This window comes from Euphorbia lathyris, chromosome 6 (genome assembly GCF_963576675.1).
Source record: "Euphorbia lathyris chromosome 6, ddEupLath1.1, whole genome shotgun sequence".
Taxonomy (NCBI): Eukaryota; Viridiplantae; Streptophyta; class Magnoliopsida; order Malpighiales; family Euphorbiaceae; genus Euphorbia; species Euphorbia lathyris.
Genome location: NC_088915.1, coordinates 88283208 through 88355296, shown reverse-complemented (window position 1 = coordinate 88355296; position 72089 = coordinate 88283208). Strand labels below are relative to the sequence as shown.

The window sequence follows — 72089 nt, the reverse complement described above, 5'->3', positions numbered from 1 at the left end:
ACTAAAACTGACCAAGTAAAAGAGGTCAAGCTGAGTTGTGCGCTACCAACGAGAAGGTTCAGGAATAGACTCTAAGTGCTATTTCCTGACCTAAGCAACGAAGCTGTCCTAGTCACTAGTTGACTAAGCCAGCGTCTTGCTGAGTGCTAAGCGCCACTGTTAGATAAACTTTTCTTAAAGAAAAGAAATCTGCCCAAATTATTTTAAAAAGGTAAAATAGTTCCTAACCCCCCCTTGGAACTATATTTGCAACCTTACAAGGGACCAACAAGTGGTATCAGAGCTTAAAAGCTCATTACTAAAGGTCTAACAACCTTGAGTTGATCCATACCATGGGCGAAAACAGCACTCGGTTTCTCCCTGGAAACCAGACAACTCAGATATTACCTGAGGGGCTGTCCATTACCAGGCCTCCCCTATTCTTCGGGTCAAACTATACCTTTTGGAAGAATAGGATGAAAAACTTCATTCAAGCTACAAACATGAGTGCCTGGCTATCTATAGTCCAAGGCCCGTTTGTACCTGTGAAAGTTGTTGCTGGCCAGTCAGTTGTTAAAGCTGAGGTTGAATGGACAGAGGATGATCTTAAGAAGCTTCAAAACCATGCTTCGGCTATCAATATGCTTCACTGTGCGCTCGATGCTGCAGAATATAACAAAATCTCAGGTTGTGAGTCGGCACAAGAGATCTGGAAAAAGCTGGAAGTCACCTACGAGGGAACAAACAAAGTAAAAGAATCCAAGGTGAATCAGCAGATGAGACTGTACGAGCTGTTCGAGATGAACAATGATGAGGGCATTTCAGACATGAACGCAAGGTTCACCAACATCATTAATGAGCTCAAGAGACTTGGGAAAATCTTCACTGAGGAAGAACAAGTCAAAAAGATACTCAGGAGTCTTCCAAAAGACTGGCAAGCAAAGAAGATAGCAGTTGAGGAAGCTCAGGATTTAACCACCTACAAATATGACGAACTCATCGGTTCATTGTTGACCCATGAGATATCCATGGAAAACTTTGAGGTGAAGGAAAAATCTGATGACAAGAAGCAGAAGTCACTTGTCATGAAGGCTGACTCCACTGACGGGAGTTCAACTGATGATGAGGAGATGGCTATGTTCACAAGAAAGATGAAGAGGCTGTTCAGGAAGAACGACAAATATTCTAAAAAGCCTTACAAAAAGTTTGATAAGTATAAGGCTGACTCAAGCGACAGCAAATACAGAAAGGACAGCTCAAAGCCCATTACATGCTTTGAGTGCCACCAAGATGGCCATATTAAGTCAAACTGCCCCACGCTGAGGAAAGACAAGAAAAGTGGGAAGAAGGCAATGGTGGCTACTTGGAGTGACAGTGATGAATCTTCATCAACAGAAACTGAGGCCACCGAGTCAGCGAAGATATGCTTTATGGCTGACGAACTTGCTGAGCCATGCATTTCTGAGCATGCTGACCAATCTGATGAGTCAGATAATGAAGAGCAATCTAATGAGGTAATCTCACTCTCTCAACTCAGAAATGAAATGGGTAACGCCCTGAGTGATCTCTATACACTTGTTAAAAAGTGTAACAGGAAGATTAAAGCACTCAGCCGGCGCTGTGATAAAGTAGAAGAGGTCAAACTGAGTGACCTCAGATACCTTCTTCAAGACAACTCAGTTTTGCATGAAAATATGAAAATCATTCATGAGTCTGTCTCTGAAGTCCAGTCAGTTTCAAAGAAACTGAAGAAGGATGTCACAACCATTCAGAACCAATTAAAGGTTCCAAACAAAAACAATTTTCCGCTGAGAACTCAGTATCAAGGTACACAGTACCAAGGTACTCAGTAGAGACGAAATCCCCAGCGAAAAGTCCAATGTGACTTTTGTGGGAAGTTAGGACACACTACTAAAGTGTGCTGGCATGCTCAGCACTGGGGTGCTGACAAGTCAGTAAAAAATCCTAAACAGAAGGTCAGTTGTGACTTCTGTGGAAAGAATGGCCATACTGTCCATGTATACCGCCATAAAATAAAATATGATGCTATACCTGTTGCACCTAACAAGTCAGGACCCAAAAAGAGTTGGGTACCTAAAAGTAACTAGTTACAATGCAGGTAAGCCTGAGATGTGCCGAGAAGTCAAAGATGTGGTATATTGACAGCGCATGCTCAAGGCATATGACGGGTGATGAAACTCAGTTCATCACGTTTGAACGTAAACGAGGAGGGAGTGTAAGTTTTGGAGACAACAAGAAGGGTAAGATAGTAGGCTCAGGAACCATCGGAGGTAACCCTACTATTAAATCTGTCTCCCTAGTCAGCGGACTCAAATATAACTTACTCAGCGTAGCTCAGCTATGTGACAATGGGAGAAAAGTTATATTTGATGCTACTGGATGTAAAATATACGAGGGTAAAACTAATGAGTTAATTTTAACTGCCCCTCGGATAGATAATGTCTTTATGCTAGACTTAGAGAAAAAGTTTTCAAAAACTGTGTGCTTAGTAACAAAGGAAGAAAATTCCTGGCTATGGCACAGGAGACTTGGTCATGTAAGCATGGACCTCCTGGCCAAACTAGCAAGAAAGCAATTGGTTGAGGGACTTCCTGAACTTAAGTTTCAAAAAGATCAACTATGCCACGCTTGCCAAGCTGGAAAACAAACCAAACAATCTTTTCATAGTAAAAACATTGTCTCAACTAAACGTCCGTTAGAGTTACTACACTTGGATCTCTTTGGTCCAGTCCAGCCGCTGAGTCTGGGTGGAAGAAGATTTTCCTTGGTCATTGTAGACGACTTCTCTCGGTATACGTGGGTTATCTTGCTGACCAGCAAGGATGAGACCTTTGAGACATTTTCAAACTTGGTTAGAAAAATTGAAAATGAGAAAGACCTAAAATTAGCTCATATCCGTAGTGATAACGGTGGAGAATTCAAAAACCAAAAGTTTGTTGAATTCTGTGAAGCCAGCGGCATTGACCACAATTTCTCTGCTCCTAGAACGCCTCAGCAAAATGAGGTTGTAGAAAGGAAGAACAGAACTCTTGTTGAAATAGCAAGGACAATGCTGGATGAGCATAGGCTTCCAAAGTATTTTTGGGGAGAAGCTGTTAACACAGCATGCTATATTCTAAATAGGGCTCTAGTCAGACCTATACTTAAGAAAACCCCTTATGAACTTTGGAAAGGACGAAAGCCGAACATTGGATACTTTCGTGCCTTTGGCTGTAGATGTTTTATTTTAAACACCAAAGATAGCTTAGCCAAATTTGATTCAAAAGCTGATGAGGCTATCTTTCTAGGCTACTCAACAAACAGCAAAGCATATAGAGTTTTTAATAAGAGAACCCAAGTATTAAAAGAATCTATACATGTGCAATTCGATGAAACTGACCCTGCAGGAAGATACCAGCCGCTGATAGAAGATGAACCAAACTCAGCAACTGCTGATCAAGAACCAGCTACTGAGTCCTTCACAAAACGGCTGACCAAGAGTAAGAGTGAACCTAAAATTACTTTTACTGACCCATCTACTTCTGCAGAGATTGTTGAAACAGGAACAGTACAAGACATGAATCTACCCAGAGAAATAAGGATTCCGAGAGGGCACTCCGAAAGTGCAATCCTTGATTCTGCTGGGAATACCCTGATGACGAGGAATCAACTCAGGAAGTACCTCAGCAATGTTGCTTTCGTCTCAGTACAAGAACCGAAGAATTTCGCTGAAGCTGAGTACGATGAATTCTGGATGAACGCAATGCAAGAGGAGCTCGATCAATTTCGAAGAAATGATGTATGGGAGTTAGTGCCCCATCCAAAGAGTCAAAAGACCATCGGAACAAGATGGGTCTTTAGGAACAAGATGGACGAACAAAGAAACGTAGTCAGGAACAAAGCAAGGCTTGTAGCTCAGGGCTACAGTCAGCAAGAAGGTATAGACTACGGTGAGACCTTTGCCCCAGTGGCAAGGCTAGAGGCAATTAGAATACTGTGTGCATATGCATCTTACATGAACTTTAAATTATTCCAAATGGATGTCAAAAGTGCTTTTCTTAATGGAGTTATAAACGAGGAGGTTTATGTAAATCAACCTCCAGGTTTTGAGGACCCTAAGTTCCCAAACCATGTTTACAAACTCAAAAAGGCTCTGTACGGCCTCAAGCAAGCACCACGTGCTTGGTATGAGAGGCTGACCAGTTTCCTGCTGACTAGAAATTATGTCAGGGATAAAGCTGATACAACCTTATTCATTAAGAAAAAGGGTAAAGATACCCTGCTGGCCCAAATTTATGTTGATGATATAATATTTGGTGCAACTAACGAATCAATATGCAAGGAGTTTAGCAAACAAATGCAGACTGAGTTTGAAATGTCTATGATGGGAGAACTCAACTTCTTCCTCGGTCTTCAAATCAAACAAGGAAAGAATGGTATCTTCATCAGTCAAGCCAAATATGCCAAGGAGATCTTAAAGAAATATGACTTGGAAAATTGCAAGCCAATATCCACTCCTATGGGCACTGACACTGTCCTCTGCGCTGATGAGAATGGTAAGTCAGTAGACAACAAGTTATATCGAGGTATGATAGGCTCTCTACTTTACTTAACAGCCAGTAGACCGGACATTCAGTTTTCAGTATGCTACTGTGCTAGATATCAATCTAACCCTAAGGAATCTCATTACATTGCTGTAAAAAGAATCCTTAGATATTTGCAAAGCTCAATGAACGCAGGTTTGTGGTATCCAAATACTCATGATTTTACACTCATCGGATACACTGACGCTGACTATGGACGAGATAAGCTGGAACATAAAAGCACCTCTGGAGGATGCCACTTCTTAGGAAGCTGCCTTGTATCCTGGTTCAGCAAAAAGCAGGCGTCAGTAGCATTGTCTACCACTGAAGCTGAGTACATTGCTGCTGGTCACTGTGTTGCTCAAGTCCTATGGATCAAGCAACAACTTGAAGATTATGGTGTTCAAACGAAGACAATTGAAGTCAAATGTGACAATAAAAGTGCAATTGATCTTTCCAAGAACCCAATTCAACACAGCCGAATGAAGCATGTCAGCATCATACATCACTTCATTAGAGACCATGTACTCAAAGATGAGATCAAGCTGACCTTTGTCCCAACGGACGAACAGCTGGCGGATATCTTCACGAAGCCACTGGCTCATGAGCAGTTCAGCATACTGAGAGAAGCAATTGGTATGTTTAATCCTCTTCAGTAAATTCCTGTGCTAAATGAATATTGAATGCTGAGTGAATTACATGCTGAATGATTTATTGTTTGCTGAGTATCTCTTTGAAACTGACTGAATATACAATACTGAGTAAACTTGCACACTGAGTAAATTAGTTTAGAACTTGAACTTAAAATCATCCTTAAATAATGCACTGACCACTCAGAATATCAAACGCTTGACATTCTAAATACTGAGTGATTAATCCGTTAGCATAAATTCCAAGCACGCGTATAACCTAGGATGACGTATTCGCCGTAATGTGTCATAAATGCCAGGATCCTTGTCGGTACATGATCCCAAGGCAACTGACACATGGATTTGGTTAAGATCCACACCGTTCAACTCGTCTATAAATTATGGGCATTTCCCCATCTTTTACTCCTTACGCTCAACAAATTCTTACGGCTACGAAATCACCCAAATTTCTCTCTCTCAAATACCTCTATTCTCTCCATCTTAGAAGAATGACTAAGCTATCCTTCAACGTCTCTGGTGCCGGCCAAAATAAGTCCAGCTCCGATGAACCTTCACGAAACCCTTCCACCTCTAGCAAGGGTAAAACTGATCAAAACTCTGGAAAAGAGAAAGTTGTGAAGATACGAACCTACTACAAAGTCTTCGAAAGTGTCCTCGAATGGAAAGTTGAGCCCTCCAGATGGGTTTCTGAGCACTTCGTCCAACATGAACAACCGTTTACCGAATGGATTGCAAAGAACGAATGGACTGGGCTGTTCTCTGTCAGAGATGAGACGTATCCTGACCTGGTAAGGGAGTTTTACCACAATCTCATGGTTGCCAGTGGCTCCCCTGACTATCTAAGCACTAAAGTAAGAGGAAAGACGATCTTCATCAACCCTCTGTACATAGGAAATCTCCTCCAACTTAAAACTGAGGGAGTAAGGCTGAGGAAGTCTGGAGATCAGGACAAGACCGACTACGTCCATACTTTCTGCAAACCTGAGGGTCACTCAGGCGAGATCTCAGCATCTTCAATGGGACAGCACCAAAAGATGGCTCACTACCTGCTGAGCTACTTCATTTACCCTAAGATAAACTGCACGACCTCAGCAACGAACTTTGAACAGTGCTTCATATGGCACATGCTGATGTACACCCCCATCAACATGCCAGTCTTCCTAGTTGCTGGGTTCCTACGCAGCACGGGTACAATGAGGTTGGGATCAATCATTACCAGGATCCTCATCGACCACAAGATTGACCTCGAAGGTGAGGAATCTTTCAGAGGAACCGAAATCACAGCTGCCTCACTGAGGGCACTGAAATATGGGCAGCCTTTGAAGAAAGGAAAAGCTGCTGCTGCTGCTGGCCAAGCTGATCAGACTGAGGAGACTATAGCTGAGCCTAAGAAAAGGTGAAGAACTAAGGCCCCATCTTCTCGCAAGAGAAAATCTGCTGAGACACCTAATGTTGTGTCTCCAGCAAAGAGGCAGAGGTCAGCTGGAAAGTCAGCTGAGAAGAGAAGCAGGCAAGATGAGCCTAACACTGAGGAAGCTGCTGAGCTCCCTCAGAAGAAGCAGAAGTCTTCAACACTGGCCCCTCTCGACGTCATGCCGATGGATTTTATTGTACCGGGTGATTCTCACTTCACTCAATGCCATGGTACTGATGCTGAGGGAACTGAGGTCCAGTTAGATGACCACTTCATCTCCCAAGTTGAGGAAGAACTTGATGGAGATAATACTGAGGAAGAAGAAGATGATGAAACCAGCGGTCAGAATGACGCTGAGGAGTCTGAAGAATATGCCAGCGAAATTGAAGCTGAGGACGCTGACCCTGGGTTAGCAGGTGGAGCTGTGCAGACTGACACTGAGTTGGCTGCGGGAGTTGAACAAGTTGAAGAGCAAGCTGACCAGATTCAGACTGAGCAAAAGGAACCTTCTCCTACTCACTCAATAGAACCTGCTCATCATACCACTCCACCACGTAGAAGGCGAAAACTGGTTAAGGCCAGTGAGGTAATAGTCAGTGACCCTCCTATGCAACCACCATCCATTCCTGAACTTGTCCTCTCCAAGACAACAAAGGATCCTTCTACCGTCCAATTAAAATTTTTCAAACGGCCCTCAACTTCCTCTACTACAACGCCGTTGGAAAACCAAGCCTCTGTTTCTTCTCAACAGGAACATGCCGAGCATAACACTTCAACCTCTTCTACAAGTCAGGTTGAACCAAGCACTGCCCATGCTGTTTCCTCAAGCATAATGCTGACTCCTCATCCCTCTGCCGTCAGCACAGACAGTGTTCGGGTTATGACTTCCATCATCAACAACCTCTCTGCTGATCAATCAAACTTACCTCCAACTCAAGTGCAGATTGAGCCAAGTCATCCAGTCACTGACCAGGGTACTCCTTTCACCCCACTTTCTTCTGGTCATACTGATGTACATCGGGATACCACTGAGTCCGGCAAAAAGCTCCTTGACTCAGTGCAAGCACTCATCCACGATCTTCAACATTTCGCTTCGCCTGCTGCTGGATCTTCAATTCCTGACGCAACTCCGCTCTCTCAAGTCACTCTACTTCTCAACGAAGTCAAGGGACTCAAGGATCTGCTGAATGTCATCCTGTCATTACAAGCCCAGCAAGCTAAGCAGGATTCAATTGCCAAGTTGGCAGAGATACAGCTATCAATAATTCAACATCTGAACTCACTCCATCAGCAAGTTCAGAAGTTGTCTGCTGTGAACACTGACTACGCCACTTCCTCAGAACTCAAGATGCTCTTTGCTCAGCTTCATACTGAGCAACTTAAGACAAATGAGCAAATGGTATCCTATAGTCAGTGCTCAGTCGAGCAAATTGGTGAGGCCATCCGGCTCCTTAATCTCAACAAGCAAGAGATGGATACTGACGCGCTGAAGCAAAATGAGTTGCTATCTCTTGCGCAGCAATCCTTCAATCACATCCGTCATAACAATATCCAGCATCATCATTATGACTCAGCACTCTTGAAAACCTTCCACCAAGTCTTTGCTGGTCTCACTGAAGCTCTCATTTGGTAAGCCAAAGCACAAGCCTTTAGTGTAAATATGCTCAGTGCTGCTGATCTTCATATACCAGTCGAAGTATCAGCTGAGGGCGTTGCCATTTTTGATGGGGTCAATGAAAGTGCTGACAAACTCAAAGAGATTTCACAAGAACTGACTCGCGCTGTCTTAACCGATGCGTTTAAGCTCCCTGAAGTTGACAAAACGGGGGAGAAAGCGCAAGCTGCTAGAGCTCAGCATGAGCAACGTCAGTACGAGAGAAGTCAGTCACAGGGCAAGAAAAAGAAATAGTCAGGCTAGGTCTTAACTTTTATAATATGTGCTATATGTGCTAATTTATTTCTTTTGCTGTGTAACTGCTGACTTCTATCAATATATCATACTTCCTTTTCTTATTCAAATACTGAGTTATGATATATGCTATTAAGTACTGAGTTATTATGTATCTTCGTTTATATCAGCTATGCTTAACACTTATAATATTTATTGACTAAATGATATGCTGATAACATGTTTGACATCATACTATGATCTTATGAAACATTCTGATAAAGAACTCATTGAACAATAATTTGCTCAGCGCACTCTGTATATCTAAAACTTCCGTTTAACACTGAGTAAATAGAATATGTAATATAGCTGACCTATACCTGAAATCTGATCTTAGACTTATTCAGTTAAACCTTAGAATGTTTAGAATAAAACTAAGTCAGTAGTTCAGTCCTTACGGGGGAGTTCACTTAATTAAAAAGGTCAACTATCATGGGGGAGCTCATACTGAGTTCCTTGCTGATTAGTTTTGCCAACATCAAAATGGGGGAGTTTGTTGAAACACCTTTCCACATAATTTTGATTTGACAAAATTGTTTAAGTATAAATTAGAATACATATTCTAAACACACTAAGTTTAAATGCTTTGATTTATTCTACTAATGTGTTTGTTCAATGTTGAGTATAAATGTTATAAGTCATAAGGATTGGAAGGCCCAAGCCCAATACGGAAGCCAAGGCCCAAGTCAAACAACTCAGTACACTCGGCCCGCGTATGTCAAGACGTTGTCGTTTTGGACAAAAACGAAACTCAGCAAACGGAAGGATCTAGAAGACCTTCAGGAACAACTTTACAATGAAGCTGCTGAGTAGTCTCGACAAAGCGTACAAGACAGCAGACTGGCAAAGGAAAACTTCCAGACAAAGTGTTTCCTCTTTTAGCAAAGTTCAGACGACACAGTATGTTGTCCAGTTGACTTCACCATAAAAGGAGAGACCATCTGTTGTGCTGACCGAGGACAGAAGATACACGATTGTGATTGGCCCAGAGCTCTGTGCAAGTCAGGATGACAACGACACATAGCCGTTTCCCTCCAACGGTTATTTCGAAATTCGAAATGACCGAATGGCCAGACGTCTCTATAAATAGTGCCATCACAAGCTTCACAAGACACAGAACTTGATCAAGCCATTACGCTGTCCAAATCTCTACAAGTTCTGCAAGCAAGAAGCAAAGCAAAATTCTTACACTACAAAGTCTATTCATTTGTGTAAAAGTCTAGAGTGGTTGTTTTTCAATCATCTAAGGTGTTCTAGCAATTGTTGTTTAGGACAAAATCTTTATCATTTCTAGAAGTAGAAAGGAGAGGCTGAGTACTCGGTTTTAAGTACTCAGCGGAGAGATTAGGATTGAGTAGAAGTATAGAGGAAGGTACTCTTGTCATACTCAATTGCTGATATTATAAAAGGTTTGAGGCTCTACCTTTAAAGAGCTCAGTAGAGGATTTGAAATCTCGGAAGTGTTCCGGGGACAGGACGTAGGCTTAGAAGAAGCCGAACCTGGATAAATCTGCTGAGTGAAGTATTTCTAAACCTTAACTCCTTATTTACATTGCTTGCTTAAAACAAACTAAAACTGACCAAGTAAAAGAGGTCAAGCTGAGTTGTGCGCTACCAACGAGAAGGTTCAGGAATAGACTCTAAGTGCTATTTCCTGACCTAAGCAACGAAGCTGTCCTAGTCACTAGTTGACTAAGCCAGTGTCTTGCTGAGTGCTAAGCGCCGCTGTTAGATAAACTTTTCTTAAAGAAAAGAAATCTGCCCAAATTATTTTAAAAAGGTAAAATAGTTCCTAACCCCCCCCCTTGGAACTATATTTGCAACCTTACAAGGGACCAACAATCCTCTGTCCACTCAGCCTCACTTTTAACAATTTTCTCATTGTTAACAGTTTTGTATGGCACATGTGGACCTTGAACAATTGCAAGCCATGCACTCATGTTTGTGGCTTGTATAAAGTTCTTCATCCTATTCTTCCAGAAAGTATAGTTTGATCCAAGGAATAGGGGAGGTCTAGTGATCGATAACCCCTCAGGGAGTATCTGCGTTGTTTGGTTTCCAGGAAGGAAACGAGTGCTATTCTCACCCATTTTTAGGGATCAGCTCAAGATTGTTAAATCTTTGAGTAGTGAGCTTATGCTCTGATACCACTTGTTGGTCCCTGGTAATTAGTTCCAAGGGGGGGGGGGGGGGGTTAGGAACTAGTATAACTTTTTCTCGTTTTAATTAAGCTGACTGGATGTTATTTTGAGAGTTTATTAACTTAGCCTTTTGTCAGCTTGGTGAGATATATCTCAGGACAACTTTAGTCAGATGTTGACCAAAGTTGTTTTCTTGAGAGTTAGGAATTGACACTCTTGGAGGTCAGCTTCTAACTCAGCACCACTTATTTACTCAAGATCAGCTTAGGCAAGTTATATGCTGAGTAAATAAAGCAAACAACACATGCAATTATAAGAAAGAGTTTAGAGATTACTCAGTATCACTTATCCTGGTTCGGCCTCTCTGCCTACGTCCAGTCCCCAGAGTCCTCCGGGCTTTTTGAATCCAATATTGAGCTCTTTAAAGGTAGAGCACAAACCGATTACAAGGCAGTTGAATATACAAGAGTACCTTCTTCTATTCGTCTACTCAACTCCTACTAAGTGCTACAACCCAGCACCTAGATTTCTCTACTACTGAAATGCTTACAGCCAAGCACTCAGCTTTTCACTCTCAATATTCCTATTGATCACAGACTTGTTCTTTTTGAACTAAAGAACACTTTAGATGATTACAAATCAATCTAGCATTTACACATAGAATAGAAAAGTCGGTGTAAGATTCTTTTTGTATTTGAGTGCTTTTGAAACTTTCTCTCTTGTATTTTTCTTTCGATGCTTCAGTGTGTATCCAAGTTTTTCGATTGTCCTTTTATAGAAGGAAATCTGTAGATATGATCGTTTTGAAATGTCCTAACCGTTAACATCAAAACGGCTCTTTTGGGGAACAATTTCTGGAAAGCTTCAGACTGCACCTCCATTCCCTTTCTCTGTTTTCTTCAGGCGTCATGTTTGTCTTCTAGCGTCAGGTTTGTCTATTTGTGCCAGTTGTCTGTTTCCAATAATCCAACGTCCCATGACTCTTGGAATTAGTCTTTTAGGTGTCTTCGAGGTTCCAATTATTGGTGCAGAAGATTGGCAGACTTTGTCTTTTAGTGAACGGATCCTTCATGTTGTCCTGACTGTTACTCAGCTTCGTTTGTTCTTTTCGAATGTTCAACGTTCATGCTGAGTTCCTTCAAGGTCAGCTCCGTTCTGTTTAACCGCTCCTGAAGAAGTCTTCAACTTTAGTCAGCTTCATTTTGCTTCTGAATTTTAACTCCACTCAGCTTCTATTCTGTCATGTCGAGTTCCGTTTCTACTCAGCTTCGTTTATGCTGACTTTTGACCTGTCTTTACTTTATATATTTTTGCACTCAAAATTTAACAAATATATTAGTACAATTAAATCAAAGCATCTAAATTTAATTGCCTCTTAATCATGGATGATTTTGTCAAATCAAAATCTTGTGGAAAGGTGTTTCAACAACATATACCTCTTCGTTTATAAAGCCATTAAGAAAAGCACTTTTAACATCCATTTGATATAGTTTAAAGTTCATATAGCTTGCATAAGCACACAATATTCGTATAGCCTCTAACCTAGCAACAGGAGCAAAGGTCTCACCGTAGTCAATGCTTTCTTGCTGACTATAGCCTTGGGCTACGAGTCGGGCTTTGTTTCTGACCACATTGCCTTGCTCATCTAGTTTATTTCTAAAGACCCACTTAGTTCCTATGGTCTTTTGATTCCTAGGTTTTGGTACTAGATCCCATACCTTATTTCTTTTGAATTGATCAAGCTCCTCTTGCATAGCATTGATCCAGTGTTCGTCATGCTCAGATTCTGAGAAGTTCTTTGGCTCATGCACTGAGACGAATGCGACATTACCGAGATACTTCCTAAGCTGATCTCTTGTCATCAGCTTGTTGTCAGCAGCATCATGAATGGACTTCTCCGAATGTCCTCTTGGGATTTTTATTTCTTTGGGTAATGTTGAGTTGTCTGGAATAGGTGTTTCTACAATGTCTGCAGGAGTAGATTGGTCAGCAAAGGTAATTTCGGTTTCGTTTTTACCTTTGGTCAGCCCTTGTACTGATGACTCAGTGGCTCCTGTTTAGTCAGCGGAAGCTGAGCTTGGTTCATCTTCAGTGGACTGAGTTGTCTTTCCTGCAGGGTCAGTTTCATCGAACTCTATATGGACAGATTCTTCTACAACTTGAGTTCGTTTATTATATACCCTATATGCTTTACTGTTAGTTGAGTACCCTAAAAAGATCGCTTCTTCAGCTTTAGCATCAAATTTTGCAAGGTTATCTTTTGTATTGAGTATAAAACATTTACACCCAAAAGTACGAAAGTAGCCAATGTTGGGCTTTCGTCCTTTCCAAAGTTCATATGGGGTTTTCTTAAGTATAGGTCTAACTAAAGCCCTATTCAGTATGTAACATGCTGTGTGGACAGCTTCACCCCAGAAATACTTTGGAAGCCTATTTTCGCTCAGCATTGTCTTAGCAATTTCAACTATTGTTCTGTTCTTCCTTTCAACAACCCCATTTTGTTGAGGTGTCCTAGGAGCAGAAAAGTTATGATCAATGCCACTGACTTCACAGAATTCATCAAACTGTTGATTTTTGAATTCTCCGCCATTGTCACTTCTAATATGAGCTACTCTTAAGTCTTTGTCATTTTTAAGCTTTTTAATCAATGTTGTGAACATCTCAAAAGTTTCATCCTTGCAACTCAGCAAGATGATCCAAGTGTACCGAGAGAAATCGTCTACAATGACTAAGGAAAATTTCTTACCTCCCAAACTGAGTGGCTGGATAGGTCCGAAAAGATCCAAGTGTAGTAATTCCAATGGTCTCTTGGTTGAGACAATGTTTTTACTTTGAAAAGACTTTTTCGTTTGTTTACCTTGCTGACAAGCATTACATAATTGATCTTTTTCAAATTTCAATTTGGGCAATCCCTCAACTAATTGCTTTCTAGCTAATTTGGCAAAGAGGTCCATGCTTACATGACCAAGTCTCCTATGCCATAGCCAGGAGTTATCCTCTTTAGATACTAAACATATATTTTTGGAAAACTGTTTTTCTAAACTCAACATATATACATTGTCAACACGAGGGGCAGTTAAAATCAAATTGTTTGTTTTTCCCTCGAGTATCCGACACTGAGTAGCATCAAATATAACCTGTCCACCGCTATCACAAAGCTGAGCTACGCTCAATAGGTTATATTTGAGACCTTTAACTAAGGAGACTGACTCAATGGTGGGGTTACCTCCGATAGCACCTGATCCTACTATCTTACCCTTCTTATTGTCTCCAAAGCTTACGTTTCCACTTCGTTTAAGCTCAAGTGTGATGAACTGAGTTTCATCACCAGTCATGTGCCTCGAGCATGCGCTATCAATATACCATAGTTTCGATTTTTCCACGCATCTCAGGCTCACCTGCATTTTAAATCACTCATCTTTAGGTACCCAATTCTTTTTGGGTCCTCGTGGGTTAGCATAGACAGGTGCAAAGTAATGTTTTAATTTGTGACGGCATACTTTTATTGTGTGGCCAACTTTACCACGGAAGTCACAAAATGCTACCCTTTTGGGGTGACTTTGTTTTTGGTCAGCACCATTGTGCTGAGCATGCCAACATACCTTAGTGGTATGTCCTTTCTTTCCGCAGAAGTCACATTGGACAATCCGCTTGTTGTACCAACACACATCTGTTGTGTGTCCCCTTTTTCCACAATAGTCACACTGAGTGAACTGTCTACGCTTACCAGTACTTAAGTACTCAGCATGGGATTTATTTGAACCTTTTATTTGGTTCTGTAGGTTTGTGACATCCTTTTTCAGTTTCTTTGAATCTGATTGGACTTCCGAGACAAACTTGTGCATAATTTCCATGTTGCTATGCAAAGTTGAGTTGTCTTGGAGAAGATATCGAAGGTCACTAAGTTTGACCTCCTCAATCTCGTCACATCGCCTGCTGAGTGCCTTTATTTTCTTGTTACACTTTTTAGTCAGTGTATATAAATCACCCAGGGCGTTAATGATTTCATTTCTAAGCAAGTGTAAGGATATTACCTCATTTGAGTACTCCTCTTGTTCAGATTCTTCAGAGAGGTCAGCTTGCTCAGATCGAGTGTGGTCAGCAGCGTCATCGGCTATGAAGCATATGTTTGCTGACTCAGTGGCATCAGTTTCAGATGATGTTGACTCATTGCTGTCACTCCATGTGGCCACAATTTCCTTTTTGCTTCCCTTCTTTTCTTTCTTCAGATTAGGGCAGCTTGACTTAATGTGCCCAGTTTGATGGCACTCAAAGCATGTGACAGACTTGGAGCTGTCCTTTTTTTATTTGTCACTAGACTCAGCTTTGTACCTGTCGCCTCTTCTGAATGGCCTCTTGCTGTTCTTTTCATTCTTTCTGAACAGCTTCTTCATCTTCCTTGTGAACATGGCCATTTCCTCATCATCCGATGAGTCAGCTTCGGTTGAGTCAGCTTTCATGACAAGTGATTTTTGTTTCTTGTCTTCTGACTTTTCTTTTGCTTCAAAAATTTTCATAGAGATCTCATGGGTCAGCAGAGATCCGATCAGCTCGTCGTATTTATATGTGGTCAAGTCTTCAGCTTCCTCCACAGCCGTTTTCTTAGCTTGCCAGCTCTTGGGTAAGCTTCTCAAGATTTTCTTCACCTGCTCTTCTTTAGTGAAGTTCTTGCCAAGTCTCTTTAGCTCATTTATGATGTTGGTGAATCTAGCATTCATTCTAGAGATGTCCTCATTGTCGTTCATCTCGAACAGCTCATATAATCTCATATGTTGGTTCACCTTTGATTCCTTGACCTTGCTTGTACCTTCGTAGGTTACTTCAAGCTTTTTCCAAATCTCCTGTGCTGACTCGCAACCTGAAATCTTATTGTATTCTGCAGCGTCTAGCGCATAGTGAAGCATATTGATAGTCGAAGCATTATTTTGTAGTTTCTTAAGGTCATCTTCTGACCACTCAGTTTCACTCTTGACAATTTTCTCATTGTCAACAGTTTTATAAGGCACATATGGGCCTTGAACTATTGCAAGCCATGCACTCATGTTTGTGGCTTGAATGAAGTTCTTCATCCTATTCTTCCAGAACGTATAATTAGATCCGAAGAATAAGGGAGGCCGACTAATAGATAATCCCTCAGGGAGTATCTGTGTTGTTTGGTTCCTTGGAAGGAAACGAGTGCTGTTCTCAGCCATTTATCGGGATCAGCTCAAGATGGTTATATCTCTGAGTAGTGAGCTATTAGGCTCTGATACCACTTGTTGGTCCCTTGTGATTAGTTCCAAAAGGGGGGGGGGTTAGGAACTAATGTAAGTTTTTCGTTTTAATTGCACTGACTTAATTTAATTCTTTGAGTTTCGCAACTCAGTTTTGGTCAGCGTGGCCGAGTGAGGCGTAAGATGGCTTTAGTCAGATACTGACTAGAATAGTTTTACTTGTGAGTTGGGAAATGACACTTTTGTAGTCAGCTTCCAACTCAGCACTCTGATTTACTCTGTGTCAGCTTAAGCAATTTATATACTGAGTAAATATAGCAAGCAACACATACAGATATATATTGAAGGAGAGTTAGAAATTACTCAGCACGACTTATCCTGGTTCGGCCTCTCCGCCTACGTCCAGTCCCCAGAATCCCTCCGGGCTTTTTAAATCCAATACTGAGCTCTTTAAAGGTAGAGCATAAACCGTTTACAAGGCAGTTGAATATGCAAGAGTACCGTCCTCTATTCGTTTACTCAACTCCACTAAGCGCTACAACCCAGCACTTAGATTTTCTCTACCACTGAGTACCAAACCGAGTACTCAGCACACTCTCTCAATACTATGATTGATACAAGATTGTTCTTTTTCAAACAAAGAACACTTTAGATGATTACAAAGAAAATCACTCTAGCATTTACACAGGAATAGAAATTTGGTGTAAGATCTCTTTCTTGTATTGATGTGCTTTTTGTATGTATGCTCTTATTCTCTTTTTGTTTTCACGATCGGCTATGGATCCAAGAAGTATACTTGTCCTTTTATAGTTGTATTCTGAAGACTTGTTCATTTGAATTCTGGATTTGTCCGTTGAATCCAAACGGCTTCTTTTTGCGACAAGGCTCTAGTCAGCTTAAGATTTGCAGGCCAACCTTATCGACTGAATTCCGCAGGCGTCAGGTTTGTCTTCTTCTCGCAGGTTTCGTCTTCTTGTGCCAGTTTGTCTTTTAGCGAAAGAACAGTTGACCCATGCATCTCGAAATTGGCTTTTGCGTAATTCCAAGATTTCTATTATTGGTGCAGACAGTTGTCGGAGCTTGTCTTTTAGCAAACGGATCATTCGCGCTGTCCTGAAGATTACTCAGCATGACTTTGATAGCCGCTGTCTTCGATTGTTGCTAATTCAGATACTGAGTTCTCTTTTACTCAGCTTCAATGGTCAGCTTCGTTCTACAAGACATAGTTCTCAAGAAGACTCCTCTACTTTTGATACTGAGTTGCGTTCCACTCAGCTTTGTTGATTAGCTTGATTTTCAAGCTTTTGTTCTGAAGATGACTTTTCTTTTATCACGCTGAGTTACACTCCACTCAGCTTGTGCTGTTTTTCTCATGTTGTTTTCGTCCTGTCTTACTTTTTATTTCTATTTCCGTTTATATTTATACTCAACATTGAACAAACATATTAGTACAATTAAATCAAAGCAGTTAAATTTAATTGTCCCGTAATCATGGATTAACTTAAATAAATTTGTCAAATCAAAATCATGTGGAAAGGTGTTTCAACAGAGGAGACTAATGAAACTTTTTAGACTAGCTCAAAAGGCTTTTGATGTATTAAGCCTTTTATTTATTTTCAGTTTACAATGTTATTTTAAGCAGACTATTTTCTTGAGTGGCTTCAACTAAACAAAGGTCATTCATGATTAAATAACCCTTTGTTTCCATTTTTTGAAATTACTTTTTACCTTTTAATTCTAAACCGGAGATGTGTTTAGTAACATTCTGAAACAATTGTTTTTAACAAAAAAAAACTAACATCTATTATCTATCAGCAACCGCAACACAACTAATAACAACAGCAAAAAAAAACAGATGAATCAAAAGGACCCTAAAACTATTGCCAAAATGTAGCAAGTGTAAGATTTCAGGCCGAACTTTATTGATAATAAAAGAGATGGTACAAATTTAGTTTTATAATTATTGGAAAGTAAATTTAATCCCCATCTATAAACTCATCGTAGGCACATTTTAAGGCAAGAATTGATTATGTGTTATCTACTGTTAACGAGATTTGAAATTGTACTATCTGGTAAATATTGAATTTAAATTTGCATTATTTTATACGTAAAGACTAAATCTGTTTTTCCCCAATAGCTAAATTTGAACCTTTTCCCAAAATAAAAGGCTAATTACACTCATATCCTAAATTTGAATTAACACCTCAAAACGACTATTGCTAACCTTAAAATAGATAATTCCAAGAATTAATAATATTCTAAGCAATTTCAATTCTTCAACTTTTGCATTTTAAGATTATTTAAGTGTTATTTAGTTAGGAGAGAGAAAGTGTATATTTAGAGATAAAACTTCAGAAATTGTGATTTAAAATAATAAAAAATGTGTAAATGTGATTCTAAATAATTTTAATTCTTAAATGTTTTATTTTTGAGGTTATCAACAATCATTTTGAGATGTTAATTACAGTTTAGTTGTCATAATATTAAAAAGCGCAAAGTTCATGTCTACACATAATCTCTTAGGAAGTGTTTGGTTAGCTGAATTTAAGCTATGGAATGGGAATGGGAATGAAATATTCCCTTTGTTAGTGTTTGATTAAGGAAATATAGGCTTAATACATCATTTGCTCCTGAACTTGTCCAAAATAGTTGATTGGCCTCCTAAACTTTCAAAGTGTCTCGATAGCCCCATGAACTTGCATAAGATGTTCAGTTAGCACTCTGAACTTGCGTAAAATGTAATCAATTAATCATTCGGTTGTAAAAAAGTAAGTCAAATGCGGAAAATATGTTACACGTGCCTTATAATGTTATTACATATTTCACAAAATAGATTAAAACATGTTAAAAAAGATTTTCTTACTTATTCAACTATAAAACATTTTCTTCTCTAATATTATAATTGCCCGACCTTGGTCTTTTACTTTTTAAAGATGCGTGCAACATATCTTCCGTATTTAACTTACTTTTTTACAACCGAATGATTCATTATTATATTTTATGCAAGTTTAAGGGGCTATCGAGACACTTTAAAAGTTTAGGGACCAATCAACCATTTTGGACAAATTCAGGAGGCAAATGATGTATTAAGCCGGAAATATAATTAGGGAATAATAATCTCATTTCCCCAACTATGAGAATAGTTGAAATCCTCCCCTCTCCCCGGTTAATCAAATTCCATTCATTTCCAATTGATTTATATATATATATATATATATAAAACATTACAACCCACATTTTTTTAAAGCAACAACAACCCACGTTTTTTAATCAAATGGCTATTTCTCAAAAAAAAAAATTGTAGTTATTATTTTATTTGACATGGTTATTTTTTTTGCTGGAAAATAAAGGATGATTATATTTTTTTTTGGTAAGAAGGGAAGAAAAAAAAACAAACAAACAAAAACCTAACCTGGGATCAGTTTAGGAAGACTGACCTCAATCCTATCCTCAAGAAGAGAAGGTAACAGAAAAGAAGGAGGAACGGAAAGGGTAGAAACACCTAACATCCCCCCATGCCCAGCAGCTGCCAAGCGATCCGCCACGCGGTTTTGCTCCCTATAAATATGGGAGAATGTAAGAGAATCGAAGGCAGGACGAAGCCTCAAGATGGCTTTAATGAGATTCTGACTCTTAAGACAAACAACCTGTTTATCCGAAATCCTGTTGATAGCCTCCAAATTGTCAGACTCCACCAATATCTTTATATTTACATAACAATGTTTATTTTCTTTGAATTTATAATACAATTTTTTTATTTACAATAATTAAAAGAGTAATTAATAAAAAAAACCATTAATTTTTATTTTAATATATTAGATTTTTTACACTAATAAATGATTTAATATTTTTTATATTTATTTTTAATTGATGTTATAATAATAATTATTTATTCATTCCGATTCAGATCATTAAAGAATCAAACAACTTCAAAGAGAATCTCAATCCGATTCCAAATTGAACCAAACATAATAAATAAATAGTCATTTCGATTCTGACTCCGCTAGATTTCGATTCCGTTCCCATTTCCGATTCCGAAATTTAAACCAAACGCCCCCTTAGATATATCATTTGAAACAAACAACATAATCTACAGAAAACATCCAACTAACAAGACTCATTTGACAAGTCTAGATTACATAACATGATTGTAACACGACATCCCATTTTGACAACCCTAAATAATGCATTTTGACAACCCTAAACGAGCAATGCGCAAGCGTGAGCCCTATTTTCAAGCCACATAGAGATAACCCATGTAATTAACATAGGTTTGACAGGTATTTGAAAAGGATACAAAATTCCTTAAAAGCAAACATAAAATTCATTTCATTTGAAATGAATTCCACATTTTCATACATGTCATGCAACAACAATAACAACAAAGTCTTAATCCCGAAATGATTCGGGGTCCGCTAACATGAACCATCATATAAAACCATGAAATCAAGTCGTCTCAGCGACACAAATTCTCTCCCTCCACTATGTCCTATCCACTACCATATTTTCATCAATCCCCAATAAACTCATATCACGCTCGATCACGCTCCTCCAAGTTTGCTTAGGTCTTCCCCTCACCACTACCTCCCTTTGCCACTCTTCAGTCCTCCTAACCGGCGCATCAAGCGCTTTTCGTCTTACATGGCCAAACCACCTTAGTCGGTTTTCCCTCATTTTATTCTCAATAGCTGTAACCCCTACTTTTGTCCTAATTATTTCATTACTCACCCGATCCTTTCTCGTATGACCACACATCCATCTCAACATACGCATCTCTGCCACTGACATCTTATGAATGTGACAATGTTTCACTGCCCAACACTCTGTACCATATAACAATGATGGTCTGATTGTCGTGCGGTAAAATTTTCCCTTCAATCTATTAGGCATGCCGGGGTCACAAAGGAAACCGGTAGCACTCTTCCACTTCGCCCACCCCGATTTAATCCTATAAGCAACATCTCCATCTACTTCTCCATCCGTTTGGATAATAGATCCTAAATACCGGAAGCAATCTGATGCCATACCAAATCAAGAAATCTATGGTGCATGGACACAGATACGGAAATGGATACCAAAAACGTTACTTCTAAAACATAATGTTCATAAAATAGTCTTTAAAGGAAAATGGATGTGGAAACGAAACAGACTAGAAACGCAAAAATGCTACTAAAGAGGAGGGTTCGTGCAACATAGCAAGAAATTCATTTAAACAAACATAGCCTAAGTCCTAATCAAAGTAGTCCGTTTTTTCTCCTTCTGGAAGCAAGGAGATAAAATTTCTCTAACATATCATAACACGATTGTAACACGAAATCTCATTTCGACATGAAATTCAAGTATGAAAATATGATAATAATTTGAATTCCTAATAGCCGGACATGAAACATCAAAATCCTATTAGAACGGTTAAGGTTGATTTCCTTTACCTTGCACCAATCTTCAGCTACCAAAACAACTTTCAGTTCAAGGACCGTTTAATACAAGAAAATGGACGTTTAGATGCATATCTTGCATTCTCTGATAAAACCATAACACTTTATTCTGCCTTTTTCTTCTCCTTCCAAATCAAATATAACAGAACACAGCTGAAAACGGAGATGTCACTTTATCGGTTAATTGGAGTGTGCATCCGTTCTACGATTCTGTTTACAGCATCACGGGACATCACCAATGTATCATGCAAGAGGATGCTATAGACATTCAAGCCCTGAAAGAACACAGAATATTGTAAGCTCTGTGGCACTGAAGCATACTTCCATATCTAGGAAGCACCGACACGGTACAGGAATGACAAATGGCATTTTTAAAAAATATGAGACACGGGTATGGCGGAGACACACCAAATATATATATCATAAATAGCATTCATAAGTCATTACAAACCATAAATAACATCCACAATAACTCATTAATTCATCAAAAAGAAACATTTAATACTTCAGACTATAACTACCAAAAAATGGACGGCTGCTATATTCTTTTTTTTTGTTAGGGTCATGTTTTATTTTTGTATATATCAAGCCCATTTTTCTGTAAAATTATTAAAAAAATACCCTATATTCTACTTAATTAACTTAGGATCCATGTCCCTGAAGTGTCCCCATTAAAAAAGAAAAGAAAAAGAGGGGACACTTATTTTGGAGTGTCATGTGCGTGTCCGCGGAGTATCGGAGTGTTCAACACTCTGTATGTTAGCCTCCCAGAAGTCTCTGTGCTTCCTAGTTCCATGACGGCTTGTGTGATCAATCATGAGAGGTTCAAAATTTCAAAGAACTATACTATGATTCTATTTTGCAGCATAAGAGTTCTATTTTTTTAATTTAATTATCCCTCAATCATTAAACCAAATATAAAAATCATAATGTAAAAGGAAACTCAAATGTTCACGTCGCTTTTTTTTTTCGAGATTCATTCATTTTACATATCTTAACATTTCATAATGTGGAAAGAAATAAGGATGCAAGTCACAACTTACAATTGATGGTAGCAGATTGACATAATGCAGATTTTGTGTCGCCAACTTAAGCTTTTCATTAATGGGGCCACCATCAACCACCAGTAGCTTATTCGTGTTCTCCATTTGACTGACATAGTTAACAATATTCTTTGTTTTATGTGTAGGGATCTCCAAATCATCAAAAATCAAGAGCTGCAATTTTATGACTTCTTTTAAGATTAGGGCCCGAGACATGAAAGAATAATCATTTAAATAAGCTAAAGTTCAATATAAAAACTAAGAAATGCAAAATATCTTTCCCAATTATATATGCAAATCACAAAGCTGAAACCATTGAGACAGAATTGCAGAAGTTAAAAAAGGAGTAACAACTAATAAAAAGCAATGAATGAAGACGTTAAACGTAAATGGAAAAGGATCTTCTCCCTAGGAATAGGCTTATATATGCAAGATTATGGGTACACAGTGAGAGAGAGACATGCCTTTCCTTCTGCTGCACGAGCTGTCAAAGCAATCTTCAATCCTAAACGCCTAACTTTCTTGTTACATTTGAAAGCATGACTTCGTGGTTTAGGGCCATGCATGACGCAACCACCCCTAAACTGTTATATAGAATTCAATCATTATGGTTCAGTCAAGTTACTCAAATGGCATAACACATTGAAATAAATAAATGATAAAACATCAGCAGCTGAACATCGATAAGGACTAAAAGGCTTCAATACCTGTGGTCCACGCAATGTTCCGTGACGTGCTCTGCCAAGACCCTTCTGTTGATATGGTTTTTTCCCAGTACCACTAACCTCACTGAGTGTTTTTGTTGAATGTGTCCCCTATTGACAATTCAATCCCAAGATTAATCATAACTTCTCGTACAAATTTTTAAATATTAGCAGAATTCTTATCAATATCACAACAGAATTTCATATATAAGTCAATTTACCCATGACTAACATAACAAAAGAACTCATTGGACAGCTACATAGAGCAACAGAAGTAGCTTTCTATGTTAACATACCCAAGAAAAATTCAGAGATGATAATATGACGAACTTTACAGTTTCCCCTATCCCCCTTCAAATTTTCTTTCGAAATTTACAGTTCCTTTGCTTTTCTTTTAAGTTCATCAATATTGACTTAATATGACGAAGAGACAATAATAAAAGCTATTCTTGAGCCTTAACTATAAGCTAAGCTTTTAGTTCAATTAGTTCCTCGACAATGTATTAGAGTCTCTTAGACCAAACGGTCGAGGGTTCGAACCCTGACAATTTCATTTGTTTATTAAATTTTAACACGCGGTAAGATGGGCATGTGTAGTACACGCTTCAAGCCCAGTTAGCATTCGTGTGAAGGGGTGTGTTAGAGGTAATAATAAAAGCTATTCCAAGTTGTAACATTATCATGGTTTTCCACAAAAAAAACGAACTATTTTTTCTCCTATGTGGTGACCATATTTTCCTCATCCAAAATTTCTTATACAGACAAAATGAACTAAAGAGAACTTTGTACCTGTCAACCATCCAAGAACTAACTAAAAAAAAGTTTGTGACAAGAATTCAAAGAACAAGAAAAGCAACTTTGCCACTTCCAATGATCTATTCACAACTATACTCATTCTCTATACCTTTATGTAACAATACCTAAAGCCATAAAAAAACATTCTTTGAAGATTTATATAATAGTTAGGAGTACCTGTTGCCGTTTAGCAAGTTGCCACCGCACAACACGATGAACGATGTGCTTCTTGATAGGCACATCAAAAACATCACCAGCTAAAACCATAAATCCCTTGTCCTCATTTGAGAAATTTGTTACTGGAATTACTAGGTCCTCAAGAAGACCTAAATCGCAACATAAAATAAAAGAAATGAATAATTCAGACCTCATAAAATAAAGAGCACATGATAAAAAAAAAAATATAGAATAACTAAAGGGTCTATGAACATTGTGGCTAACAAAGACACGCACACCAAGAAATGTCAGTATGTCACCATTCAGTGAAGAGAATAAGATACTCAACACTATAGTTAATAGATTTGAGAATATCAGATAGTCAAACTTTAGGCATGCTACATCAAACTGTTGGAAAAAGTGAACTGTAGTTGGATAGGATCCATAGGATAAGAAAATGGTAGAGACTAATATTGGAGAACAATATTTCAAGCAAGTGAACTAATACTAAAGAACACAACATTAAAAAATAGCAAAACCATTAATCTCATGTTGTCATAAGGTACGACCAAAAGGATCCTAGAAAAGTTAGCAACTTATATCATGGAAAAGAGTCAACAATTTGTATACGAAAAGGTTCATTAATTACCAAATGCTGTTAAAATATTCAAGAAAATTTGAAGTCCACTTTGAGAATCTCATGCAGACATAGATGATTAAAAGAGGAAGAGAAAACACTCAAGAACACTCTTAAAGACAGCATTTCCAAGAGAATTCAAGCAGACCTACTGCAACGAGTCAAGGGCAATGCTCTAATTCACAAGAATCTCAAGCCAATGATTACAATTTAGAATTTATCATCACCATGAAACACAAATCAATGTTTGAATACGGAGTTAGCAATCAGAGATTGCATTAAGTAATATACACATATATCCTCTGCTCCAAATTTTCGGTCTTGAACAAAAAGCAAGGTGAGTAAAACAACAAGCTTTATTCTACATAAAACGCGCATTCACCATGGCATATTTAGCATCAAGACATGCAATACAATCTTAGACCGAAAGCATGTGAAGATGCTTATACATTCCAAGGATTGACAGTCACAAAGCAAATAAGCACAAAGTTCCATAGATATCACTACTCTCAACAACTATAATAAACCTCTGCAAAAAAGAATGAATAAATAACTAAATTCAACTCTATCTTTACCTATTTTGCGCTCAGGTGTTAGCACAGTCTTTGTGGACAACAAATCAGAAGGAAATGCATCATCACTAGACCCCGGAGTTAGGATAGTAGATGTTGAGAACCTCCTAAAGGAAGGCACTAAACCCTACATTATAGCAGATGAGATATGAGATCGTTACAAGATTGTCAATGACAGAGACTATGTTTCCTTCATTAAAAACAGAAATCCCCAAATATTCTTAAAACAAATGAGTCAAAAGCAGCAGAGAAGATTAAGAATGGCGGGAGAGTACCTTGATAAAACCAGAAGATTCTGGAGAAAATTCGCAATCCAGAGAAACATGGCAACATAAATCTGAAAGTATCAACAATATCAGTTCGCAGCTACCAAACATTTCCATTAAGAAACTACAAGTGATGAAGCGATAAAAACACAGGGTTTACCGTCCGAAGGTTGAAATGATTGATAATTAACACCAGGAGAACAGCAACGAGCAATTTTTAAAGAGCTGACAGAGCGTAAAAGCCTTGTTGAGACTGATAGGGCCATATTTCTAACAGGCCAGAAAAGGCAGCCTGAACATCCACAATCCGGCGAAGGTAAAATAAATGTTGTTGAACTGCTGATGAGATAAAGAACGTCGAGAAGCTCGGATTTGACAATTACAATCGGACCTAGTTTTGTCCCCGTCCGTCTGATAGCTCCGTTCAGGTAAAAGAGGAAGGCGCCACAGCCGCAACTTGTTTACTGCGGAGGTTTTTGATTTAGGGCTTCCCGTTGTTGAGCCTGGTCATGATCCAACCCAGCCCAATTATGGGATATGAGCTTTTTTTATTCTAAATATCAAATTTAACTCTAACATTTGAGAGTGCATATTTAACCTTAATGTATGAAATTTATCAATTTTAACCTTACGTTATTAAAAATTAGAAAAAACTAATTCGATTGGTATTTAACTGTCACTTCAGACCTTCCAAATATCAATCATGTTTAAGATATTTAGTGTATTATAATTTTTTTTATTAAAATGCTAAAAACTAAACCTAATATATATATATATATATATATATATATTAATCACAACGGTAAAACGTTGTTGCCGTGTGACCAGAGGTCACGGGTTCGAGTCTTAGGAGCGGCCTCTTGCCAATTAAATTGGCAAGGGAAGGCTTGCCCCAATACACCCTTGTGGTGGGACCCCTCCCCGGACCCTCGCTCAGCGGGGACGCGTAATGCGACCGGGTCGCCCTTTTTTATATATTAATCACAACAAAAATATTTGAAATGTCCAATGTGAAAATTAAATAATAGTCTGACCAGTTTTTAAAAAAAAAAATTATAGTGCAAAATTAAAATTGATGTTGCTTGGAAACATTAAGATTAAATTTGCACAATTTCATATATTACGGCTAAATCTACACTTCGTTTAAAACGTTGGGATTGAATGTGACCCTTATCCTTTTTTTTTGTCAAATATGGTACTCTCTCCGTTTCATATTACATGTCTTTCTAAAGATTATTTTTTTTGTTTTATAATATATATCATTTTGATATGATTAATACACATTAAGTCACATTCTTTTTTGCTATAAAATGTGGATATATGGATATTAATTAGAATAATGAACTTATTATAAAATAAATAAATAGTGGAATCTATAAATAAAGGGTAGCAAAATCGTTTTCCTAATATTCTAAATTTATGTGCAACTCTCTAAAAAGACATATAATATGAAACGCATGAAGTAGTAAATTTTAAATAATTTTTCTTAATTCGAGTTTTAGCAATGTTATCCGAACGGGATAAGGGCCAAATTTAACATTAATGTTTCAAGCGAAGTGCAAATTTAGCTCTAATGTATGAAATTGTATAAATTTAACTCTAACGTTTCCAAGCAAGATCAATTTTAGCTATGCATTATCGAAAATTTGAAAAGGCTGGTTTAAATATTATTTAACTGTTATATTGGACCTTTCAAACAAGTTTGTTGATAAATTGAAGCAATTTTATATATTTTTATTGGTTTTTTATAACTATATTAATAACACAGTAAATATTTTGAATAGTATGATAAAAAAAATTGTGATTAACTTATATATGATTAACATATATGATTAAAATTTTGGAAGGTTTGAATTGACGGTTAAAAACCAATCAAACCATTTTTTTCTATTTTCCGATAATATTGTGTTAAAATTGATCTTGTTTGGAAGTATTATAATTAAATTTGCATGATTTCATATGTTAATGCTAAATTTGCACTTTTCATAAAATGTTAGGGGTAAATTTGGTTTTTATCACTATCAGAATCAAACCGGACATCAAACTAAATTTATAGTTAGATCATAGGTCACTTAATTCAACTAAACAACTCGGATTCGTCGGATCAGATTACATAATAAATAAATAAATAATATATATATATATATATATATATATATATCAGCTGTTTTTTTAAGGAAAAAATACAAAAATAAACCGTGTGGTTACATCTGTTTTCGATGGGCACCCTTATGGTTTAAAAGTTTGCAAAATGGTACCTTGAGGTTCATTCCGTTAGTAAATACAGACCAAATTGACTAAGAGTATTCAAAATCAAAGGAAAAAGAGTTAATTTAGTCCTTATATTTATTTATTTTATAAATTAACCCTCTTTATTATCTAATTATTCTAAACAAACCCCAAAATAAAACATCAAAATCAAATATACCATCTTCTTCCTCTCTCTCTCTTTAATTTCTTTTCTTTCTTTCTCTTTTCTCTCTCCTTTTTATTAATTTATCTCTTTCTAAATCTAATCAATTGAATCCAATTTTGAAAAGAAAAATAAATAATTTAATAAACAGAATCAATACATTCCAATCCATTTCTGTACGGATTCATCAACTTCAAAAGTTCAGTAGCTTTCTCCTTCGTGTCATCACTACACCCAACTTGCAACAACAAAACCAGCTTCTGAAAAACCCCAACTTGAAGAGCTTCTGCCATTACTACTACTGCTACTTTCTCTTCTCTTCTTCCATACTTATTCATCAGCTTCCAAATCACCGAGACCGAAAACTCCGTAGCCAATTCAGATACTCTCAAGATTTTTTTCACCAAAACTGGCCATGTTAATGCATTATTGTATGCTTCTTCTCTCCCTTTTTCACTGTCACAAAGCTTATCAAACACTGTTGAAAAGATCAAGTGAAGGAAAAATGATTTATTGAAATCAAGAAGAATCTGAATTACAATACACAGAGAAAAACTAATTGAAGAAATTTACAATAATCAAGCAGTCTTTTATAATGAACTGCTAACAGATACAGTTACAAACTCAACTAATTAATAACTAACTTGTAACTGTGTGGTTGACAACTAACTATGGTTAAGCTAAACTTCTCTAATTAACAAACTAACTTCAACACTCCCCCTTCAAACTTGGTGCAGTCATGTTGACAACTCCAAGTTTGCTCAAAAATTTGTCAATCTGAACTCCATTCATAACCTTTGTAAAAAGATCAGCTAGTTGCTGAAGTGATGAAACATGTGGTGTTGATATAAACCCCTGCTCCACATAGTCTCTTATAAAATGAACATCGATATCAAAATGTTTAGTGTTCTCATGATCAATAGGATTAGCTGCTATAGCTATTGCTGAAGTATTATCACAGTGCAATGGAATAGGTCTTTCTACTTCAACTTGAAAGGTTTGGAGCAAAAAAGAAATCCATTTGAGTTCACAAGCTGTTATAGCTAGGCTTTGATAGGGGTCAAAAACCCCTATCTTTGGGTACGGTTTTAGGACGGTTTTTAGAGTTATTTGGCTAATAAGCGAGCAATTCTCGCATTTAAATGCTTTTGTGTGAGTTAGTTAGGAATTGAGAATATTCTATTTACTTTTCGTCGTTTAGGCTCGTTTTGTAATCAATTTAGGCAAATACGGCCGAAATAGCATGCGTATTAGAATTCCGTTATCTTTTGAAGCTAATTGGTCCGTCAAAAGTCGCACCAAACGAAGCGTTTGCTCAAAATAAGCGATTGACGGATCAATTTGGCTTTTGGACTAATGTTTTCCGGAGTTTTTATGCGTGTGCAGGTGTGAAGTCGGACGAAAAAGGTCACGGAACTCATCGAGCTTGGATCGAGCGCGCTTCGGGCGAAAACGCTCGACGAGTAGGGCCCTACGGGCCATTTCTGCTCGCCGAGCAGGCCACCAGGCGCCTGCTCGGCGAGCAGGGGGTTGCTCGGCGCGAGCAGCCTTTCCTGCTCGGCGAGCAGCCCTGCGGGAATTGGTCAAAAAGACCAATTCCGCCCCCACGAAGCCACGCTCGGCCCCACGTCTTCCTACACCAACTAGGACATGAAAATAGGTCAAAACGAGGCCCGAGACGCATCTATAAATAGGGTTTTTCAATTGTAATTCAATATCTTTCATTTTTGTAAATTATTTTAGCTTTCCCCTTGTAATTCCTCTCCATCTTCTCCATCTTCCTCAACCTCCATTGAAGCTCCTTCAAAGCTTTCTACCGAGGAATTACCAAGGTCCGTCCTTAAGATTAAGTCGCCGGCTGCAGAGTAAACAGGTTCCCTGAAAGGGATTTTTGTATCTCCTTTTATCTTTCCTCGTTTGTACTCTTTGATACAGTTGCCGAACTTGACTTATTGTATCTTGTGACAATTATCTTCGCCTTTAATAATAATTTAGCTCTTGTTTTGTTCTATGATTATTTGTCTAATCTCTGTCTTACGCTTTATTCAATTGGTTTAACTCATTCAAAAGCCTTAAAATCTAGTAGGCACATATTGCGAGCTGAATCTGACCTAGTCAGAGCCTAGGAGATTGACGACCTCTTAGTTGATTAAGCGCCAATTTACTGAGCCTTAGACCTAGTTTCGGCCTTAGGGAATCACGCGCTAGGAACCTCAGGAGGGTAAGTAGGGTTACTCGCCTTGAATACAAGTGACTCAGATTAGGTTTTTATTCAATAGACTTGATAATCTATCTTTATTATTATCGTTCATACCATGTTCCTTCGAATAGTTTCATTAATGAAAGATCAATTAGGGGTAGAGTAACTTAGTTAGGCGTAGAATAACTTAGATAATTTAGTTAGAATTAGATAACTTAGCTAGGATTAGTATAATTCAACCTAGGAGTAGATTAATTAAACAAACCAAACTCAAAACCCCCCTAACCCTAGATAACATCCGAGACCGAGTAGCTTGATACTTGCAGAAATAAATCCTGTGGACGATAACCTGGACTTAAATCAGAAATTTATTACTTGATAACGACGGGGTACACTTATCCCTTAGTGAGGATTCTCCGGAATCCGCATCAAGTTTTTGGCGCCGTTGCCGGGGATTTATTTCTTCTGCAATATCGAACCAAAGGTTGATTTGTTAGTTTAGGCATTTGAATATCTTTGTTTATATCGTCTATACTTGTTGATATATGATTTCTTTATACTTTTCTATACTTGTTCATATCTGTATACTGTTACTTATCAAACTTTTGTGCTAGAACTTCACTTTTTCTCAGCATTCTCTGATCAATGAATTGGCAAGAAAAAGTCGAGTGGCAAGCTCAAAAGTTTACTATCCCATCAAGACAATACATTCATGCCCTGGAGAATGAGGCTCCCAATCCCTCCATGGCCGACTTAAATGAGAAAATGGATATCTTGGTGGCGAAACTGAGCCTCAACACCAATGAAAGTGTAAGTTTTATGGGTGATCACCAAAGGTATAATTCTAACCCCAATTCTTACAGCTTTTATGGTAGTGATTGGAGGAGACCTCAACACTCAAATTTGTCCTACGGGAACCCTAACATGTTGAGGCCTCCAAATAGGTTTGTTAATAAGCATAGGGAAAACGAATGGGGAATGTTCCCTTACGAACAACCAAGCCAAGTTCCTCCACAACCCTCTAGCTCACGAGATGAGATGTTGTCCCTCTTGAAAGGAATATCAGCCCGACTTACAATCAATGAGGAGGTTTGCAAGGACTTGAGCAACCAATTGGCTCAAATAAACCAAGAGATGCAAAAGCAATCCCGAGATGCTCTCCCAAGCATAAAGGAAAACATAGAAATCCCACAAAGGGAATCAGCTCAAACCATCTCTTTGAGGAATGACAAAAAGGTAGAACCAAGTCCACTATCACATGCATCACTCGAGGTAAGTGAAGAACCGGAAGCGGTAAGCAACCCCGGTTCAAAATCTGAAATTCTAAATCATGTGATAGAAATAAACGATCAAATCAAAGCTTGTGTATATCAACTACCTTTTCCTCAAAAGTTCGTAAAGTTTGGATTTACTCCTTGTTCAGAAGTTTTCATTCTCTTCGACCTACCAAGAGAATCCAAAAGGGAGCAAACCAAACTTTTTCATAATATGTTTAAATTCGGCCTCCTACTTCCATTAAACTTATTTGAGGCTCTTAATCAGTTTTGTAGGTACGGATTGTTTGTTAAGGAATTCGAGTTCCTAACGCGGATAGAAGCTTATACTTAGGAAGGAACTCTATGTCGAGCTAACCGACTATAAAAGTAGCGCTTCTTGGGAGGCAACCCAAGTTCGGATTAAAACTTTTTCTAGGTTTGTTTTCTTTTTAATTCAATTATAGATTTCTGTTTTTAGCTTTGGCTAGTAAGTTGTCTTCTCCACCCTAACTTTTTGCACATGCACTTGATGGTTTTAGATGGAATGTTGGAACTTATTGCATATTTTAAGTGTGAGGAGGAGGGGTAGACAAACTTACAAAAATTGTATAAATTTTAAATTTTTGTTGCGTCGTGTCTAGTTTAGTTTAGCGTTTTTAGGTTTTGTTTATGCTTCTGCATGTGTAGGACCTAAAACCGTGAACCTCCTTCGAATCTAAACTTTGTTGTTTGTCTTTGAGGGCTGAGAACCGAATCTAAAATTGCATGACAACTAGTTTAGGTGTAGGACACAACCCTTGTATCTGTAAAAGCATGAGCTACAGTTTGCATTTAGACCATACTTTTGAAGAAATGCTAAAATCATTACTTAGGTAGATAACTTAAGAATTGAAGGCATGTGATATTAAACTTGAGTTTGGGGAAAACTAGTAAATACAAAATTGAAACCCAAAGAATTGTGAGCTGAATTTGAGCCTAAGAGCGAACATCAAAAAGCTCTTTTTCTTGACATTTTTTGTGTGAATGCTTTGACTTGTGGAAGATTACAGATTTTGCACCTAATACTGTGTTGAACCTACATGCAATGATTTGAGATGATAAACGATGAATCAGCCTCATTAGAATTAACCCTTTTCTTTACCTTGTTTTTCTTTTTCATCCACTCTAGGAAGCCCCTTTGAGCCGACATTTTTGTAGTTTGTAGATTTTTCTTTCGTTCTAACCCGTTTTTGTGAACCACAACTTGGTTCGCCACTTAACCCTTGTTTTTGCAAAGCTCGAACTGAGCCTTTGTTTTCTTCTAGCGCTTTATCTTTGTTGATGGCATTACAGTAGCAAGCCAAAAGGCTAAGAAGTGAATGAGCATTACTATCCCAGAAAGAAAAAAAAGGGGGAAAAGAAAAACAGAAAAAGAAAAGAGAAGAGACGAACAAAAGGGAAGAACTCCATTCCCCAGTTCCTAAAAATCAAAAAAAAAAAAAACGTCTCAAGAGAGCATCCCAAAAACAAAAATAATAAGGGATGAATAAAAAGCTCAGTCACTTCATGATTGCTAAAGCCATTTTAACTCCGTTTTTGTAGCGCTAGAACATTTAACCCTTGTTGTACCTTTAACCCTCTAACCACATTACAACCCCAATTAGAGGCTGTTTTTGATATCATCGGAGTCATATAGCATAGTAGAGGAACTCGGATGAACGTGCAAAATCAACGTAATCCTAAGCAAGAATATAAGCCGAGAGTAAACACCTTAGCCACCAAAAATTGTGTGAATGAGTGAACTACCTATGGTGAGGTGTTTTACTTAGCGATCCCCTCAAGCTCGTTTAATTGAACATGTGTCCATTTGCTTAAAACTATAACCCATGATAATTGAAATGCGGCTTTTGGATATCGTGTCTCTACTTTGTATTTCCGAATGCATGTAATTACAGATGCTCGAAATTGTGTCAAACACCTAGTCAAACTGGGAAGTTTTCTAGCTTGCTTGTGATGGCGGGTTTAGTTTTTTAGTTTACTTGGGGACAAGTAAAGTTTTAAGTGCGAGGAGGTTTGATAGGGGTCAAAAACCCCTATCTTTGGGTACGGTTTTAGGACGGTTTTTAGAGTTATTTGGCTAATAAGCGAGCAATTCTCGCATTTAAATGCTTTTGTGTGAGTTAGTTAGGAATTGAGAACATTCTATTTACTTTTCGTCGTTTAGGCTCGTTTTGTAATCAATTTAGGCAAATACGGCCGAAATAGCATGCGTATTAGAATTCCATTATCTTTTGAAGCTAATTGGTCCGTCAAAAGTCGCACCAAACGAAGCGTTTGCTCAAAATAAGCGATTGACGGATCAATTTGGCTTTTGGACTAATGTTTTCCGGAGTTTTTATGCGTGTGCAGGTGTGAAGTCGGATGAAAAAGGTCGCGGAACTCATCGAGCTTGGATCGAACGCGCTTCGGGCGAAAACGCTCGGCGAGCAGGGCCCTATGGGCCATTTCTGCTCGCCGAGCAGGAGCCTGCTCGCCGAGCAGGGCGCCAGGCGCCTGCTCGGCGAGCAGGGGGCTGCTCGGCGCGAGCAGCCCTGCTCGCCGAGCAGCCTTTCCTGCTCGGCGAGCAGCCCTGCGGGAATTGGTCAAAAAGACCAATTCCGCCCCCACGAAGCCACGCTCGGCCCCACGTCTTCCTACACCAACTAGGACATGAAAATAGGTCAAAACGAGGCCCGAGACGCATCTCTAAATAGGGTTTTTCAATTGTAATTCAATATCTTTCGTTTTTGTAAATTATTTTAGCTTTCCCCTTGTAATTCCTCTCCATCTTCTCCATCTTCCTCAACCTCCATTGAAGCTCCTTCAAAGCTTTCTACCGAGGAATTACCAAGGTCCGTCCTTAAGATTAAGTCGCCGGCTGCAGAGTAAACAGGTTCCCTGAAAGGGATTTTTGTATCTCCTTTTATCTTTCCTCGTTTGTACTCTTTGATACAATTGCCGAACTTGACTTATTGTATCTTGTGACAATTATCTTCGCCTTTAATAATAATTTAGCTCTTGTTTTGTTCTATGATTATTTGTCTAATCTCTGTCTTACGCTTTATTCAATTGGTTTAACTCATTCAAAAGCCCCAAAATCTAGTAGGCACATATTGCGAGCTGAATCTGACCTAGTCAGAGCCTAGGAGATTGACGACCTCTTAGTTGATTAAGCGCCAATTTACTGAGCCTTAGACCTAGTTTCGGCCTTAGGGAATCACGCGCTAGGAACCTCAGGAGGGTAAGTAGGGTTAATCGCCTTGAATACAAGTGACTCAGATTAGGTTTTTATTCAATAGACTTGATAATCTATCTTTATTATTATCGTTCATACCATGTTCCTTCGAATAGTTTCATTAATGAAAGATCAATTAGGGGTAGAGTAACTTAGTTAGGCGTAGAATAACTTAGATAATTTAGTTAGAATTAGATAACTTAGCTAGGATTAGTATAATTCAACCTAGGAGTAGATTAATTAAACAAACCAAACTCAAAACTCCCCTAAGCCTAGATAACATCCGAGACCGAGTAGCTTGATACTTGCAGAAATAAATCCTGTGGACGATAACCTGGACTTAAACCAGAAATTTATTACTTGATAACGACGGGGTACACTTATCCCTTAGTGAGGATTCTCCGGAATCCGCATCAGGCTTCTATATTCAGCTTCTGCTGAAGACCTGCTGACTGTAGCTTGTTTCTTGCTTTTCCAGGAAATCATTGATTTTCCAAGAAAGACACAATACCCTGTTATTGAACGCCTGGTTGTCTTACACACCCCCCAATCTGCATCGCAATAGGCTATTAGCTTCATCTTGTCCTGAACTGGATAAAATATCCCTCTAGTCAGTGTCTTCTTCAAGTATCTCAGAATGTGAATTGCAGCATCGAAGTGGTGTTGCATTGGTTCAGTCATAAATTGACTTAATTGCTGTGTTGGAAAGCAAATGTCTGGGCGTGTGAACCCCAGATAAAGCAATCTTCCTATTAATCTTCGATAAACATCTGGAGATGACAGTTTAGGTGTGACTTGTTTTGGTTGAAAACCACTAGGAAGTGGTGAGTTTGCTAAATTTGCATCTTGTATCTGGGCATCAATTAATAAATCTCTGATGTATTTCATCTGAGATAAGAACATGCCCTCTCCTGATCTTGCTACTTCTACTCCTAGGGAGAATTTGACATAGCCAAGATCCTTAATTGTGAACTGTTGATGAAGAAAATCCTTCAACCTTATTATTTCAATCTCTGATGTACCTGAGATAAGCAAGTCATCAACATAAAGAACCAATGCAATGAAAACATCTCATGTTTGCTTTGTGTATAAACAATGATCATGTTTAGATTTTAGAAAGCCAAATTGAACTAACTTAGCTGACATTTCCTTATTCCACTGCCTCCCTGCCTGTTTCAACCCATATAAACTCTTCACCAATTTGCACACTTGCCCCTCCTTTGCTTTGGCATAACCCTCAGGGGGTAACATGTAAAGCTCTTCTTCGATAAAGCCATGTAAATAGGCATTATTAATGTCTATTTGGTGAATTGGCCAAGCTTTTGCTGCGGCAATTGCCAAAAAAAATCTAACTGTCACCAACTTAGCTACAGGTGAATATGATTCATTATAATCCAAGCCAAAAACTTGATTATAACCTCTTGCCAGTAGCCTAGCCTTAAATCTATCAACTATTCCATCAGACCTTCTTTTAATTTTGAAAATCCATCTGGATGTAATTCCTGTCTTGCCTGGTGGTAAATCAGTCAAAATCCAGGTTCCATTGTTTTCTAAGGCTTGTAACTCAAGTGACATTGCTTCTTGCCATCTAGGATCGGTGGCAGCTTGTTTATAAGTTTTTGGTTCCTGTTCAGTAAATAAGTTGCTGAGAAAAGCTTGATGATTGGGTGAATAATGGGGTGAATCACATAAGGTAGTGTCTGAATTAGATACTTGAGCAGTGTTAACAAAATCTGTCATCCATACTGGTTGTTTGATAATTCTGCCTGTTCTTGAGGTATTTGTAGGTTGAGTATTTTTAACAGTTTCTGGTGAAGAGGAATTAGAATTTATAGGTTGATCTGTAGAAGAATGTAGAGTGTCATTTGGTATTTGGGAAGTTGAGATTAATGGAATGTTGTTATTGCAAGGATCGGTGAGTAATTGTTTGAAAGGAAAAGAAGTTTCATGGAACTTTATATCTCTGGTGGTGATGAACTGCTTAGTATCACATCTGTATACCACATATCCCTTTTGACCATTAGCATAGCCCATAAAAACAGCTTTGTAAGCTCTCTCATCAAATTTGTCCTTGTGCTGTTGTAAATTTGTAACAAAACACAGGCAGCCAAAAATCTTTAAATGACTGTAGTCTGGTGATCTTTTGTGTAACCTTTCAAATGGTGTCTGCCAGTTTAAACCCTCTACAGGTAGTAAATTGATAATGTGTGTGGCAGTTTTAATGGCCTCTCCCCAGAAGTCATTAAGAACACCAGATTGAAACATTAATGCTCTTGCAACCTCAAGCAAATGTTTGTGCTTTCTTTCTATAACCCCATTCTGTTGGGGAGTATAGGCACATGACTTTTGGTGCTGAATACCAAAGCTAGCTAACATTTCCTGATAAATTGTACTAGTAAACTCTGTACCATTATCTGATCTAACTGTTTTCACCTTTGCATTAAACTGATTTTGAACAAGCAAGATGAATTTATGCATAATAACACATACTTCTGTCTTTGAAGTTAAAAGAACAGTCCATAAAGCCTTCGAGTAATCATCAACAATTGTTAAAATGAATTTTGCATTACTAGAAGAAGTCAAATGATAAGGACCCCATATGTCAGTATGCAGAAGTTCAAGTACAGAAGTAGAAACAGTTGTGCTACTTGGAAAACTCAATCTATGTTGCTTAGCTAAGGGACACACTTCACAAGGAATTAATGATTCTGAACAATCAATACCAGTAACATCCTTAAGCTTCTTCCAGGATGTATGTCCTAATCTATAATGCCAAATCACATTTCTGTCTTCTAATGTATGTACAGAAGTAACATTTAGAGCACTTACATCACTGATAGTTCTATCTGTTGCTTTTAGAGAGAATGATTTCTTAGACAACTTGTATAATCCTCCATTCAAGTGCCCTACTACCAATATTGCTTTAGTCTTCAGGTCCTGTAATATACAGCATGTAGGTTGAAAATTAATACCAATATCCTCTTCTTTCAACAATTGTCCTACTGAAAGGAGATTAAACTTAAATTCTGATACAAACAAGACATTGTGCAAAGCAAGTTTGTCATTAAACTTTACTGTGCCCTTATGTGATATTCTTTTGATACTCCCATCAGGTAAATAGATCTTCTGTGGCATTGGTAACTTATGTTTAACAACAAAACAAGATTGATGTGCACACATGTGAGAACTTACACTTGAATCAATAATCCAATCATCAACATCAGTAGACTGCAATTTATCATAATCTGTGATGTTACCTGCAAACCCTGTAAAACATGCTAGATCACTTGCAGCTTTGCTGCTCAAAAACTTCTGGAATTCCTTCTGCAGAAAACTAGTGACAAACTGAGATTGTACTCCATCCTGCTCTCCTTCCATATCTCCACTAGTTCCTTCTTGTGCTACATTTGCATGCTGGTTTGACCCTTTCTTGACATTTTTGTTCTTTTTAAGTTTAAACCAATCAGGATAACCCTTGAGCTTGAAACAAGTTTATTTCAAATGCCCTGGTTTTTTGCAATGAGAACAAAACATGTATTCTTTGGATCTCTCTCCTTCCTTGCCTGCAACTGCATTTGCAATCTCCATTCTTTCTGCAACATTGATTGCTCCTTGGGAAACATTGTGTTGTTGGTGTTCCATTTTAAGAATCATAGAATAAGCCTTGATAACTGTAGGCAAGGGATCAGACATCAAGATTTGATTTCTTGCATTCTCATAGACGTCATTCAAGCCCATGAGAAATTGCATTAAATGATCACTTTCAAGCATATTGATAGGGGTCAAAAACCCCTATCTTTGGGTACGGTTTTAGGACGGGTTTTAGCGTTATTTTGTTAATAAGCGAGCAATTCTCGCATTTAAATGCTTTTGTGTGAGTTAGTTAGAAATTGGAAACGTTTTATTTACTTTTCGTTGTTTAGGCTCGTTTTATGATCAATTTAGGCAAATACGGCCAAAATGGCATGCATATTATAATTCTGTTATCTTTTGAAGCTAATTGATCCGTCAAAAGTCGCACCAAACGAAGCGTTTGCTCAAATAAGCGATTGGCGGGTCAATTTAGCCCTTGGACTAATGTTGTTTGGAGTTTATGTGCGTGTGCGGGATAAAACATGATCAATTTCAGGCAAAAATCGTGTCTCGGGGACCCCCGGTAGTCGCTCAGCGAATTGAGCATCGGCGCGCAGCCCGGGCGCTGCTCGGCGAGCAGCCCAGGCACTGCCCAGGCACCGCCCAGGCACTGCCCAGGCACCGCCCCGGCACTGCCCAGCCACTGTGCCTGCTCGCCGAGCAGGCCACCAGAGGCCTGCTCGGCGAGCAGGGGGCTGCTCGTCGCGAGTAGCCCTGCTCGACGAGCAGACCTGCGGGAATTGGTCAAAAAGACCAATTTCGCCCCCACGATGCCACGATGGACCCCACGACTTCCTACATCAATAAGGACACGAATTAGGTCAAGAAAAGGGCCCGAGCCGCGTCTATAAATAGAGTTTTTCCAAAAGGGAAGAACTTCATTCCCCAGTTCTTAAAAATAAAAAACGTCTCAAGAAAACATCCCAAAAAGAAAATAATAAGGGATGAATAAAAAGCTCAGTCACTTCATATTTGCTAAAGCCATTTAAACTTAGTTTTTGTAGCGCTAGAACTATTAACCCTTGTTGTACCTTTAACCCTCTAACCACATTACAACCCCGATTAGAGGCTGTTTTTGATATCATCGGAATCATATAGCATAGTAGAGGAACGCGGATGAACGTGCAAAATCAACGTAATCCTAAGCAAGAACATAAGCCGAGAGTAAACACTTTAGCCACCAAAATTGTGTGAAATGAGTGAACTACCTATGGTGAGGTGTTTTACTTAGCGATCCCCTCAAGCTCGTTTAATTGAACATGTGTTCTTTTGCTTAAAACTATGACCTATGATAATTGAAATGCGGCTTTTTGATATCGTATCTCTACTTTGTATTTCCGAATGCATGTAATTATAGATGCTCGAAATTGTGTCAAGCACCTAGTCAAACCGGGAGGTTTTCTAGCTTGCTTGTGATTGCGGGTTTAGTTTTTTTAATTTACTTGGGGACAAGTAAAGTTTTAAGTGCGAGGAGGTTTGATAGGGGTCAAAAACCCCTATCTTTGGGTACGGTTTTAGGACGGGTTTTAGCGTTATTTTGTTAATAAGCGAGCAATTCTCGCATTTAAATGCTTTTGTGTGAGTTAGTTAGAAATTGGAAACGTTTTATTTACTTTTCGTTGTTTATGCTCGTTTTATGATCAATTTAGGCAAATACGGCCAAAATGGCATGCATATTATAATTTCGTTATCTTTTGAAGCTAATTGATCCGTCAAAAGTCGCACCAAACGAAACGTTTACTCAAATAAGCGATTGGCGGGTCAATTTAGCCCTTGGACTAATGTTGTTTGGAGTTTATGTGCGTGTGCAGGTTAAAACATGATCAATTTCAGGCAAAAATCGTGTCTCGGGGACCCCCGGCAGTCGCTCGGCGAATTGAGCATCGGCGCGCAGCCCGGGCGCTACTCGGCGAGCAGCCCAGGCACCACCCAGGCACTGCCCAGGCACTGTGCCTGCTCACCGAGCAGGCTGTGCCTGCTCGCCGAGCAGGCCGCCAGGCGCCTGCTCGGCGAGCAGGGGGCTGCTCGTCGCGAGTAGCCCTGCTCGCCGAGCAGCTCGCCCTGCTCGACGAGTAGACCTGCGGGAATTGGTCAAAAAGCCCAATTTCTCCCCCACGATGCCACGATGGATCCCACGACTTCCTACATCAATAAGGACACGAATTAGGTCAAGAAAAGGGCCCGAGCCGCGTCTATAAATAGAGTTTTTCCAATGTAAATTAGAGATCTTTTTCCTTTGTAATTTTCTTAGCTTTTCACCTTGAGAAATCCTCTCCACCTCCTCCATATCCTTCAAATCTCCATTGAAGACACCTCCGAAGCTCCATTCACCGAGGATTGCTCAAGCTTCATCCTTAAATCCTAGAAAGACGCCTGCATTGGTAGACAGGTTCCCTGAAAGGGATTTTTCTTCTTTTACATTCTGTCTAGCCTCTGATACATGCTATGAATTCTAGGTTTATTGTAACTTCGTGACAATGTTTCCATCTTTGATATATATTATAGTTCTTGTTTATTCAATTGTTTTGATGTTTTAATCTTTGTCTTACGCTTTGTCTGATTGGTTTAACTCATTCGATAATCCCAAAATTAGGTTGGCACATATTGCGAGCTGAATCTGACCTAGTCAGTGCCTATAGGATTGACGACCCTATAGAAGATTAAGCCCAAATTACTGAGCCTTAGAGCTAGTTTCGGCCTTACAAGGGAATCATGAACTAGGGACTTTAGGAGGATAGGTCGGGTTAATCGCCTTAGACACAAGTGACTTAGGTTTCAATTCAATTGTTTAAACATTCTATTTTCATTATCATCGTATCCCTTCATGTTCCTTCGGTTAATTGCATTGGTAAAAGATCACTTAGGAGTAGTTTAACTTAATTAGGGGTAGAGTAACTCAATTAGGCGTAGAATAACTTAGTTAGAATCGGATAACTTAGCTAGGAATAGCGTAATTCAACCTAGGAGTAGATTAATTTAAACAAACCAACTCAAAACCCCCTAAGCCTAGATAACATCCGAGATCGAGTAGCTCGGTACTTGCGGAAATAAATCCTGTGGACGATAACCTGGACTTAAACCAGAAATTTATTACTTGATAACAACGGGGTACACTTATCCCTTAGTGAGTTCTCATCTCTAACGTAGGTGAGGGCGCATCACATATCCAGCATTTTCTTTGCAGCATCTCCACATTCACAAGAGGGAATTGGATTCAAAACTGATAAATCTTCGCACAGCCTTTTCATCTGAGTATAGTATAGACTAACTGTTTGTCCACCCCGTATGAGATTTACAAGATCCTTTTTCAATTGATAGACTAAAGGACCATTAGATTGGCCGAATCGTTGCTCTAACTCAATCCACAATGCTTTTGCAGTCTTAACATAGAAAAGTGACTCTGCAAGATCTTTAGAAATTGAAGCCAGGAGCCATGATAGTACCATGCTGTCACATTTCTTCTACTTCTTGTCAATTGGGGACATCACGTCTGGTTCAATATGATCTTTAAGAATAAAATCAAGTTTATCCTTTGCTGCTAAACCGATCTTCACTGCTCTTAACCAGGAAAGATAATTTGTGGTTGTTAAAGGATTACTTACAAGGGAGACCCCTGGATGATCTGATTTCTCAAGATCAAGATAAGATGTATCTTGATTTGCCATCTCTGAAACTTGTTTAGGATTGCTGGTGCTGTGAAAGATTACTTCGTCTTCTTCACTTTCGGATTCGAGTACTTGAAATTTATTGTTGCGTCTCTGATTTCATTTTCCCAATTTCACCATTGATCTTTGTGCGGAAGCTCAGATACCATGTTGAAAAGATCAAGTGAAGGAAAAATGATTTATTGAAATCAAGAAGAATCTGAATTACAATATACAGAGAAAAACTGATTGAAGAAATTTATAATGATCAAGCAGTCTTTTATAATGAACTGCTAACAGATAACCAACTTGTAACTGTGTGGTTGACAACTCACTATGGTTAAGCTAAACTTCTCTAATTAACAAACTAACTTCAACAAACACTCCTAAAGCTGTTTCGCATATGTTCTTCTCCGAATCCACGATGATTTCGAGGAGTAACGGATCAAACCGAGCTCAACGAACTCCGATCTGATTGTTGAAGATGGAGAAGATGAAAGTAGGTGAAAGATGATTGTTAGAGAAGATTTTGTGATAGTACGTGAGATTGGATCTTTTATCAAGTTGAATAGTACTTGATTTACGCCTACGATTTTGGATTAGTGATTCAGCGTGATCGGAATCGGAGGTAAGAAGGCATTTCAATGTGATAATAGAGTTGTGTTTGGATGAGAAATCTCGGCATTTCAGGAACCACACCATTGAAGTTAAAGAACTTGTTGATCCTAAACAGAATTGTATTTCTAAATCCAATGGAATCATTATTTTGTTCATTAACGACAATATATCCCTGATGGTTTTTTTTTTTCTTATGAGAGTGTGGAGTTTATTAATTAATTTATTTTTCTTTTCAAAATTAGATTCAATTGATTAGATTCAGAAAGAAATGGAAATTCAATTATTTTAAAAAGAGAAATTAACAAAGAGGAGAGAGAAGAGAAGAGAGAGAAAGAAAAAAAAATTAAAAAGAAATGGAGAAGATAATATATTTGATTTATATTTTTTATTTTGGGGTTTATTTGTAATAACTAGATAATAAGGGGGATTAATTTATAAAATAAATAAATATAAGGACTAAATTAACTCTTTTCTTTTTTACTTTTAACACCGTTAGTCAATTTGACATGTATTTGCTAACGGAATGAACCTCAATGTACCATTTTACAAACTTTTAAAACAGAAAGGTACCGATCGAAAACAGATATAACCACAAGATTTATTTTTGTACTTTTCCCTTTTTTTTAAGCATTGTTATTAGTAATTCCTTTATCAAAAATCAAAACTACCAATACAGACATTGCAAGAAATTATGAACATTGTAAAAATATCAAGTAGCAAAAAAAATAGGGTTAAGGTGCAAAAATACCCCTAATGTTTTGGGTCAGGAGCAATTTTTACCCCTAACGTTTAAATTGGTGCAATTTTTCCCCTAACGTTTGTAGCCAAGAGCAATTTTACCCCTAACGTTTGTAATTTGGGTCAATTTCCGACACTATTATAAAACACAGATATTTTTGTTCATTATTTTGAACCAATTACATATCAATTCATTCTAAAAAAAGGATTTCATAGTTTTTGTAATTTAATAATAGAATTGGAGATTAATATTTATAAATTCGGTGAATTTTTTGAATTTTTTGTCTAATTCGTACAAAAGACAATATTTTTTTAATTTTTTTCACATCCCAACATATGTTTATGATTTGTTACTGATAAAATAACGCACATTTGAAGTGTAGATGATAAGATTCATGACCGAGAAGACAATTTGATGAATTATTTCTGAAATTGACCCAAATTTTCAACGTTAGGGGCAAAATTGCTCTTGGCTACAAACGTTATGGGTAGAATTGCACCATTTTAAACGTTAGAGGTAAAATTGCTCCTGACCCAAAATGTTAGGGGTATTTTTGCACCTTAACCCAAAAAAATATCAAACTGAACGTAATCATGTTGAACTAAAATAAAAATCAATATATCTAATCAAACAAAAGGTGATAAAACTCGATAATAAGAAGAGAAACAATAATAAAAGTACATATTGAGATGTTTTTTTTTTTACTTTTTTTTGTACTTTTTGTATAATTATTTTTGTAAAAAGTAAAATAAAATAAAAAGCCAGTGTCATCCCGGATGCCAGTAGGATCATCAGGTCCCGAATTGACCCTGATTCTAACCGAATGATTGAAGATCAATAAACCTAACCTGACCCAAATCGCAGACCTAATCGATTACCGATTAGGGATGGATCTGACAGTATTGATTTTTAGTGATTAAGCCTTTAATTTTCAATTTGACTGATTAAACCCTTAAATATAGTTTAAATTAAACGTTTAATAAAATTGTGATTTTCATAATTTTTCTATAACCACAAAACATCAAATATAACGAGAAAAAACTCTCGGACTCCTAATAATATTACATTTCTAAACCGTATATGATTAATGTTTACTTTCTTGGTAACTAGAAGCTTAATGTGTTAAACCTGATTGGAAGAAAAGGATTACAAAAAGGAAAAAAAAAAAGCAACAAAAAAATAAAACACAATATATACTTCTTAATGAAAGAATAATAGATCTATTCAACCATGATAAGGTTAACTGTTTCCAATAGATCTGACAATTATCATGTTCGAATTGTGTTCGTGAGTGTCATTTTGGATTCGTGTTAAACAGAGTAAGCCCAAACCCAACCTAAAAACTTTCATATCACAATCGTGTTAACCTATTCGAGTTAGTGTCAATTTCGTGTCGTGTTTTCAAGTTACATGTAATTTTGTTATACATATATATTACGATAGCTTTTAAAAATATAAGAGGGATATAATACTATTTTTAAATACTTTATATCATTTATAGATTAATATGTTAACACTAAACATTGAAAAGTCTGTTAATATCATGTTAGAGTGTCATGTAATGTGTTTATAACAATTTAGTAGATTCAAATCATATTTGCAAGTAATATTTATAATTTTATAATTTTTACTAATAAATTGACGTATAAAAACATGAGAGAAATTTGCGTATCAGTTTCGTATCAACCCAAAAATGACACATTACCTACTAAGCTAAACTCAAACACTAAAATTACGTGTCGATTTCGTATCGTGTAATCGTATCGTGTATACTTTTGCTATCTTTAATTTCCGATATTGTTAAATCCGAAAAAAGTGTAAATGAAAGAATAACACGAAGGTAAAAAAGCGAGCACTAAACCGAAAACCGAACACGGAACTTCATGCAAAACAAACACAGAATCATCCATCATCATCATCTAGTTGTTAAACACATACACTCATTACATCTGGGAAATCTGTTGTCGTTTAGCAAGTTGCCACCGCGCAACGATGAACTATGTGCTTCTTGATAGGCACATCACCAGCTAAAACCATGAATCCCTTGTCCACATTAGAGAAATTTGTTACTGGAATCACTAGATCCCCAGGAAGACCTAAATCACAACATAAAATAAAAGAAATGAACAATTCAAACCCCATAAAATAAAGAGTACATGATAGATAATATGTAAAAATACCCCTAATGTTTAGGGTTAGGAGCAGTTTTACCTCTAACGTTTAAAATGGTGCAATTTTACTCCTAACGTTGGCATCAAGAGCAATTTTACCCCTAAAGTTGTCATGTTGAGTCAATTTGAGAAACAATTCATCAAACTGTCTTTTCAATCATAAACCTTGTCGTCTATACTTCACATGTGAGTCATTTTATCACTTATTAGTTCAGGGGGCAAATGATGTATTAAGTCATGAAAGAATAATAGATCTATTCAACCATGACAAGGTCAACCGTTTCCGATATTGTTAAATCGGGAAAAAGATATAAATGAAAGAATAATACGAAGCTACAAAAAGGGTGCACTAAACTGAAAACTGAACACGGAACTTCATGCAAAACAAACACAGAATCATTTATCATCATCATCGTCTAGTTGTTAAACACATACACTCATTACATCTGGGAAATCTGTTGTCGTTTAGCAAGTTGCCACCGCACAACGAAGAACGATGTGCTTCTTGATAGGCACATCACCAGCTAAAACCATAAACCCCTTGTCCTCATTAGAGAAATTTGTTGCTGGAATCACTAGATTCTCAAGAAGACCTAAATCACAACATAAAATAAAAGAAATGAACAATTCAAACTCCATAAAATAAAGAGTACATGATAAAAAAAAATATAGAACAATTCAAGAGCCTATGGACAATGTGCCTAATGAAGACACGCACACCAGGAAATGTCATCATTTAGTGAAGAGAACAAGATATTCAAAACAATAGTTAATAGATTTGAGAATATCATACATAGTTATTAAAGGCGCATGGCGCACTAAGGCGCTAGGGGTCCTGGAGCCTTGACGGATGGCGCAGCGTGCGACAAGGCACACTTACAAAAACAAAAATTATAAAACTAACATAAAAATGCAATGAATACTAAATCATGCCAATATTCTTAAGCATAAATAGATTTTAAAATGCAAGATGAACCCATGTTAGAAAGCTAAAGTTGAATACTAATTCCTAAGTTCTACGCTTGATCAAACTCTCCAAATTCATCACTCCTCTTGTATTCGGATGCTTTGTTTCTGTTTGAATTCGTTTTCTGTGGTTTGTTCTACTAAACTTCTTCCTATTATTATAATAAGACTATGCCGCTTCCTGTTCTAACTATCTCTTCCTCTTCTAATTAAAACGTATAATCTCTCTCTTCCTTTTAATATTTGTTTTTTTTTCCTGATTTGGGACCTTCTGAACACTTGTTCAAGATATGTAACTGTAAAAAAAAACATAAAACTGCCCCCAACTGACCCTATGTCACCAAGGTGCGCCTTTCGCAACTGCCCCTTGGCGCAAAATGGCACACGAGACGCACACTATGGCGGTTGCGCCACGCCATGGAGATGTCATGGCACTAAGGCCTGCGCCTGGTGCGCCTTTAATAACTATGATATCATATCGTCAAACTTTAGTCCCCGCTGCATCAAACTGTTGGGGAAAGGGAACTTTTGTTGGATAGTTTTAGGTTCCATAGGATAAGATTATTAATGGTAGAGATTAATATTGGAGTATTTCAAGCAAGTGAACTAATACTAAAGAACATAACATTAAAAAATAGCAAAACCATTAATCTCATGTTGTCATGAGGTACGACCAAAAGGATCCTAGAAAAGTTAGCAACTTATATCATGGAAAAGAGTCAGCAATTTGTACACGAAAAGGTTCATCAATTACCAAATGCTGTCAATTTTTTTTTTAAAAAATGAAGTCTACTTTGAGAATCTTATGCAGACATGGATGACCTTTCCTCATTAAAAGAGGAAGAGAAAACACTCAAGAACACTCTTAAAGACCATAGTTGTTAAAGGCGCGCCTCACTGAAGGCTCAAGGTAGTGAGCCTTGATTGCAAAAAGAGAGGCCCTGTTTAAAAGGCTTTTGTCTTGTGCCCCTCGCCTGGGCCTCGGAGCCTGAATCAAGGCACGCCTCTTTGTTTTCACTAATCTAATTTAAATAAGATTAATCTTAACCCTTGATCTAAATAAAAATATCAAGACACATAACTAAATATAGAAAGACTAGAGAGGGATTAAGTGCAGTCACGTAAAGAAGAGTATCCTCCACTCCACTAAAACAGAAACTGAAACAGACACACAGAAGGATATCAAGTGACAATGAATGGTTATTAGTTTAGTAGCATTAGTTGGGTACTTAGGTTAAGACATTAAGTATATGTTAATATCTTTATGAAGTATGAACTTAACTCGTGTTTTTGACATTTATGATTTAGTATTATGTTTTTAGGTGGTTTTGTTTTGTTTGTGTGGTCATAAGTGTGTTTTTTTGGTTTATGCTATAACTAGTGAAAGGACTTTTTTTTTTTTTCTGCGCCTCGTGTTCCTCAGGTGTGCGCCTTGATCCTAGGCTCCAGGAACCCTTAGCGCCTTTAACAAATACGTTAAAGACAGCATTTCCAAGAAAAATGCAAGCAAGACTACAACACCGTGTCAAGGGAAATACTCTAATTCACAAGCATCTCATGCCAATAATTAGACGGGCTGCTTGATTGCATGTCCAAAATGATGTTTAAAACACATCAGTCATTTTCTATGACATAACTTAAAAAACAAACTGGCAGCCCTATTAGCTTACAGAAGTATTATGGAAATAAAATGAAGTTTAGTATGAATATTATAGCAATTTACATAGCCGACCCCGAATCATTTCGGGACTAAGGCTTTGTTGTTGTTGTATGATAACATCGAGATATTATCCATGGGATCAAAGAGGATATTTACCAAAACGGCAGCGTATTGGGGCGCCCAGGGAAGCAATGGCGTATCAAGCAAGTCATCCGAATGGCGGATCACCTAGATTCCGTCACACGTTATCCGTAGTCAAACCTACGTGAAACCCGCCATCACGCCTCGATCCGCCCGCCGAACGGTTGAGGCGATTCCCAATAAAGGCAATTAATGGAACGTTAATGAGCTAACGGCCACACTAAAGGGAGATCCGTAACCGCCATTAATGAGGCATTAATGGAGACTTTCTGGTTACTGGAAGTTACGATCACATGACTATAAATAGCTTGCATCACAAGCTACCGAGGTACACATTCACATTCTCACTCTAGACCCTTCTCTTGTCAATACAGTTTATTCTTATTCATATACTGACTTTGGCATCAGAGCTTCCCCCGTCGAACCCAACGACGCCCCCCACAGGGAAGGAATTTGATCCTAGGCTCCAGGAACCCTTAGCGCCTTTAACAAATACGTTAAAGACAGCATTTCCAAGAAAAATGCAAGCAAGACTACAACACCGTGTCAAGGGAAATACTCTAATTCACAAGCATCTCATGCCAATAATTAGACGGGCTGCTTGATTGCATGTCCAAAATGATGTTTAAAACACATCAGTCATTTTCTATGACATAACTTAAAAAACAAACTAGCAGCCCTATTAGCTTACAGAAGTATTATGGAAATAAAATGAAGTTTAGTATGAATATTATAGCAATTTACATAGCCGACCCCGAATCATTTCGGGACTAAGGCTTTGTTGTTGTTGTTGTTGTTGTATTATAGCAATTTACAATTCATATCACCATGAAACACAAACCAATGTTTGAATGCAGAGTTAGCAATCAGAGATTGCATTAAGTAATATACACATATATCCCTCTGTTCCAAATTTCCGGTCTTGAACAAAAAGCTAGGTGATCAAAACAACAACAAGCAATACAATCTTCGACCGAAAGCATGTGAAGATGCTTATGTTTCCAAGGATTGATAGTCACAAAGCAATAAGGAAAAAACAATCCAATTCAAACAGACATCAGAATTGAGTGAGATAAGCACAATGTTCCATAGATATCACTACTCTCAACAACTATATAATAAACATATGCAAAAAGAATGAATAAATAACCTCTATCCATACCTATTTTGCGCTCAGGCGTCAGCGCAGTCTTTGTGGACAACAAATCAGAGGGAAATGCACCATCACTAGACCCCGGAGTTAGGGTAGATGTTGAGAACCTCCTACAAGCGAAGGAAGTCACTAAACCCTACATTATAGCAGATGAGATATGAGATGCCAATGACAGAGAATATGCTTCAGAAATCCCCAAATATTAACAAATTGGCCAAAAGCAGCAGAGAAGATTAAGAATGGCGAGAGAGTACCTTGACAAAGCCAGAAGATTCTGTAGAAAATTCGTAATCCAGAGAAACAATGCAACATAAATCTGAAAGTATCAACAACATCAGTTCGAAGCTACCAAATATCTCCATTAAGAAACTACAAGTGATGAAGCGAGAAAAACACAGGGTTTACCGTCCTCAGGTTGAAATGATGGACAATTAACACCAGGAGAACAGCAACGAGCAATTTTTAAGGAGCCGACAGAGCGTAAAAGCCTTGTTGAGACTAATAGGGCCATATTTCTAAAAGGCACCCTCCACTGATCGAAGAAAAGAAAAGTCACCTGTACATCTACAATCCGGCGAAGGTAGAGTAAATACTGTTGAACTGCTGATGAGATGAAAAACGCCGAGAAGCTCGGATTTGATAATTACAATAGGACCTAGTTTTGTCCCCGTCCGTCTGATATTCCGGTGAAGAGGAAGGCGCAACAACCCCAACTTGTTTTCTGCTGAGTTTTTTTTATTTAGGGCTTCCCATGGTTGGGCCAGTTATAATCCAACCCAGCCCAATTATGGGACATGAACATGGCTGTAGTCAAGCCAAGCCTGCTCATGTTCGGTTCGTTAGAAATTGAAAAGTTCGGGTTCAATATTCTGTCCGCGTTCGCGAGCAGTTCGTTAATTTTTTCCATGAAGTTTGCTTACTAACAGCTTAATAATTATTTATTTTAAATTTCTTTAATACAAATCTATAATCGTAAATATTAAACGTTTAGTTGAAAATTACGTTCTTTTGCGGTTGAAAATGAGACAATTTTTCTACGATGACATCAAATATAGGACCCGTTTGTTTCAGTTGTAGATATTAGTTGTTTTTTCTTTAAAAATTTTACCAAACATTTTCTATCTCATATTTAGTATTGAAAGGTAAAAAGTTGTTCCGAAAAATGAAAATAAACGGACACATAATAAAAAAAATAATAATTTGGAAGTCTGAATAATATTACATTTCCGGTTTCAAAAAAAAAATATTACATTTCTGGTTCAAAAAAATAATAATACAGTAAAGCCTCTATATAAGAATACACCTGGGACCATGATATTTGTATAACAATTGAGAGGTTATTACTAAATAGAGTTTGGTATAATAAAAAATTTCAACACATAAAATTTTAAATTTTTTATCATAGGCATGCATGGTTTATATATAATGTATAACAATAGACATTAATGGAACAAATTAAATATTTAGAATTTCAATTTAGAGTTTAGGTTTTCAATATATAGATGGAAGAGTTTTATGGAAAAAATGTAAACATCAATGAGAATACTAAATATTTATAATTTCAAGTTGTAGTTTGTGTTTCCATCTCATAGATAATTTCAATAGTTTTTTTAATAATTTATAATTTAGTTTGAATTCTTAATATATATATATATATATATATATATATATATATATATATATAATTATTACTATATAAAGGCATAGTTTCTAGAAGTGTATAACAAATAACATTTGAGAGGTTATTCCTATTTATAATTGGCCCAAATTGGGACCGAGTTTTTTTTATAACAAAATAGAGGTTATTCCTATATAGAGTATTCCTATATCGAGGTTGTACTGTATTACATTTCTAACCGTATATTACAATTATAATCAAATATTTTAGGGATAATAATTAAATTTGATCCTAACATATATCTCTAACGTATGAAATTGTACAAATTTAAGTCAAACGTTTTCAAACAAAATCAATTTTAGTCATATGTCATCAAACTTTTGCAAAGGCTGTCTGTCACATTACACTTTTCAAATATTAATTATATTTAAGATATTTACAACGATGGTAGATGTTATTAGATTTTTATGTCAAAAGCAGTTGTTTTGAAAATTTACCAAACACTTTTTTTTTATCTCCTGTTTAGAATTAAAAGGCAAAAAGTAATTCCGAAAAAATGAAACAAAAATAGGTACTTAAATATGTTACTACTGTTAAAAAAATATATGTTAAAATACTAACAACTAAGTCTGTTTCATATAAATCAATAACGTAGTTTTTTTAAAATGTGTAAAATGTGTACTGTGCTACTAATATATTTATAAATAACTAACAAAAAAAAAATACGAATTTAGAAGAACTAATGTGATAGTTAAATAATAGTTAAGCCAACCTTCAAATTTTTAATAACATTAGACTAAAATTGATTTTGCTAAAAAAACATTAATTAAATTTGGACTATTTTATACGTTGAATCAAATCTGCAATTCATGGAAAACTTAAAATCAAATTTGACTTTCATCCCAACATTTTATATCTATTGTTTAAACTAAAACACTAAAACGAGCTACAAAAAGCGAACAAAACCGAAAACAGAATTTCAAACAAAATAAACACGAAATCATTAACATCAACATAGTATTCTATATATTTATCCTCAAGGACGGCTCGAGAAGGTTTTGAGGAACTTAAGCATCCATTTTCGGAAAACGTCAGACTTAATTTTTTTTTTTTTTATGTCAACAAGCACTAAAAGAATATCAGTCTAACACTCATTAATCACAATAAACACCTCATCTAAGTGAATACTGAATCCGTAACTGTTTATCTTTAATGGCTCTAAACAACTTAATCATCTGTTGTTAAACGCACACTCATTACATCTAGACAATCTGTAAGGACTCCTTGCATTCTAATTTTTTTTAGTCACTTTTATTTGTGTTATGTTTTTAGGATAAAATAAAATCCAGGTACCGAAGTATGAATTATGGTAAAGTTCATGTACTATTGATGTAATTAACTCATGAAACTCGCGTTGACCGGTTATTAACCGGTAAAATATACTAAATTGTCCGGTCATCATTACTTCAGGTATATTTTTGGGACAAAATGTAATCTAGGTATCAAAGTGTAAACTAGGTAAAGTTCATTTACTATTGGTGTAGTTTACCTGTGAGACACTTATAAAGTTCAAGGAGGTAATCTACTTTTATAACAAGTTTAGGGAGTTGGTGATACCGAATAATTAAGTTCAAGGAGCTCCTGAGACACGTGCAAATTTCAGGGAGCCAATTAGGGATGTAAATGGGGCGGGGATTACCCGTCCCCGATGGGGCCCCGCCCCGTCGGGGACGGGTAATCCCCGCCCCGTTTTATTATGGGACGGGGACGGGGATTAATATATGCCCGTTAGTAGAAACGGGGCGGGGATGGGAAAGGGTATCCCCGCCCTGCGGGGATCCCCGAACCCTCCACGTATTGTGCCCTAAACCTTAGCTAACTTAATTAATAAATATCTGAACAATCTTACCAAAAAAAAAAAATAAACATCTGAACAAACATACGCCTAATTAATTTCCATTAAATAAACATCTAATAAAAATTGCCATATTCAATCATATAATTTATTCCATGCATCATATATCTCTCTTTAGGCGGTAGTGAAATATTAATAGAAATTGTTTAATTATGAGAAAGATTAATATTTAATGACCTCAATATTATGATAGTGTTTGGAAACAGAAAATGGAAGTAAAAAAAATTGTGGTTGATCAGCCACATTAACATTTTTATTTATTTGGTTGGTCAGCATTATGATGAGTAAATCATTTTTACTTATTTTATTTATTATCTTCTTTTATTTATTTTTTATATATATTTTTTAAATTTTAAATGGGTAAACGGGAATACCCGCGGGGTCGAGAATTCTCCACGGGGCGGGGACGGGAATGAATTTTGTCTCCGTTTATTTCGCGGGGCGGGTATGGGAATTCCACGTTTAGTTGGGGCACGGGGATGGGAACTCCAATCCCCGCCCCACCCCGCCCCGTTTACATCCCTAGAGCCAATCTACTATTATGAACAAGTTCATAGAAGTTCATAGAGGTGGTGATGTATTAGACCTTCTTTTCCACCATGATTATTGCTGAAAAAACACAGATTTTTGCTCCCGTATTATGCATTCTAATTTTTTCTTTTTTGTAATTTCATAATTGAATTGAAGATTAATAAATTCGACAAAATATTTGGATTTTTTTGTCCAATTCATACATAAATCATTATAGTTTTTTAGTTTTTTTTTTAATTTATTTTCCACATGTATACATGTGTCTATGATCTTATTGATGACTGATTATTGATGACTGGAAAGACAGTTTGATGAATTATTTTTCAAATTGACCCAACGTTATGGATAAAATTTCACTATTTCACACGATATTGGCAAAATTACTCTTAGATGTCAATGTTAAATGTATTTGTACACCTTATTTCAATAAATGAAACGGTAAAACGAAGCAAAAAAAACGGAACCAAACCGAACTTCAAACAAAACAAACAAAGAATCATTAACATCAATATAGTGTTCTCTACATTTACATTGAATGGATCTAAACAACTTTATCATCATCTGTTGTTAAACACATACACTCATTACATCTGGGCAATCTGTAAACACTCCTTGCTACAGGTCTTCTAAATATATGTTTAGTTTGTCTAACTGCTTTCCTAACTCTTTGTTCAAAAATCTTCCATTCAATGGTAGAGTTTTTCGTGTATATCGTGGCAAGTCTCCGCTTGTTCGGCCGTATTGTCGGCATTTTCCCACCGCCGTAGTACATTCGGTACCCAGCAACCAAAGACGACAGCTGACTCCCCGAGTCTGTCATTGCAAATGCATCAGCAGCAGTGCAGGCTATGAAGTCTAGCGCGGCTAGCTGCAAGATAAACAAGCTTATCAAGGCGTTTATTTTAGGATTGCAAGTGGGACGAGGATTCCTCATCCCCTATGTTGCATGGAGACTGAAAGTGAAACAGACACTGTGACACGTTAAAGGGTGGCCCGATGCACTACACGTCCCCGCTAAGCTAGGGTTTGAGGAGAGGTCCCACCACAATGGTGTATTGGAGGCAAGCCTTTCCCCTGCCAATTTTTTTGACAAGAGGCTGCTTCTAAGACTCGAATCTGTGACACGTTAAAAAAAAAAAAAGGGCGGCCCGGTCGCATTACGCGTCCCCGCTGAGCGAGGGTCCGGGGAGGGGTCCCACCACAAGGGTGTATTGGGGGCAAGCCTTCCCTTGCCAATTTAATTGGCAAGAGGCCGCTCCTAAGACTCGAACCCATGACCTCTGGTCACACGACAACAACGTTTTACCGTTGCGCCAAGGCTATTTGAATCTGTGACACGTTATTTCTAAAAATTTATAGCTAGGAAAAGGTAATGGAAACGGATAGGAAACGCGGAAACACTAATGAGTGAGAGTTTCCATTAGGGGATCAGCCCCACAGGGACGAGTAATCTCTATTAACTTTTCTCATGGGACGGGGGACGGGGACCTCTCCCACCCTACGGAGATCTTCATCCCCACCCCCACCATGTCCCCACGGGGATTCTTAAATATATATATATATATATATATATATATATAGCACATAATTTATTAGTCCCTACATTTTTACTTAAAACATTGTTTAGTCCTCGCATTTTAATAGTACAATGTTTAGTCCTTAACTTTTGATCTATTCAATAGTTTAATCCTTTACAGAGAGACTAAACTGTTTAATAATTCAAATATTTGAGGGACTACACTGTTAAATAGAACAAAAGTTAAAGATTAAACAGTGTATTATTAAAACACGAGGACTAAATAGTATGTTAGATAAAAATGTAAGGATTAATATACCCACACACACATATATATATATATATATATATACCTTTTAATATTTTAATAATCTTAAACTTATAATCACTTATTTTGTAGCCTACATGTGGATAATCCGAATTTTGAAGAATTAAGCATTGGGAGAAAACAAAGACATAATAATTCAATTAGTATTATATTTTCGTAATGGTATTATACGACAAAATCTTAAATTACACTAAATAAAATTTTATTGAGAATTTTAGTAATGCGGAATGGGGATTCAGGATTCAAGTTACCTGAATCCCCACGGAGACGATTTTTTCTCCATTTCATCAACGGGGATGGGAATTCCCCATCTAGATGGGGACAAGGATGGGGGAGTAGTCGCATCCCCACCCCGCCCCATTTGCAATCCTAATTCATTTCGACAATAGAGATTTCAAGTTTTCATTTTCTTACCTGAGATGAGAAGTTAGCGAATGGTCGGAGTTCAGTAGCCGAAAGCATTTTCTCTTTCGTAACTAAGTTCGGATACAAACTGGTTAAAGCAGCTAGTCTTGGTTCCCCTCCGTATATATCTGCACCAGCAATGTATATATGCGTGGCTCTTTTGAAACCGAGAGCAGCAAGCATAAGTACAGCTTCTTCGGGTGTTAACGGACATAGGCCATCTGATCTTAACTCTGCAGCCGAAGGAAGCCTGCAAAACAGAGAAATCAAAATGGCTGAATGGTTAAAGTGCCCGATGCGAGATCTTATCTGTTGCACCAACAAAAACACCGCTCGATCCCTATGTTGCACTGAAACGGACACCGCGAAATGTTATTTCTAAAAAAATCAGCTAGGAAATGGTTATGGAAACGGAAAAGAAACTAAAATGGATATGAAACGTGGAAAAGCTAATGAACGAGAGTTTCCTTGCAACATAGCTTGATCTACACCGAAAACACGAATGTAGATTGTAATTGATATATACATACAAAAGTATTTGCAATCAGCAGAAGAACAAAGACACGAAGAGCGTACCTTTTCGTCTTTGTAAGAAGTGCCAATGCGGGGAAATGAATTTCACGATATGCTTCCAACTGTTTACTCTCTTCTTCGCCACCACCGTATTCGCACAAAGAATGCGCTACCATATCGATTTCAAACCTCAGATGAAGAGCAAGATATTTTGAAGCTTTCTTGGAACGACTCTCTTTTTCGTTGGTAATAGTTTCTGCATAAGGGCCAAGGAGAAAACGATCCATTACTCCTGGATGAGCACCTTTCCGCAACCTTTGAAGGATCAAAGCACCAGTTTGTTGTATTTTCGGAACAAATTGTAGTGCATGAAAGTTACACCTGCATCGAAGTCTCTAGATGAAGACCCGTATTAGAAAAAGTGAGGAAATAAAGTTTTACGACCAATACACACGGATACACACGTATACCTGCAACTGAAAAGGTATAGGATCAAACGCCAAGCGATTCCCAAATCCAATGAAATGGATAACTCTATTTTTCAATAATATAGGGAGAATATATTTCAGATAAAAACTCGGCTTGGACTCTTTTTTAACATCTTCATCCGTCACCTGCTCAACATTTGAAATATCGATTTTACAGAACTTAGTCGAACAAAAACTATTTCAGCTAAGAAATGCTGGAAACTAGTCCGCCTATGAAACTTACAAAGCTACCAATTGCCTCCAAGTCTAGTGACCGTAGCTCCACCGGAAGTTCCTTCACTATCCGAATATCAGGAGTCAGGTAATTAATAAAATGCTCCTCCTGATAGATATCGCTGAATTGACTATGAAATATAGCATTTTCACATAGTTAATCATTTCTCCATCTATATCGTATAATCATCTACTTTTTCAATCAAATCATGCAATAATATACGACAGGTTCGGGGGCCAAGGGACGGGGAGATGTCAATTCACCGCATCAATTAAAAGTAAATGAAACATTCCCATCCAGCCTACTCTTTCAGCGGCACATGACCAACGATAAACGTGAACATATCTGAGTGTAATTTCAACGCTAAAAATGACTATCAAGGTATGCAAGACAAGAAGAATGAATGTAATAAAGACAGATGAGGGGATCGACGGATCGTTTACCTCACATCTCTCCAGACACTACTGTACATAAATTTAGGAACGACAAGAGTTGCATTCAGTAGCCGTGCAACAACCACAGCATTGCAAACCTGTTCGAAGCGAAATAAGAAACGACTTTGAATCAATTGAGAATCTTAAACAAGCAAAACGAAATCAATCAGAGCAACGAGATCGGGTCAAATTAAAAAAAAAAAATTACATAAGCTGTAACTGATTGCAGGCATTACTTACAGCTACTCTTTGCTGGTTTATCCCACCATTTGCTGTGACCAAAATGTAACCATTATTTCCCCCTATAAGAGCAATGCAGAAAAATATCACATTAGGAGTATGAATTTCTGACACGACAACACGATTTACACACTCAGCCCGCTTGACACGATATATCATGTATAATCATGTGCAGCACATGGATCACATAATACGATTATAACAAGATAATCCATTTTGACACCTCTACATAAGATGCAATTTCTAGCTTATATTTAAGATGCACATATTTTCGAGTGCACATGTCACGCAGAAACCCGTAAATGTAAAATCCGAGTAGCATGGCCACTAACACTCTTAAATAAATATACCGAGGGAAGAGAAAAGAGAGATAGAGAGTGTCACCACTCGGCTTCCATTCGCGTTTATCGGCACAAGGTATCCACGCTGAGGCTTGAATGAACGGTTCCTGCCACAGATCTTTCGGCTCACGTTTATTCTGTGATAATGCAAAAGCAATTAATTAAGACACAAAGAAAGTGAAAGGATTGAATGTAAAAGCATAGTTTTTACATACAAAATTTGGTATTCAAATACCTCAGCTAGGGCATGGGTAGCCAAAGCTAACATCCTTCCATAAGTACCTTTCTGTTGTCTTTTTCCTTTGCTAAACTTGTTCCAGTCCTGCATATAAATAGATTGTGTTCGTGTCGTGTCAATTATCGAGTTAGTGTCAAATGAGCCAACCCTAACCCAATTCAAAAAAAAAAAAAAAATCATATCATAATCGTGTCAACCCAATCATTTCAGTGTCATGTTCGCGGGTTACATGTAATTTTACTATCTATAGTACTAGTTGATACAGATTATTTCGGGACGAGTTAGTTTTAATCGTAAACTAACAAAGACATAGTTATTAAAGGCGCGCCTATGGCGCATGGCGCAGGCCTTAGCGCCATGGCAGCCCCATGGCGAGGCGCAATCGCCATGGCACACGCCTGGTGCACCATTTTGCGCCAAAGTCAGTTGCCAAAGGCGCACCAAGGCGCGCCTTGGCAGTTAGAGGCAGTTATGGGCAGTTTTTTGGTGCTTACTTTATATATCTGGAATGGAACACATGTTATATTAACAAAAAGTATTAAAAAGGAGAGAGATTATAGGTTTTAAACTAAGTAGAAGACGAAGAGACTCTTTGAAGAGGAAGAGACAGAGTCATTTGAAGAGTAAGAGACAGAGTCATTAAAAGAGGAAGAAGTTTAGTAGAAAGAAAACACATCAAACGGATTCAAACAACTGAAACAGAGAAGCCAAAGGGAATTCAACTTCAACAGTTTGATGATCAATAGTTTGATGATGCCTTAGATGAGGAGTGTGATAGTGATGATGAGGAGTGATGGATTTGGAGAGTTTTGATTAAGAGTAGAACTTAGGAATTAGTATTCAACTTTAAAGTTTTCTAATATGGGGTTTATTTTGCATTTTAAAATTTATTTATGCTTAAGATATTTTCATGAACTCCGCCTGTGAGGGTCACTTGGTGGCCTTTACAGCCGGTCCCAAGCCCGGACAAAGGAGGAGGGTTGCGGTAGGTTTGTGGCGGCCAGCGTAAAACTTAGCCACATCTTATGACATGAACCATAATATAAATATCGTTGGGGCGTTCCCTACTCAGCGACGCGCTGCACTTCCTAGACCCGGGTGTAGTGATAAATGTGCAAGGGTTGCTAGGTCGTTGCCCCGAAGCGGCGCGCCACCCCAGGACCCGGGGGTGGTGTCAAATATGCAAGGGTTGCGGGTAAATAAGCTAGTCCACGGTAATGGTAGGGGTAGGGGTAAGGGTAGTAGGTTACGCTTTGGGACATGGAACATAGGTTCTTTGACAGGAAGATTAGCTGAAATTGTAGATGTTATGAAGAGGAGGAGAATAAATATATTATGCCTACAAGAAACCAAGTGGGTTGGAGCCAAGGCTAGAGAGATAGCTCCTTGGGGTTATAAGCTTTGGTACTCAGGAAAGGATAAGGTTAGAAATGGAGTAGGTATTCTTATTGATAGGGAGTATATTGATGATGTAGTAGCGGTGTCTAGGAAGAGCGATAGAATTATGAGTGTTAAGCTAGTGATAGGGGATGAGGTTGTGAATGTCATTAGTGCATATGCGCCACAAATAGGATTAGATGTGTCTATAAGACAAGCTTTTTGGGATGACTTAGAGGAAGTGGTGCAACAGGTTCCTAGGGATGAAAAAATGGTACTAGGGGGTGATCTCAATGGACACGTGGGTTCTAGGCGAGATGGGTTTGAGAGTGTTCATGGAGGGTATGGTTTTGGAGATAAGAATGAAGCAGGAAATGATATTTTGGAATTCGCATCAGCCTATGACTTGAGTATCATGAACACATGGTTTATGAAGAGAACATCCCACTTAGTGACTTATCGGAGTGGCGGTAATGCGAGCCAAATTGACTTCTTCTTAGTAAGGAGTGCTTGGAGAAAGAGTTATATTGATTGTAAGGTGATCCCTGGTGAGAGTACGACAACCCAACATAGAGTAGTGGTGCTAGATTTTCGAAGTAGGAAATGTATAAGAAAACAAACATCTCAAGTAGAGACTAAGATTAAGTGGTGGAAATTGCAAGGGGAGAATCAACAAAAATTTGTGGATGAGATGACCAAAAAAGATATTTGGACTTGCAATATGGATTCAGATATAGATTCGATATGGAATAAGATGGAGCAGAGTGTAAGGGAAGTAGCGAAGGAAGTTCTAGGGGAATCTAAAGGTAGCATGCCACTGGGTAAGGACACATCTTGGTGGACAAAAGAAGTACGACAAGCAGTAAAGAGTAAGAGAGAATCCTATAAACTATTGGGGAAATGTAGGAGTGACGAGAACTACGAAAAATACAAAGAGGCTAAAAGGGAAGTAAAGAAGGTCATACGAGATGCTAGAGCAAAGGTGAATTGGGATCTGTATACAAGATTGGATACGAAAGAAGGGGAAAGAGACATATATAGAATTGCTCGGATGAGAGATAGGAAGACGCGAGATCTCGGAAAAGTTAAATGTGTGAAGGATGTGGACCAGAAAGTCCTAGTTGGAGATAAGGATATCAAGGAACGATGGAGGTCCTATTTTGATGACTTATTTAATGGAGATCGCCAACAAGATGTTGGAGATATAAGTATCCATCACGATATGATAAATCACGAATGCCTGCGGAGAATTCAAAAGGGTGAAGTCAAAATGGCATTAAGTAAGATGAAGTTGAAGAAAGCAGTAGGACCTGATGGCATCCCTATTGAGATTTGGAGATGTTTGGGAGAAAGAGGAATCGAATGGTTGACGACGTTCTTCAACAAAATTTGGAGAAACAATAAGATGCCATCAGAATGGAGGAAAAGTACCTTAATCCCTTTGTATAAGAACAAAGGCGATGTCCAAGATTGTGCCAACTATCGGGGAATCAAATTAATGAGTCACACTATGAAACTTTGGGAGCGAGTGATCGAACAAAGGCTAAGGAGGACGGTGAAGATCTCGGAAAACCAGTTTGGCTTTATGCCGGGAAGATCAACTATGGAAGCCATCCATCTAATGAGACAATTAATGGAGCACTATCGAAATAAGAAGAAAGACTTGCATATGGTTTTCATTGACTTGGAGAAAGCATATGATAAGGTACCAAGGGAAGTACTTTGGTGGGCCTTGATAAGGAAAGGCATTTCGCGGAAATATATTGACATCATAAAGGACATGTATGAGGGAGTATGCACGAGTGTACGTACTAGTGTTGGGAAGACTGAAGAGTTTCCTATTACGATTGGAGTGCATCAAGGTTCCGCACTAAGCCCATTTCTTTTTGCCATCGTTATGGATGAACTAACAAGTTCACTTCAAGATGGTATACCATGGTGCATGCTGTTTGCAGATGATATCGTGTTGGTTGATGAGACGAAAGAAGGAGTGGAGAGGAAGTTGGAACTATGGAGACAAACTCTAGAATCTAGAGGCTTTAAGTTGAGTCGAAGTAAGACAGAATATTTGGAGTGTAAGTTTAGCGGCCGTAGGAGTAGGGAGGCAGGGACAATCACCCTAGATGGGAGAGTTGTTCAGGCCTCGGATTGCTTCCGGTATTTAGGATCTATTATCCAAACGGATGGAGAAGTAGATGGAGATGTTGCTCATAGGATTAAAGCTGGTTGGTCGAAGTGGAAGAGTGCTACGGGTTTCCTTTGTGATCCCGGCATGCCTAATAGATTGAAGGGAAAATTCTACCGGACGGCAATTAGACCAGCATTGTTATATGGTACGGAGTGTTGGGCAGTGAAACACTGCCACATCCATAAGATGTCGGTGGCGGAGATGCGTATGTTGAGATGGATGTGTGGTCATACGAGAAAGGACCGGGTGCGTAATGAAATAATTAGGACAAAAGTAGGGGTCACATCTATTGAGAATAAAATGAGAGAAAACCGACTAAGGTGGTTTGGCCATGTGAGACGTAGAGCGCTTGATGCGCCGGTTAGGAGAACCGAAGAGTGGCAAAGGGATGTAGTGGTGAGGGGTAGGGGAAGACCTAAGCAAACTTGGAGGAGGGTGATCGAGAGTGATATGAGTTTACTGGGAATTGAGGAAAATATGGTAGTGGATAGGACGGATTGGAGGGAGCGAATCTGTGTCGCTGACACGACTTAACTTTCACGGTTTTATATGATGGTTCATGTTAGCCGACCCCGAATCATTTCGGGACTAAGGCTTTGTTGTTGTTGTTGTTGTTGTTGTTAAGATATTTTCATGATTTAGTTTTATGTTAGTTTTATATTTTTATAATTTTTATTTTTTTAAGTGCGCCTTGTCTCGCTATGGCGCGCGCCATCGCCATGCGCCATGCGCCATGGCTCCAGGACCCCTTGCGCCTTAGTGCGCCATGTGCCATGAATAACTATGAACAAAGATATTGCTTCTCTAGCTAAACTAGGAGTTAATCCCGGTTTTATGGACTAAATCTATAGGAAATAAGAATTCCCCATTGTTGAAGGTAAAAACCTTAACAAACACTTCTTGAAGAAGATGATAAAAATTATATTGATAAAAGTTAATTGATTACAAAAGAAAGAGATGAATTTATATCATCTCAAAACCCTAAAGAACAAATTACATAAAAGTCTAACTTACATAATTAATTAAAGGGTAAGGTTAAGGGGGTAAATTGGGGTAATAGTAAAGGGGTGGCATAGGTGTAAATATGGAGTGACATGGATTGTAATTAGGGAGTGGCAGAGCTGTAAATAAGAAGAAAGTTGGAGTAAGGAGCAAGGCTTTTTAAGTGAATCCACGCGGAACGTGGAAAATCCAAGCGGAGCATAGATTAGTTGCTGATCTTTTAAGTGTCATTTCCTCCGGATCAGACCATCATCCACGCGGAGCATGGATTAATCCAAGCGGAGCGTGGGTCTGATTTTGGCCCCTTTACACACTTGATTGTCCGTGCTTGGTTCCTCCTCCGACTTCCCTCACCCGGACTCGATCTTCAAAGGAGATGCTCCACATTACTAGTGATATTTAAAAATATAGGAGATATAAATTTAGCAAGTTAATCTTGACTACCCAAAAGTGTGATCAAAAATCTATAGAACAAACCTCTAACCTGCTAATATCATGTCCATTTCGTGTGGTGTATTCACAAGGTCACGAGTAATTTTTATTATATCTATTAGAGATAACATTTCAAGTCATGTTCACGCGGCACTCGTTTTATTACCTCCCTCACTTAAGATGAGATGTAAAAACACGAGAGAATTTTAAATACTCGTATCATTTTCCACTTAACAAGTCAATCCTAATTCAACTAAAAAACTTGGGTGTTAATTTCGTGTCAACCTAAAAATAGGGTTCTAATCAAGCGGAGCTTTAGCATGCTCATGCTCGGCTCGTTGGAAAATTGACGAGCTCGAGTTCAACATTCTGTTCGTGAGCTGCTCGCGAGCTTGTTCACGAGTTTTACTCGCAAGCGGCTCATTAATTTCGTTCATGAAATTCGGTCGCAAACAACTCATTATATTTATTAATTATATTGATTTGAAATTTCTTTTAACATAAAACTACATACATTTTGAAACCTACGAAACTAAAGTTTACACAAAATTACGTTATTTTACATTTCCTCCTTTATAGAAACGCTATTGAGGGCGAGCCTTGGCACAACGGTAAAACGTTGTTGTCGTGTGACCGAAGGCCACGGGTTCGAGTCTTAGGAGCGGCCTCTTGCCAAAAAATTGGCAAGGGAAGGCTTGCCCCCAGTACACCCTTGTGGTGGGACCCCTCCCCGGACCCTCGCTTAGCGGGGACGCATAATGCACCGGGCCGCCCTTTTATAGAAACGCTATTATTAAAAAATAAAATCAATTCAAGCTTGCTCACGAGAGTGTTCATGAACATTATAATTGAGTTTGTTCATAAACCTATACCCAAGCCTGCTCGCAAGCTTTCCAACCGAGTTTCGCCATGCATTACATCTTCACTGTCCCCCATTACATATAGTCACTCCCCCATATTACATAAGGTGAAATTACAAAACTTTTCCCCTTACACTCTCCCCCACTCAAAAGTTCGACGTTCCGGTCGAATGTGTCTTGATGAAGTCTTCAATCTTCTGCTTGAAGGGTTGGAGGTCTTCTTCTTTCTCGCAATTGGTTTCTTCCTCTCCTTGTGCTCTCTATTTGACGAGATACTCCTTGTAAGAAAGTCGAGTTGATGAGGTTGTTCTTTTCGCCAGAATCTCTTCCGTTCTGTGCTTGTTGGTGCTTTCTTTGTGATTGGCGGTCTGGGTAGTGCTCTTACAGTGATTGTCCATTGCATCTGGATGGTACTGCTTCAAGTTGTTCACATGGAAGACGGGATAAACCAACATCCAATTGGATAGTTCCAGTTTATATGATACTGGGCGTACTTTCGCCAGGGTCGGAACTAGACCTTCGTATTTCCTCACTAGTCTTTCATCTCTATTTCAAAGGAAGCGAAGTTGTTCCGACATTGGTTTCACCATCACTTGATCTCCGACCTAGAACTCCGGTGGACGACAACTGCCATTTCTTCATTTTGTTTTCACTCATTCGTGAAGAGATATGCTTTGAAATTCTTGCCTTTGTACGACATATCAATCGAATGTGGCACCAATGGTTATTGACCTATAACAATTTCAAAAGGAATTCTATTAGTGGCTGAACTGTTCTGGCTATTAAAACAAAATTGAGCCACATATTATTGAATCTTTATGTTTGTCCATCAGTCTGAGGGTGATAGTTCTGAGCAAAAGCTCACCACGAATCGTCCATCTTGATCACTCACAATGCTCTTCGGAATTCCCCAGTACTTTCCCACGTGTTTGAAGAATGCTCATGCTGTTGTTTCGACAATGGAGTATTTTGGCATCGGAATGAACGTCTCGTACTTTGAAAATCTATCCACGATAACCAAAATGGAGTCGTAATCCTCGACCCGCGTCAAACAGGTAATGAAACCAAGAGACAAGCTCTCCCATGGTCGACTTGGTACAGGAAGAGGTTTCAAGAGACTTGCCACTTAATTTCTCTCTACTTGGCCTATTGGCATTAGACAGGTTCTCGTGTATTCTTTTACGTCATCTTTCATCTTTGGTCAGTAATAATTTTGCAGGCCAACATTCAATTCCATCCTGGTGACTTGCCCACACTGTACCGTGTCATTCTTTCATCAATAACTTTCTCAGATTTGCTGCTTTCGGTACATAAACCCTTTGCTTTGTCGTCAATAAGAGCTCTTTGTTGATCCATAAATGTCTAATTTTTCCTTGTTTTACCAAATTGATGATCGCCACTGCCACTGCCTGAGGATCTTTGTGTAGATTTTCCCTGAGTTGTTGTCGTTTCGAAGTGGAGAGTTGGCTACTGGAGAGGTGAGCTATCTGCTTCAACTTTGCTAGCTCGTGTTTCCTACTCAGTGCATCAGCTACATTGTTGGACTTTCCTGTATGATATTCGAGGGTGAAGTCAAATTCCACCAAAAATTCTTTCCATCGTGCTATTTTTGGAGTTAGAGTGTGTTGGGTGAGGAAGTGACTCATTTGTATTATCCATTTTCACCACAAATTTCGACCCAAGGAGATGGTGTCTCCACGCCCTCAAACAATGAACAACTGTGAGCAATTCCTTCCCCTGTGTTTTGTATCTTTGCTCCACCTCGTTGAGTTTCCTGCTCTCAAATGCTATCGGATGACCATGTTGCATGATGACTCCCCTCAAGGCATAGTTGGAAGTATCGGTCTGAACTTCAAAAGGTTTGGCCATATCTGATAGTGCTAACATTGGTTTCTCAAGGATGGCAGACTTAGGTTCTCAAAGACCCTTGTGCATTCATCAGTCCCCTGTCATTTCTTTTCTTTTATCTTCCCCTGTTCAATCACGTGGCCAAGGAATTTAATATTAGTCTATCCAAAAGCACATTTCTCCAGCTTTAGGAAGAGTTTGTTCTCTCGTAGCTTGCTGAAGACCATTCTCAAATGCTCCCGGTGTTCTTCGAGGGTAGAACTGTACACCATGATGTCGTTTAGATACACGACCACAAAGCGATCTAAATATTCCCTGAAAACTTGGTTCATCAAAGTACAAAAAGTGGCCGAAGCATTCTTAGTCCAAAAGGCATAACCAAAAATTCAAAGGACCCATAACTAGTTAGACACGTGGTTTTTGGTACGTCCCTTTCTTTACTCCCTTCTTGAATTGTATGGCCAAAATACATTTCTTCTCGCATATCGTACTCATCGTGATTGGAACGATGCATGGTTCTTGGTTCATGAAAAGAAGACAGTTGGCTGAAGCTAAGGAATAGCGAAGCTCTGTCTCAAAAATTCCATCCCCAAAACCACATCAAAGTGGTTCATAGGCGCTCCTGTGAACCCAATAGATCTTGTCCAAGGCTTCAATATTCTGTGTCGTTCCCACAATGAATTGTGCATGTGAGTTTACACTCCTTCTGAACAACTAGCCCCAACTTGCAAGGTTCTTTCTCTACAATGAAGTTATATGGCTCCCGTATCAATCAGGGCTCTCGTGTTTTTGCCATTAATGAGTATCTCGACATACATAAGACCTTTCTATGCACGGCTCCTATCATCTTGACTTGTTTTTCCAAGGCTCCTAAGAATTGTAGGCCCCCCGTCATTGTAGGCTCCTAGTCTTCCCGCCTGTCTTCATTCTTCGAGCCTTCTTCCTCTTGCAGCCCCCGTAAAGCATGAAGAGCCCGACTTCTTGGGACATTCAGTCATGCTATGAGGCCCGCCGCATAAAAAGCAAGTTATCGTTTTAGCATTGGACGGATGGGATCTTAATGTCTTTGCAGGTTGCACACTAGACTCCGCCCCGTTTATATAAATCGAGCTTTATCAAATTGAACACAGCGGCTGCTAGGCTCATTTACCGTCCTACTTAAAAATGACCCATTACCTGTTTAATAAAACATTAAACCACTATGTCTTGGTTTTGTATCGTATTATCGGGTCATGTACACAATTTACACCTCTAATCTAGAGCTTAGCACTAATCAAGGGTCCATTCCTTTACTGCTTACTTACTTACACAGTGCTTTGGCTCAGAGGTCTGTATTCCTCCAATTAACCGCAAATGTTCATATTTCCTGAATTCCTAAAGTTAATGTGATGCAGCTACTAAGCCAGAAACTTTCAGCTTTGAGCCTTGAGTGTTCATTCTCTAATTTGAGGGAAGTTATGTTGTAGCGTTTCCGCTTTTGATGTCCATTTCCGCTTCTTTTCCATTTTTTTTTTCCATTTCCTAGCTAAAATTTCTTAGAAATAACATTTTCGGATGCAACATAGAAGGGAAGCTCGAATAAAATAAGATAAAAAAACAGGCAAATTTTCAATGAAACGATGAGCTGAACATCAATGCATACCTTAACGGGAAAGGAAGAATTCGGAGAAGCATAATTTTGGAGGCCAACAATCCGATGATGTTGAAGGCGCAAAAGCATGAAAGAATTAACCCCGAAAAACAGAATCACCAATCCAATAAAAGCTATTAATCCCTTCATTCTACACTTGTGATACCAAATCCTTGCCTCTTTTCTCTTCGCCGACCTCTCCATTTGCCTCTGCTTCTGATCCAAAAGAATTGACCATTTATCACCGTTTCGAGGTGAATGGGCCGGCGAGGATTGGTGACTCCTAGAAGGAGAGACGGAAACTGATCCAGTAGTCTCCGGCCGATCAGAAACCAAAAAATCACAAGATTGGGATGGTTTCTGTACAAGGCATCGAAGATCGGGTAATGAGGCCATGTGTGGGATTATATTTTGTAGTTGCAGAAATTGGGTGTTTTGGACAAGTAGAGGAAACGCAAAGGGAGCTCGGCTCCTTTTCTTGAAATTTCAAGGAGGTGTCTGAGAAATGAAATCTGAATTCGAGGTCTTTGCTTTTTCTTTAAAAAACTTCGGTATACAAGAAGAGGATGAATGTCAAATTTGTGGTTAAATTTCTTTGAGAAATATATATATAAAGAAATAGTAAAATTGTATTCTTAATTTTTACAATTTGGAGAAATTTTTACTCATAGCAATTTTAAATTTATAAATGCAATGGCGAATATAGGATTAGTCCCGACCAATTTTACAAGCAGGGCCGGCTGAGTTTCTAGGCAACCTAGGCAATTGCCTAGGGCCCCCTAAAAATTAGGACCTCATATATATTATTATAGTAATATATAAGTTAGTTTGGTTAATTGGTAAAAAAAAAAGAGTTGTGATAAATTTGCTACATATATAAGATTTTAAGTAAAAAAAATTGTCAGTTTTTGGAAAGTACAAAATATTACCATATTTTATTTTTGGAATGATAAAAGAGGCCCCACTCAATTGACTAAATGCTAGTAAGTAAATCATTATCTCCTTTTTTTGTGTTTGATCAGAAAAGAGAGCTGGGAAAAATTTGCTACATATATTTGATACAGTAAGCAAAACTTTGCAATCTAATGACATGCAAATTGATATTGCTATTGATAAATTGAAGTGTCTTATTTCCTTTTTAGAAAATTATAGGAAAAATGGATATACATCCGCTTTAGATTTAGCTAAAAAACTTGTAATTGAAATTGATTCTCATCCAGCATTTCGTGAGAAACGTTTTATTAAAAGAAAGAAATTTTTTGATGAAAATCAAGATGATGAGATAGTGAGAACATGTGAGGAATCTTTTCGGGTTGATTATTTTTTGTACATACTTGATCAAGCAATAGCCTCTATGAAAACAAGATTTGAACATTTTTCTTATTATGAGCAAAAGTTTGGATTTTTGTTTACTTCAGAGAAATTAAAATCTTTAAATGACAATGATTTGGAGAAAAAATGTCATGAATTAAGTGATTTATTTGAGCATAATGGACAATTTGATGTTGATGGTTATGATTTATTTTCTGAGTTAAAAGTATTGAAAGTAGTTTTAGAAATAGAAAATGATTCTCCTTTAAAGATGCTATCTTTTATTAAAAGAATAAACTCGTTTCCTAATTCTTTTATTATTTATCGACTTTTACTAACAATACTTGTAACAGTTACGTCTGCAGAAAGAAGTTTTTCAAAATTAAAGTTAATTAAAAATTATTTACGTTCTACTATGTCACAGGAAAGATTAAATGGATTAGCTTTATTGTCTATTGAAAATGAGACATTAAAGGATATGGAATATAAAAGTTTAATTAGTGATTTTGCATCTCAACGGGCTAGAGCAATTTTTAGATGAATATTAAATTTGTAATTTCATGTATATAAATATATATATTTTTTCATGTAAAAGTTGTAAGGTATTCCTCCGCCAAAAGAGAGGATGATATTATACTTAAATACATCTATTTATTTTTATAGTTTTGCTTGTATATAAGGGCCCATATTTTATATTTCGTCTAGGGCCTCAAGTAGTCCCGAGCCGGCCCTGTTTACAAGTACGTTGTAAAAATAATTGTGCTAAATCGAAATTGCACATATCATATATTAATAGGGTAAGGTATCAAAATAGGTCTATGACTTTTAGGAAGTATTAATTTAGGTTTTACGTATAAAATAGCACAAATATAGGCTTAACCTTTAAAGAATGTATCAATTTAGACATCAATAACGGAACGTGACACGTTATTCATATTACTCCGTTAAGTATTACTCCGTTAAGTTCAACTTAACGGAGTAATATGAATAACGTGTCACGTTCCGTTATCGAGGCTTAAATTCGTGCTTTTTTAGACTTAATAACTTAAAGGAGTAATATGAATAACGTGTCTCGTTCCGTTATCGATGCCTAAATTGGTACTTTTTTAAACGTTAAGTCTATATTTGTGCTATTTTGTACGTTACGTCTAAATTGATATTTCCCCCAAAACCATAGGCCTATTTTAGTACCTTATCTCTATATTAATTAAGTTGGATTTTATAATTAAATACAAACTCGATGAGTTAATTAACCACTTCGAATCTTAATTAGTCGGAAATAGAGGACCCAAACCATTCATATTAGAGGTAGTTCCAACGATTGGAGGTCCGAAAACCATTCATAGTAAAGGTGGTTCCAGCGTCTAGGGAACCGGCCTCTCTTCGTCTCCGCCCCTAGGCCATAGGGGGTGGTTCTACACATGTCCATCTTTCATCAATATGTAGGGGTGGTTTTGCGAGATAACATTATATGGAGCAATTTTAGGCTCATATAAGAGGCAATAAAGGTGGTTCTAGCCATGTTCATCCTCCATCAATATGTAGGGCGGTTCTACCCGTGATGAGTAATGCATTTTTTTTTGCCACAATTCAAATCAAAACGTGTTGGAATTCAAGATGAATAGCATGTTCTGAGACCAACACAAGCACACAGAAGATATGAGCTTATGTTAATAGAGTTCAAATCATGGCGAGAAAGTTAGTTACTAAATGTTTTAATTATAATTCGTTTAGCTGATGTGTCAGCTCACCTTTGTTATTATGTTATTCATTTTTCATTTATATATGTAAGATCTTTAGTTTGTTTTTTAATGGAAATACAAGTATAATTGCTTCTATTATGGTACCAAAGCTTCTTGGTTCATGATGTTTCTTTTCCCTGTAACTCATAAGCGATTTCTTTTTATGTTCTTCTATCTCCCTTCTATTCTTCATAATGTCATCCAAAAGTTATCTTCATGATGTATTACATACTCACGATTCTGAATCTGACACTAAGGATGGTGAATCAACAAAATCCACTGATGGAGGCATCAGAGGTAATCACAACAAAATAGCAAATGAAGAAACAACTAGAAATGACAATCAGAGAATCAATGGTGATGCAATTGATCAAGAATAAGATCATCAAATAGATCAAAATGATAATCCAGGTTTGCTAGTCGTTAGTAATCCTTTAAACAGTAAGAACTATATCTCATGGAAGTGATCAATGATGAATGCGTTAAATGCTAAAAGAAAAGCAAATTATATGTTAAACGACACTAGACCTGAGACCTAATGATATTGACTCAATTATGTACAAAAAATGGAAGGAGGTTGATAGTTTGGTCTTTTCCTGGCTAATCAACTCCTTATTTAAGGATCTAGTAGAATTGCTCTTATTTTCTCCTACATCGCGAGTATTATGGCTAGAAATTGAAACAAGATATGGTGAAAGCAATGTTCCTCTCATGTGTCATCTCAGAAAAGAGATCAGGCAGATTTCATAGGAAAACATGTCTATTGTTGTTATTAATAAAACGTTTATGGTTAGAACATGTTGTATTGAAACCCTTTCCAACTTGCAAGTGTGGTGAGAGCATAGTTTATGCACAAAGAACAACTTATGCTTTCTAGATTAAATTCTGATTATGATCACATTCGTGATCAGATCCTTATTTTGGATAATTTTCCCACAGTGAGCGTTTCTCAGAATTGAGAAACAATATGATGTATTAACAAACTCACACCTTCATTTGTTAACAATGTGAGTACATGATCTCATTTTTCATCGGATTCTAAAAAGATGTCAAATAAGAACATATCTAAAGGAGGAAAACAATGTTCTCACTGCAAGAAAGATGGACACAATAAGGAATCATGTTTCCATCTCAAAGGTTATCCTCTCTGGTACAAAGGACCAAAGTATGACAAAAAATAGTAACAATTCTGTTGGAAATGTCAATTCACTTGCACAAACTGCTTAAGCTTATATAACCAAAGTCTACAGCTTTGAAAAGCTCGGACTCAGATTTTAATGTTTACAGAACAAAACAGATGCAATATATGGTTACCAATGAAGTCCAATGCACTCTAAAGGGAAGCAATCACAACAGTATCAATCGTCTACTTTTACAATTTTTGTAAGGGCATGTTCAAGTACAAATTCAAATTCTATAGTATATTTATGTATTATTGAATCTGGAGAAACCACTTACATGAGCACTTCTCTTGAAAATATGCATGATTTGAAGCATTTCTCACCTATTATAGTTTCTATGCCTAATAATTCTAC

At 37.7% G+C, this 72089-nt stretch overlaps 3 protein-coding genes and 1 pseudogene across 4 annotated transcripts; all 4 read right to left on the bottom strand.

Annotated features, from left to right (window-relative positions):
- Positions 1–21231: 21231 nt before the first annotated feature.
- Positions 21232–26040, bottom strand: LOC136232544 (uncharacterized). The gene is made up of 8 exons (XM_066021762.1): positions 25697–26040; positions 25546–25607; positions 25274–25397; positions 24083–24231; positions 23114–23221; positions 22871–22990; positions 22407–22580; positions 21232–21638 (listed from the first exon to the last, which is right to left on the bottom strand). The coding sequence occupies exons 1-8, from the start codon at positions 25800–25802 to the stop codon at positions 21537–21539; spliced, it is 945 nt and encodes a 314-aa protein (XP_065877834.1). The 5' UTR covers positions 25803–26040; the 3' UTR covers positions 21232–21536.
- Positions 26041–28089: 2049 nt separating this feature from the next.
- On the bottom strand, positions 28090–45202 carry LOC136233806 (U-box domain-containing protein 21-like; annotated as a pseudogene).
- LOC136232545 (uncharacterized) lies at positions 45149–50105 on the bottom strand. Of its 2 annotated transcripts, none has more exons than XM_066021763.1 (5): positions 49789–50105; positions 49638–49699; positions 49393–49519; positions 45899–46056; positions 45149–45388 (listed from the first exon to the last, which is right to left on the bottom strand). In XM_066021763.1, exons 1-4 carry the CDS (start codon positions 49892–49894, stop codon positions 45929–45931), a joined length of 423 nt encoding a protein of 140 aa, XP_065877835.1. In that variant the 5' UTR covers positions 49895–50105; the 3' UTR covers positions 45149–45388; positions 45899–45928. The 2 variants fall into 2 exon arrangements, with proteins under 2 accessions (XP_065877835.1, XP_065877836.1); XM_066021764.1 differs by having other exon boundaries at positions 45908–46056.
- A 3816-nt stretch (positions 50106–53921) lies between these two features.
- LOC136232433 (O-fucosyltransferase 2-like) lies at positions 53922–68061 on the bottom strand. The gene is made up of 10 exons (XM_066021608.1): positions 67514–68061; positions 58162–58248; positions 57970–58063; positions 57586–57647; positions 57355–57443; positions 56921–57041; positions 56680–56823; positions 56273–56604; positions 55706–55946; positions 53922–54315 (listed from the first exon to the last, which is right to left on the bottom strand). Exons 1-10 carry the CDS (start codon positions 67895–67897, stop codon positions 53989–53991), a joined length of 1881 nt encoding a protein of 626 aa, XP_065877680.1. The 5' UTR covers positions 67898–68061; the 3' UTR covers positions 53922–53988.
- Positions 68062–72089: the final 4028 nt, after the last annotated feature.

Bases quoted from the DNA above. Each gene is read 5' to 3' on its own strand.
- LOC136232544 (XM_066021762.1), bottom strand. From the start codon at position 25,802: ATGGCCCTATCAGTCTCAACAAGGCTTTTACGCTCTGTCAGCTCTTTA. The intron at 25,608-25,696 runs GTAAACCCTGTG...TGATACTTTCAG, and splicing joins ATCATTTCAACCTTCGGACG to ATTTATGTTGCCATGTTTCT. The intron at 22,581-22,870 runs GCATGTCTCTCT...ATAAAATTGCAG, and splicing joins CTCGTGCAGCAGAAGGAAAG to CTCTTGATTTTTGATGATTT.
- LOC136232545 (XM_066021763.1), bottom strand. From the start codon at position 49,894: ATGGCCCTATTAGTCTCAACAAGGCTTTTACGCTCTGTCGGCTCCTTA. The intron at 49,520-49,637 runs GTACTCTCTCGC...GCTATAATGTAG, and splicing joins AATCTTCTGGCTTTGTCAAG to GGTTTAGTGACTTCCTTCGC. The intron at 46,057-49,392 runs GTATGGATAGAG...GTTGTGATTTAG, and splicing joins GACGCCTGAGCGCAAAATAG to GTCTTCTTGAGAATCTAGTG.
- LOC136232433 (XM_066021608.1), bottom strand. From the start codon at position 67,897: ATGGCCTCATTACCCGATCTTCGATGCCTTGTACAGAAACCATCCCAA. The intron at 58,064-58,161 runs GTATTTGAATAC...GCATTATCACAG, and splicing joins CTACCCATGCCCTAGCTGAG to AATAAACGTGAGCCGAAAGA. The intron at 55,947-56,272 runs GTACGCTCTTCG...TCTGTTTTGCAG, and splicing joins CTTCTTACAAAGACGAAAAG to GCTTCCTTCGGCTGCAGAGT.